We start from the raw sequence: 72,089 nt of genomic DNA, 5'->3' as shown, positions 1-72,089 counted from the left end.
AGTATGTGCATGTTATAAGGACACTGGGTTGCCATAAGACGTATTTATTGCACTTCTCCTCTCAGTTGGGAATTCGACTCACGAAAAAACCCTGCTCCGCTGTTATCAGGCAACGAAGCACACCCTTGACACGCTAGGTATCTCAGGTTGGACTCCGATGATGAAACATGCCATCAAATAAGTTGGTGGGTGAGGGGTCTTTTTACCAAAACCTAAGGGCGTTTTTTAACAATTTGAGTGTTTGGGACATCACAGGAGTAAGAGACTTGGTAGCATGCCCACTTCTTGACTAGGAAAAATCTACCAACTCTAGATATGTTTGAAAACTAAACAAAAAGGGGAGTACAGGGTTTTGTGCCTTTTGTGGATTCCAACAAGTTTTTTCACCCACAATGCCCTGCATACTTCAAAATGTGACTACAATACATTTTCCTTGCATTTTTGTGCTGTATTCTTCCAGAAATGTCCTACCACCCAGCATTCTCCTCAGTCTCCTGCTACCTCATCTGTGCAGGTGGGCCAATTGCCCGCAACAGGGAAGGACCCAAAACGTGTTGTGGAGATATCAAAATTATCTATCACAAAACAACCTATTTTTGCAAGGAGGGGCACCTGTGATTTCTGTCCCGGGCTCGGCGGCCATCTAAGAAAACCTACCAAACACAGACATTTCCGAAAACTAGACACTTTGGGAAGTCCAGTGTGGATATCCCAGCGCCTTTTTACTCAGAATCCCCTGCAAAGTTCAAATTGAACTAAAACAATCTAATTTTCCTCACATTTTTGTTTGGAATCACTGAGCCGGCACAAACGCCCTGCCACTCAGCGTCCCCCTCGGTTCCCTGATACAAATGATACCTCACTTGTGTGGGTGGGCCAAGTGCCTACGACAGGGAAGGGCAAAAAACATGTAGAGATTGAGGGGGCACCAAAGTGTGTTCATAAGCGCAGTTTTTTAAAAATACGTTTATAGGGTGACTCTACTTTGGGCACCCACACGTGAGGTATCATTTGATCAGGAGCCCAATCGCTGGGTGGTGGGGAATTTGTGCTGGTGCAGTTATCCCACACAGAAATGTGAGGAAAATATGATTTTTTATCTAAATTTGAGGTTTTCAGGGGATTCTGGGCAAGAAAACATTGGGGGATCCACACAAGAAACACATCCCTGGACTCCCCTGGGTGTCTAGTTTTCGGAACTGTCTGGAAGAAAGGTTTGCTAGGTTTCCCCAGATGGCCACCAAGCCCGGGATGAAAAACGCAGTTGCCACCTTGCCAAAACAGGTCGTTTTGTGATAGATAATTTTGATGTGTCCACGTTGTGTTTTGGGCCCTTCCCTGTAGCGGGCACTTGGTCCACCCACACAAGTGAGGTAGCATTTTTAATCAGGAGACCTGGAGAAGCGCTGGATGGTAGGAAATTTGTGGCTCCTCTCAGGTTACAGAACTTTGCTTCACTGAAATGTGAGGAAAATCTGTTTTTTAGACAAATGTTGAGATTTGCAAAGGATTCTAGGTGACAGAACTTGGTTAGAGTCCCACAAGTCACCCCATCGCGGATTCCCCTAGGTGTTTAGCTTTTTAAAATGTACAGGTTTTCTATGTTTCCCTTAGTGCTGGTTGACTTAGAGGCTAAAATCCACATCTAGGCATTTGCAAAATAGGCGTCAGTTTTCAGTGGAAACATTTGATGTGTCCACATTGCGTTTTGGGGCGTTTCCTTCACACAGCAGAACTTGGTAGAATTAAAAACAGTCCTGATCACATAAGAATGCAAACGGCTCCCTTAGGCCCCCACACGGTTATCAAAGTGTTGTGTGTCTCTGCTGTCACACAAACATGAATTACTGAATTGGGATTGGAGAAATAAAATATAAATCGTAAACGCACCTTAAAATTCTCAATAAGAACGATTTATAAAGGAAATCATATTTACTTCAGTGACTGCCAGCAAGAAGGAATAAATGCAGGATAATGGGGGTTCTATGTTACACGTTTCTAATGAGACAAATGTGGGTCGCCTACATTTATAATTCCGCACTAAAGCCTTCTACTGTATGTATTGTAGTTTTCCTTATTGTTCTATATACTTATATTGTTTCTTTACTCTGATTGGCTGCTGTTACATTAAACAGCAAGACACATACAAATATGAAAGCATGCAGATTTGACATAAAGTTAACATCCCTTGTGCTCATAGGGCGCAGAAGTTAATAAAGCTGAATGGCATAACGTGCAGAAAATGAAAACATTGACTTAGAGATACTATGGCGGTCATTCTGACCTTGGCGGACGGCGGAGGCCGTCCGCCAAGGTACCGCCGTCAGAACACCGCACCGCGGTCGAAAGACCGCAGCGGTGATTCTGACATTTGCCCTGGGCTGGCGGGCGGCCGCCAAAAGGCCGCCCGCCAGCCCAGGGCAAATCAACCTTCCCACTAGGATGCCGGCTCAGAATTGAGCCGGCGGAGTGGGAAGGTGCGACGGGTGCAGTTGCACCCGTCGCGTATTTCAGTGTCTGCTGGGCAGACACTGAAATACTTTTTGGGGCCCTCTTACGGGGGCCCCGCGGCACCCCCTACCGCCATCCTGTTCATGGCGGGAGAGCCGCCATGAACAGGATGGCGGTAGGGGGTGTCTGAATCCCCATGGCGGCGGAGCGCGCTCCGCCGCCATGGAGGATTCAGACGGGCAGCGGAAAGTCGGCGGTAGCCCGCCGGCTTTCCGCTTCTGGCCGCGGCTGTACTGCCACGGTCAGAATGTCCGGCGGAGCACCGCCAGCCTGTTGGTGGTGCTACCGCCGACCTCCGCCCTGGCGGTAATTACCGCCAGGGTGAGAATGAGGCCCTATATTTCTCCAAAGTACCATACAGTACAATCGCCAATCAAAGACTGAGCAAGCTGCTGAAGGTGCCTTCTGAGGCCAGGATTCTCGAGCAAAACCAACCCTGCTTCTCGCTCACTAGAGGCTTCCTGAGAAAGAGCAACCAGATATATTACAAGGTAGCACAGTGCAGTGATTAAGCATAAATATGTGTGTTTACTTGACAAAAGTCTGATTCGAAGAGGTAGAGTAACTTTATTCTTCCTTGATGACCCATTCAGTCTGGAGTTAAATAAATTTGAAACCTTTCTAATGAACAGTCAAAGGCTGTGATCAATAAGTATGACGGTCTTTTGTTTACAACCAAGGAAAAGTAACAGGATTTTTTTCCAAAATGCACAAATTATCTTGTTTTCAATGCTGTTGGTGCCTGACAGCCCAGTTTAAGACACCCCAAACCATCTGGAAAGTTCAGACTGAAGCCAACTTAGCAACCAGAGCCAGAAAGTCAGAGAGATTGCAAAACATGTACCTCCTATTGCAATTTAAGGATGGTGTGCATAGGGCAACAATCAGTCCTGTGAAACTATAGGATTATTTTTAATTTTTAATAGTGAGCTCCGGAGTTTCTTTATCCCAGGGAAGAACATACACAAGAAATCCACACTATATATTTAAAAAGTTTTAATTAAGTTGAATGCCTTAATCGAGTGTAGACTCTATGAATAGATGTTACTACACAAACAAATATAATTATTGTAATTAGACAATTAAACAGTACATTAAAAAGAAATGACTCATCTTAGACGGTATTAATTAAATCAAACCATTAAATGATGAAATCATCCTATGATGACGCCTCTCCCTTTCTAGGCCCTCGCTAAATCTGTCCAGCACCAAAGTACCCATATGAGTTTCTGAAATAAGGCAGGCAGGGTTTTTGCCTGGTTTATCAGGCAGGAACTGAAGGTGGCAGGGGGCAAGCATTGCTCAGAATACTGATGCCACTGGATAAACCAGATTTACATAACTTGACATAAATAGGATATTTCAATAAAACTACACTGCACTGTACACAGAAAAAGAAGTGCCTACTCTAGGAGCAATAAAAGAATAGCTGACAAACACCCAGTTAGAATACTTTATTTCCGAACAGCGAGAAGATATCAGTGACCCAGTAACTTTTCCGGAGAAACAGGCTGCAGTAAGTCAAGGCCCCTGGATCGGACAGACTATCAACCGAGTGTTAGAAGACACATATCGACAGAATGGTCTGAAACTGAGGACATTATATGAAAAGGTACGCAGGTCAGGAGTTTGCTGGGCACAATGATGGAAGCCCTGTTCATACCTGTTCCAAAACTAGGGCTGGACGCAGGTGATACAGGGGCTTATAGGCCATTATCAATGTTGAACAATTGACTACAAAATTACAAGTAAAATTATAGACACTCACCTCATTGTGGTGCTGCCTGGACTCGTCTACCCGGTCTTGAGTAGATTTTAATGAGTCGGACATTGCTGTACAACATTAGAAAACTTTTGGATGTAACAGGCTTCATTACAGAGGGGGACTAGAAACTAGTGGTTCTATCAGTGGACTTTCAAAAATCCCTTAATACAGTTAACTGGTCATTTTTGATAGAGGTCATAAAAAGAGGGGCATTGGTGACAATTATCAAATGGATCAGAATGCTTTGTGTGGACCCACTTGCACAGGTAAAGACAGGGAAAACAATATTGAATCTCATTAAAATCCAAAGAGGCACAAGACAGGGCTGACCCCTGCCTTCCCTGATATCTGCCCTGGTGATTAAACCTCTAGTGATTCGAGAGGGTAGTTTATTGGGGATCAAAACCTTATTGTATTGCTGTATTCAGATGATGCTCTGCTATATCTTGGGGATGCCATGAAGGGTCTCAGACACATAATCAAGATTCTGGATGAGTTTAGTTGAATATTAGACCTCAGAACCAGCTGGACTTTAACATGCTGTTCCCAGTCTGGTCAACAAATGCTGCCAAAACATTTTATGATGTAGCTGCATAGTTAAAGTGGGAGCCACTCTTGCTCAAATACTAGGTGTCCAGATATACCACAGAACTAAGAATATTATTGAAGCTAACAAGAGCAGAGCTATTATATCTTTGAAAAACTATGTGGACATCTGGATAAAATTACTGCTGAGCCCAATGGGGAGGGCAGCCCCCACCAAAATGATGATATAATCTTGAATGCTCTAGTATTTCACCAACTTGCCATGTAAAATACTGATGAATTATTTTAGGGACCTAGATTGTCTACTTTTGACCCTGATATGGAACACGGGTAGGCAAAGAGTGGCACTGAATATTCTTATGTTACCAACATCAAGAGGGGGCTTGGGAGTCCCAAATTATAAATGTTATCATCTGGCAGTCTCGTTGCTAGCTGACATACCTCCTGCGAAACAGAGTGGGCATGGTACCAGATAGGAAAATGCAGGTTCTTGGGTCACCTACTGTTCTCAAAACAAGCATGGGCAATGTCACCTTCGAAACTCTTGTATTCGCTGTGACACAAAATTGGGGGACGCTCCAACCCAGGTGCAAGCAGCCTGCAGTATATTCCCTTGCGATACCAATTGGAGTGTTAATGGGAGAGGCGACGTACAGACTATCAGTATGACAGCAATATGATATGGTCACTGTGGGAAATTACTACGACACAGAGAAACTGAAAACATTTGCAGACATTATTATGGAAAGGCATGATGTGCCATGAGGTTTATTTCTAGCACCTGGCATTCTTGTAGGTGCATTGCATAAAAAATGGAACCCCACAGCACCTGTGAAAACCCATACATTACATACCATACTAAGGGGGTCATTATGACCCTGGCTATCCTGCCCCGCCACGCCAGCGGTGGCGGCCAGACCACTAACAGCATGGCGGTGCAGAACCGCCAAATTAATAAAACGGTAGTGAACTGGCTGTATTGCACCCCCTGACCCCATCAGAAGCCCCTCACCTCCTTGAACAGCGACACACCCCATCCCCGTACTGTACCCCTGCCCCCATCCATGCACGCACACACCACACTTGCATACATGCACACACACACCACACATACATACATGCACGCACACACCACACATACATACATGCACACATCCACGCTCACTCATTCACACACACATACGACACTCCCCCCACCCCCACATACACACACACATACACCCCCACATACACGCAGTCACACAGGCGCACAGACACTTGCACACACAGGCACACAAACACAACCCCCCACCTCTCTCCATTCACACACACACACACACCCATTCACGCACACAACACTCAACACCTCTCCTCCCCTGTCTGTCGATCACCTTACCTGGTGGTCGTCCGGGAGGGAACGGAGTCCATTGAGCTTGCTCCATTGCCAGCGCCCCACCAACACAACACCGCCACGCCATCTACAATGTCGTAATACGGCAGGCGGTGTTGTTGTGATATGGCAGTGGCAACGGAGCAAGCTGCACTAGACCGCCGACCAGCAGTATGGCTGCTGGCTGGTTCCCCGCCAAATAGTGGCAGAGAGCTGCCAGCAGCCATAATATGGCGGTCTCAAGACCGCCAACACTGGCAGTCATGTGGCGGACGTGACTTCGGCGGTCTGAGAAAAATACCCCTCCCCCCCCCGAAGTCATAATGAGGGCCTAAGTATGGGAAAATCACAAAAGGCAATCACACACATTTATAGAGCATTGTAAAGTATTTTTCAATGGGAATCTTTCAAAATTTAGAGGCAGCTGGATGCAAAACATAGGTTGAGAACTCACTGAAATGCAATGCATGCAGGATCCTGGAGGCAACAGCCCACAGTTTGAAGACCACCGCTGTAGACTGTAGTAACAAGTTCGTATTCTTCACTGCACACTTTTGCCACACAGTAATCAGCAGCTAAAGTCCCATTATGGAATGTGAATGTATTTTCATCATGTACAGAATTAAGTGAATGAACACATTTGAATAAATCTTCCATTGATCTTCAGATTGCAAAAATATCATCAATGTACTCTGGCCATGTACTACAGAAGCCCCAAATATGGATAAGATGATTCATGATCATCTCTTAGCATCACAATGTACACACAGTGTTTGCATGTGAATGCAAGGCTGGAAGGGGTTGGGACCTTTGGAGAAAAGGCCTAAAGAAACTGAACGCATACAAAGACAGCACAATACAATTTTGCCTTTATGTACTCAAGTACTTCCACTTCATGAGCACTTCTGGTGAGCTTACAAAGAGCCAATATTTAAGACCAAACAACATGGCACGGACACTTTTAATGTTCGATTGGCCATCATAGCTCTCTGTTTCGTTCTAGTTCACATCAGACTATTGTGTCCCAGCCACTGCTTTTGTTGCTTTCTGTTTTTTCTTTGTCCTCGTACACCGTCAGATGACAATACCACACCAGAGCGTGGGCGCCCGCTCACCTGAATATAGTCCTGCTGGATGATGTTTAAGCTAATCCCTTGCTGTACCTGAACCAGCTTTCCTTGGTTAATCACTGGACCGATCTTCCATCCATTTCAAATATTCACACCATAAAGCATTAACAGTTTCACTAGGACGGCTCTGTCTATCCAACTCTGAAATGTTATCCACACACAGGTGGAGAAGTGTGGCTCAATGGTTAGAGCGGCAGACCCTGATGCAGAAATCTGGCCCGGGATCAGGGTTCAATTCCCGCCTCGGCGGGTCTTGGGCTCAATTTCCTCAGACCTGATAATTCTCGCATCGGTGCCTAATCTAATTCATGGGTCCCACTCTGTAACACTGGGCAATAGCTTGCTTAATCTCCACAACGGCCCCAACAGCGCTGGGATGCCTGGCTTCACCTTGGACATTGCCCAGGAGTGGGCACCTCGCAGGGAAAAGCCAGGAGGGGTTCCACAGCGGTATGCGTACAGCGCCTTGAGACCCTAATGGGTGAGTAGTGCGCTATACAAGTACGAAGTTTACAGTTTACAGATGAGTCATTCCTTGATAGTAGGTGGAGTGCACGATAACCACTTGGTACAGACCTCTACTTGGACGATGAGCATTAAGTAAAAAATTAAATGTTTCAAGTTGGCAGATTTAGACTTATTTGCCACACCAAAAAGAATCAAATGTACACTTACCACCACTCGCCGCCTTAGCATAAGCCACAGTACATAACTTACTGCCTCCCAGTAATTCTGAAGAGCCCGACAACTTGCAAAAGTATGGAGATTGTTAGCTCTGATTTCTCCTTTCCTCCGGCATCTTGCATCTTTTTCTCTTGCTATTTGCGACAACTTGTCCGGTGTCCAGTAAATCCTGTGCTGAGTGTAGAAATTATTTTTCTTTAGTGGAGCAGATTTTACGCTGGTATAAAGAAGCTTCAGTGATACTTGCCATAAGTTCTTTTGATCCTTCCTTCACGTGTCCATCCGGCGCATGCTCCGGTATCCTTTTTCAGATGATCTGCATTCACGAGTCCCCAGAACTAAACTGCAATCTCTTTAATGAGCGGGGCGGGGTCTCAATATTTTCTCATAATCCCAGGGGTTCTTCCTCCACCACTGGAGTCTCTCCTACCATGATTTCAATTGACAGTACAGGAGCCTGGATATTTCAGCACCAGTTCGTACCCTTATGGCATCCCAGGAATAGGATCAGGGCCGTCTATTAACTGTCCCAAATATTTTATTCTGGCTCTTACCTTAGAAAGACTTAGATTGTCTTCTAAAATACTAGAGGTCCCTCGTGATTACCAAATGGGAGCAAACTCCGAATAATAGTTCCATATCTAACCCCATACTAGAGACCCCTGACCTCTTTTGGCCGGAGCTCGCTCCCCTGCGCCGACAGCACCACCTTGCTGTAGCGCTCCTCCCTGATCCCTGCCCACGCGACCGATCGCGTGTTCGAGGCCCTCCTCCGCTTCCCTGGTGTCCAGTGTACGCTGGTAAGTCTTTACTATTCTGTACACTGTGTCTCCTGTTTTTTCCACTGTTTCTGCCGTTTTTCTGACCTCTCCTCCTTCCTTCTGCCCTCCGCTTCTAGTCTGTGTTCTGTATTACCTGTCTCCACTGTTTCCGCCGCTTTTCTGGCCTTCTCTCCTTCCCTCTGTCCTCCGCTGCGAGTCTGTGTTCTGTATCACCTGCTTCCACTGTTTCCGCCGCTTTTCTGGCCTTCTCTCCTTCCCTCTGTCCTCCGCTGCGAGTCTGTGTTCTGTATCACCTGCTTCCACTGTTTCTGCCGCTTTTCTGGCCTTCTCTCCTTCCCTCTGTCCTCCGCTGCTAGTCTGTGTTTTGTATTGCCTGTTTCCACTGTTTTTCCACGGTTCCTGACCTCATCCACTTTCCCTTTGTTTTCTACTTCTCTCTACTAGCCTGTACATTGTCTTTCGCTTTTTGTGCCTTTCTTCACTACTTTTTTCACGGTTTCTTTCCCTCACCGTTTCCTTCTTTTCTGGGCCATCTCGACCCTTGTGCGCTCCCCCGGCTCCTGCCTATTCTCCGCCGCTGCATCCCTACGGCCCCGCCCCCCTCCCGCCCCCATTTGCTCTCCCCCCCCGCCCGCCTCCCAGCTGCCCCTCCCTCCCACCTCCCCCTCTTAATGGCGGTCGCTGCGCGGCCCAGGTTAGAGACCCCTGTCCTCTTTTGGCCGGAGCTCGCTCCCCTGCGCTGACAGCACCACCTTGCTGTAGTTCTCCTCTCCGACCCCCGCCCACACGCGTGTTCGAGGCCCTCCTCTGCTTCCCTGGTGTCCAGTGTACGCTGGTAAGTCTTTACTATTCTGTACACTGTGTCTCCTGTTTTTTCCACTGTTTCCACTGTTTTTCAGACCTCTCCTCTTTCCTTCTGCCCTCCGCTTCTAGTCTGTGTTCTGTATTACCTGTCTCCACTGTTTCCGCCACTTTTCTGGCCTGCTCTCCTTCCCTCTGTCCTCCACTGCGAGTCTGTGTTCTGTATCACCTGCTTCCACTGTTTCCGCCACTTTTCTGGCCTTCTCCCCTTCCCTCTGTCCTCCGCTGCGAGTCTGTGTTCTGTATCACCTGCTTCCACTGTTTCTGCCGCTTTTCTGGCCTTCTCTCCTTCCCTCTGTCCTCCGCTGCTAGTCTGTGTTTTGTATTGCCTGTTTCCACTGTTTTTCCACGGTTCCTGACCTCATCCACTTTCCCTCTGTTTTCTACTTCTCTCTACTAGCCTGTACATTGTCTTTCCCTTTTTGTGCCTTTCTTCACTACTTTTTTCACGGTTTCTTTCCCTCACTGTTTCCTTCTTTTCTGGGCCATCTCGACCCTTGTGCGCTGCCCCGGCTCCTGCCTATTCCCCGCCGCTGTGTCCCTACGGCCCCGCCCCCCTCCCATCCCCATTCGCTCTCCCGCCCCCATTCGCTCTCCCGCCTCCGCCCGGCTCCCAGCTGCCCCTCCCTCCCACCTCCCCCTCTTAATGGCGGTTGCGTCAGACGCAAGCCGGTCTGCGCCCGTCCGCGCCCGGACCACGCCCAGCGCCAGTCCCCCTGGCCCTACCAGCCAAAACCCCCCCAGAATACACTACCACCCCCACTCCCTCCTCTCCCTCAACCCCGGAGCTCGCCCCAACTGCATACTAACCAGCCCCACACACACACAAGGCCCCTTCTACTGCCGCACCTGCCTATTTTCCTGCTCCTCCCCCCATGCACCCCACACCAACACCAAACACAACAGCCCCCACACAACTACATCCGCACCCACAAACAAGCCCCACAACCCGCACACGCCCCACGCCAATGCCACCTCTACCTACAGCAACAGCACAAACACCCCCGCATACGCTATCTCACATCACAACAACCACACCACCAGCAACCATCTCAGCTGTCTGCTACTAAACACACGGTCCCTACACAAACATGCCATAGAACTCTGAGACCTCATCACATCACACTCACCCGACATCGTCTTCCTCACAGAAACATGGACAAACCTCACATCTGAGCCAGACATAGCCACAGCCACCCCGGAGGGCTACAAACTCCAACGCAAAGACCGCCTTAACAAACCTGGAGGCAGCATCGCCATCCTCCACCTAGACACCATCAAGGTCACCACCAACACCCTTGACAACCTCAACAACGCAGAACACATGCACTTCCTCATCCACATCAGCGACACCACCACCCTCAGAGGCACACTCATATACAGACCCCCTGGACCACGCCCCCCCTTCTGCGACACCATCGCTGACACCATCAGCACGCACGCTCTCACCTCCACAGACTACATACTCCTCTGCGACTTTAACTTCCACCTGGAAAACCCCCTAGACAACCTCACCAACCTGGGACTCAAACAACTGGTTACAGCCCCCAGCCATTCGGCTGGACACACACTCGACGCCATTTTTACCGCAAGCCAACACGTCACCTACACCCACACCACCAAACTCCAATGGACAGACCACCATTGCGTCCACTTCTCCTACAACAAACCACCCACACACCACCACCAACACACCACCCCCTACCGCATGTGGGACAAGATCCCCACGGAACACTTGAACTCCCAACTGACACAAACTCCCCCACCCAACACCACCGACCCCAACATCGCCGCACACAACCTCAACAAATGGACCACCACCTGTGCCGACGCTGTCGCGCCCCTAAAAAAAAACACCACCACCCACAATATCAAGAACGCCCCATGGTTCACCACTGAACTCCACGAGTCCAAACGCAAATGCCGCAAAGCAGAGAAAACCTGGAGACAAGAACCCTCCGCCACAAACCTCTCTGCCCTCAAAACCACCACACGCATCCACCACCAACTCATACGCAACACCAAAAGAGCACACTACAAGGAGCGTATTGACAACAACTCCCAAAGCAGCAAAGAACTCTTTACCATCATCAAAGAGCTCCCCAAACCCAAAGCCAGCAACCAAGACCCCACCCACATACAAACCCTCTGCAACTCCCTCTCAAATTATTTCCACCGCAAAATCCAGGACATACACAACAGCTTCATACCACACACACCCTCCACACACAACCCCCACCCACCCAACACAAACCCACCACACACACCCCCCAACCTATTCACCACCTGGGCCCCCACCACCGACGAGGAAACTGAAAAGTCAATGAACTCCATTCACTCTAGCTCCCCCTCCGACCCATGCCCCCACCGAATATACAACAAGGCCAGTCCCACCATAGCCCCTAAACTCCGAGCCATAATCAACAGCTCATTCGCAACCGCCACCTTCCCTGACCTCTGGAAACACGCGGAAGTTACCCCGCTCCTAAAAAAAAACAAAGCCGACCCAGACGACCTCTCCAACTACCGCCCCATCTCCCTCCTCCCTTTCCCAGCCAAGGTCACGGAAAAACTAGTCAACTCCCGCCTATCCCACTTCCTCAAGACAAATCACACACTTGACCCCTCCCAATCTGGGTTCCGCAAGAACCACAGCACGGAAACCGCTCTCATCGCTTGCACCGACGAAATCAGATCCAGAGTCGACATGGGCGAGACCGTAGCACTCATACTCCTTGACCTCTCTGCAGCCTTTGACACTGTCTGCCACCACACACTCCTTACACGACTCCACGACGCCGGGATCCGCCACCTAGCCCTGGACTGGCTCACCTTCTTCCTTACTGACAGAACCCAAAAAGTCCATCTCCCACCCTTCCAATCCTCTGCCACCAAAATCACATGCGGAGTCCCACAAGGCTCCTCCCTCAGCCCCACACTCTTTAACATCTACATGGCCCCACTCGCCAACATCCTCAAACCCCACGGCACCACCATCCTCTCATACCCGGATGACACACAACTCATTTTTTCCCTTACCCGCAACCCCACCACCGGCAAAACCAACCTACACGCTGCACTCCTTGACACCGCTGCCTGGATGACAGCCAACCAACTGAAACTCAACTCCAACAAAACCGAAATAATCATTTTTGGTCCTCACAAAAACACTTGGGACCCCTCTTGGTGGCCCACCGCATTAGGCCCGCACCCACCCCCGCAAACCACGCACGCAACCTCGGCATCATCATGGACCCCTCCCTCTCTATGACCCAACAAATCAACGCCCTCACCTCCTCATGTTTTAACATACTCCGCACACTGAAGAAGACATTCAAATGGATCCCCACAGAGACCAGAAAAACAGTCACCCACGCACTCATCAGCAGCAGGCTTGACTACAGCAACGCCCTTTACGCCGGCACCACACAAAAACTCAAACGCAAACTACAACGAATCCAGAACTCAGCAGCACGACTCATCCTCGACCTGCCCCGACATGAACACATCTCACCACACCTCAAATCCCTCCACTGGCTCCCCATAGACAAAAGGATCACCTTTAAGATCCTCATCCACGCGCACAAATCCCTCCACAACACCGGCCCAACCTACCTCAACGAGAGAGTGACCTTCCACACTCCCACACGCCACCTCCGCTCCGCCGACCTCTCCCTCGCCGCAGTCCCCTGCATCAAACATACCACCACGGGGGCAGATCCTTCTCCTATCTGGCCCCCAAAACCTGGAACTCCCTCCCCACCCACCTCGCAAGACCCAGGACCTCCTACTCTTCAGAAAAAACCTTAAAACCTGGGTTTTCGAACAGTGATCTCACCTTCCCCTCCTCCTCCCTCCCCCCTAGAGTAGCGCGCTCTATAAATCTCTTTGATTGATTGATTGATACTATCAAAAAGAACCGTCAGCCGTACTTTAAAAAAATAAAAATGGGGTTCACAAATTTGTATAAAAAAGCCTGCTCGACACAATTAGCCAATCATGCACCCATATAATCTCTCCCTCCAAGTATCATCCTTGTAAGCCAATAACAGTCTGCAGTTTTTCAAATGGAAAACATAACAGGCCGCCCTTCGAGTTTAAGAGACCCAAACAAATTATGCAAATCTCTCTTCCCTCCTACCTATCAAGACTTTTGTGAATACTAAGGATATGTTATCAAAGAGGAACGTTAACTTGGGGTTTTTGTTGTTTTCACCCTGTTTTGGTTTGGTTTAAGGCTTTCTCTTGTTCTTCTCTCACTTTCTGTTTGTTATGTCATAGTACTACTATTCTGAGAGGCTACTGAAATCTAATACATATGTAATGGCAAAATCAAGCAAGCATTACAAATATTCTAAGTGCACATTTGCAGTATAATAGACCTCGGCGCTTCACCAGCTAAGCATTTAATGCTAAATTCACTTCATTTTTTACTTTCTTTAATGTATTTTCTTGCAATATAGCAAGTGGAGGATAGAACATGTGATACAATACAAAATTCTAGATAGCTCCTACGGCTAGATGCCCTGCCCTTCTCATTGGAAGCATGTGAGGAGACCTTTAAGTATAGACAAAGTGGGGTACTGTAGAGAGATTACTTCACTAAAACTGCTGTTCTCGCTGCTCTATTCCAACTTCAAATGGGTCTATGCTGTAATGAGTTATAAAAACAATTTCACATGGGCATGTACATACCTCTTGCTCTCTCCTCTCAGGTCCCATTGGTCTTCTTGGTGCTCTGGGTTCTCCGCTCGGAAAACTGGTAAGCCTGATTTTACTTCTAATACTACTCTAATGCTTGAGGGAGTATGATAATTAGTTTATGTCTCTTACTTCTAATACGGGTTCTGAGGTCCTTGAAGCCCGTCACCAACCTGTGCAAGAGTCCAAACAAAGGTCTCTGAAGTTTCTATATACCCATACATGAGGATATAAATCCATGAGCGGGATATTTCAGTCCACTGTTATTCTCTGACCAATTACTTGTTTAGGTCTTGCCTAAGACAAAGCGTGCCTTGTAGCTTGCGAGACATTTTGTTAGCTTATAGAAGGCTTGGAGCCCGCCCTTTGCTTACCATTTGTTGGCTTCACTGTCAGTCTTAATTTCAGGCTCCTGCTTGGTCAGCACGAGCTGGCTTCACTTTCTGTTTGTGTATTGTCCCTGGAGCATAGACCATGTACTACTTCCTTCCACTTTCTGTCTCAGCCTATTTTTTTATTTCTACTTGTAGCACGTTGTAAGCGTGTATGTGTTTTCAGATTGTCTTACTCCTGGTTTTGCTCCACATTGCTGCTTTCACCCACTTGTTTCCCTTGTTCATGTTTGTTTCCTTTTACTTTTCCTGTCCCCTTCTACTCTTTGGGGCAACATAACAACACAGCTGGACAGAGATTGTTAGTGTCGTTTTTAACAATGATATCAAAATGTATTAATGGTTTCGCACTATCGCTATTAAGTAATCATTTGTAATAAAAAGCTTTTTTGGTATGTTTCATGATTTATAAGATGTTTTGGGCATGATTAAACTGTTTTTGCAGAAACCAGGGTGTGTTTTAAATTGGTTTATTTTTTCATGATTACAGGTTGAATAGAACATTCTAGTGTAGAAATAACATTACATTGTAAAGCGCTTTTTTGCTTGTTTGGCTACTCCTTTTGGGGTTCCTTTCGAAGCTTAATGTGTACATTGTAACAAAGATTTGAAGATTTGTAGAGCAGAATAATAAGATTCTCGCAGTGTGTTTTTAGATTGTCTTACTCCTAGATTTGTTTTGAGCTGTTGCTTTCACCCGTGCATTTCTCATGTTCGTGTTTTTTCTCTTTTACTTTTCATGCTCCCGTTTCTACCTTTTGGTGCAGCAAAACAAGACCAGCAAGCCACAAGATGTCAGCGTCACTTTTAACAATGATTTCAAAATGCATTAACCGCTTTGAGCCATCGCTATTAGGTTTTTACTTGTTTAGTTTGTAAGAAAGTGCCTTTTTGGTGTGTGTAATAGGATGTCTTAGGCATGGTTAACATTTTTATGCAGGCCATACCATACCATGCCATGCCAAGACAACAACAACAAGCCATACCATACTATACAATGACAGAACACAACTTAGCATACTATAGAAAGAAAGCCCATACCATACCTTTGCACCATCATCGCACACAATGATGACCCAAACACCGCAGCACGTACCTTCCACAAATGGATCGCCGACTGCACCAACACCATAGCCCTCCTCAAAAAGAACAACAACACCCACGCAAAGAAAGCCAGCTGGTTCACCCCTGAACTCCGAGAATCTAGACGCACTTGTGGCTGCCTCAAAAAAATCTGGAGAAACACCAAATCCATAGAAGCCCATAGCAACTTCAGAGCCACCGCCACTGCACACCACTAACTCATCAGAAACACCAGAAAGAAAGCTATACACAACAGAATCTCCTCACACGCACACAACAGCAAGGAACTCTTCAGCATCATCAAGGAGTTCGCCCAACCCAACAGTGAAGTAACAGACAACCCACCCTCACAGGACCTCTGTAACAAACTCAACACCTACTTCCATCACAAAATCAAGACCATCTACGACAGTTTCAGCAAGGACAACCTATGCACGGAACCCCCTCTACCAAAACCCGAAAATGAGATCCATACACTCTGGGGGCCCCCATGGACCCATGCCCCACCACATTTTAACAGAGCCGCAGACACCATCGGTCAAAGCTCTGCCTCACTATCAACTGCTCACTAGCTGCAGCCACCTTCCCCGACGACTGGAAACACGCCGAAATCAACCCCCTCCTCAAGAAACCCTCGGCAGACCCCTCCGACCTCAAAAAAACTTCAGGCCCATCTTCATACTCCCATTCCCTGCAAAAGTCATCGAAAAAGTCAACAGCCAAGTCGCCACATTTATAGAAGACCACAACATCCTCGACGTCTCCCAATCCGGATTTAGGAAAAACCATAGCACCGAAACATCCCTCCTGGCCGCAACAGATGACATCCGCTCCCTGCTGGACAAGGGAGAGATGGCGGCACTCATCCTACTAGACCTCTCGGCGGCCTTCGACATAGTCTCCCATCACACCCTGATAAGAAGACTCCATGAAGCCGGCATCAGAGACAAGGCCCTCGACTGGATCCATTCCTTCCTCACCGACAGAACTCAATGAGTAAGACTCGCCCCATTCCTCGCAGACCACACACCCACCACCTGCAGAGTTCCCCAGGGATCCTCCCTGAGCCCCACGTTGTTTAACGTCTACATGGCCCTGCTAGCCACCCTCGTCAGAAACTACGGAATCAACATCATCTCCTATGCCGACGACACCAAACTCATCCTCTCCAATAAACTTGACAAAGCCAGACACAACTTCCACGAAGGCATGGAAGCAGTTGCCAACTGGATGAGAAACAGCTGCCTTCAACTCAACACTAACAAGACAGAAGTACTCATCATGGGCCCTCAACCCAACGCATTGAAGGACTCCTGGTGGCCACCCACCTTCGGAAACCCGCCCACCCCCACTAGCCAAGCCCGCAACCTTGGAATCATCCTGGACTCCAACCCCAGCATGAACCAGCAAATCAACTCAGTCACTTCCACCTGCTTCTGCACCCTCCGCCTCCTACCCAAGTCCTTCAAGTTGATTCCCCTTGAACATAGAAAGACCGCCACACACACCCTGATCACTAGCAGACTGGACTACGGTAACGCACTCTACACCGGAATCAACAAGAAACTCACCTGCAAGCTACAAAACATGCAGAACTCTGCCGCCAGACTGATCCTCTACCTACCTCGACATTGCCACATCTCGCAACATCTGCGTACACTGCACTGGCTTCTCATAGAAAAAAGAATCACCTTCAAGATCCTCACCCACGTACACAAAGCCCTTCACAACACCGGACCAGCATACCTGAACCAGCGACTCAACCTCCACGTACCCCACAGGGCCCTACGCTCAGCCCAGCTCTCTCTCGCCGAAGTACCCTGCATCAGGAAAACCATAACAGGAGGACGCTCCTTTTCCTATCTCGCAGCCACCACCTGGAACACCCTTCCTCTCCACATCAGACAAACCACCTCCTTCCTCAGCTTCACAAAGGAACTGAAGACATGGCTTTTCTAACAACGACCTCATCGGTTTACGCTGTTTCTCCCTGCCCCCCCCAAGCACCTTGAGACCCTAATGAGTGAGTAGTTGCGCTTTACAGGCACTGATTGATTGATTGATTCTATACAATGGAAGGCCATACCATATCATACTACATAATGACAGGCTGTATCATCCTATACCGTGCAATCACAGGCCACACCACACTATAATCTGCAATGACACGCTGTACCATACCACACCATACTATACAATGGCAGGCCATACCATACCATACTGTACAACAGGCGACACCATTATAGACAACAAATGGCCATACCATTACATACAATGACAAACCATATCATACCATGTATTACCATGACAGGACATACCACAGTTATATCACACAATACTATACAATGGCAAACCATACCATCTTATACAATGACAGGCCACACAGTTCCATTCACAATGATACCATACCATACTAAACAATGGCAGATCATACCATATCATAACATACCATAGCATACAATATAATGACACGCCATAACATATCATACTATTCAATGACAGGCCATACCGTACCATACCATATAATAACGGGCCATACCATAACACACCATACTATACAATGACAGGCTATACCGTACCGTACAATGACAGTAGAACAAGCGATGCCATACCATAATAAACTATATGAAAATAAGCTATACCACACTATACAATGACAGGATGACAAGCTATACCATACTATATCATAACATACTCTACAATAACAGGCCATCCCTTGCCATACTATACAATGACAGGCCATACTACACCATACAATGACAGGCTGCACCATACCATGTACAGTGATACCATGCCATTCTATACAATTACAGGGTGTACCGTACTATACAATTTCATACCATACCATACAACAGGTCACACCATACAATACAATGACAGACCATACCATACTATAGAATGACAGGCCACACCATTCCATACTGTACAATGACAGGCCACACCATACCATACAATGACAGGCCATATCATACCACACTGTAAAATGACAGGTTATACAATACCACACCATACAATGCCATACTATACACTGGCAGGCCATATCATACTATACCACACCTTACAATGACAGGCCATATCATACCATACTGTGCAATGAGAGACCATACTATAGAATACTTTAAAAGACAGACTATGCCACCCTATGGTATAGGATGACATGCCACACCATAACAAACAATGACAGGTCATGCCATACCATACCCTGACAGCCATACCATACCATGCCATGCCATACCATAATGAGTCACATTTTATAGCATATTTTCATTATTTTTGTATTTTTTTACAGATAGTAATATTGTGTGGACAAAGATTTCACCTCATACGTGCCAGTTTAACACCCAAATACATAAATAAGCAACTGAAAGATGACCAGTTTATCATTGCGAAGGCTCTTCCAACATGTGTGAACCCATATCACAATGTTTTTAGTAATCTTTGATCAATTTGAGCTAGAAACAAAATTTTTGTTATAATCTGAAGTCTATGACGTTAAGTGATGGATTATGTTCAAAGGCAGCAAATCTTTAATTATGTGAAAAAAGTTGAGGTCGCAGAATCCCATAATTCCAGTGGCTCTGGCTATGAGCAATGACTCCAAGCAGATGGATCTCCCGGCACCTATAGCATTGGCACCTACTGCTTCCTCAGTCTCTCATAGCTGTGGCCTCACTCGTCCTTCACTGCATTTGTTATTAAGCACAATGTTCATTCAAGGCCCCTGGAGACAGGTAATGTTGTAACCAGGAGTCCACAGAATGTTCTAATTGTCATTTATTTAGTAGGTCTAACAGATTCACACTTCAGTATGATGCTGACACTGCAACTAATGGTAGTTTGCTCAGTGGTACTCTGTAACTCAAGTGGCTAATGCACTTGTTAGATATTTTGTGTGTGTATTGTGTGGTCTCTGGTTTGAATTCACAGAAATTAGTTTGTTTGGTTAATGTGCCTGTATGTTTGTCTCGCTATGTGTGTATGTGTGTGCGTGTGTGCGTGTGTGGCATTCAGGTCGGAATGGTAAGGGATAGCTGGTAGGTAATCATTGTGATTAAGTGCTTTGACAAAACTAACTTTATTAATAGTGGAATGGATACAAATAATTTCTCATGGTCAGGAGAATATATGTATTTTATTTGTGAGTCAAGAGAGACTATTGCCAAAGCTCATAGTGCATCACTCAGCCATTGCTAGCGGGGTAACCATCAAGTATGTGAGAGTGCTTGTGACCCAGCACTGTAATAGCAAGGACTTGAGGTCAGTACCAGTCCATTCTCAAAGTTTCATAGTTGCAAAATTTCCAAGGTACATGTGTTACGAGTTGCTTCAGTCCAGTTTTTTTCCCTAAGACTCGTTGTCCTGGTTTTTAAAAAATGGGGTAAAAGAGAGACTACAAGTCCCAGAATACAAACACCCCTGGACTAGAGTAGCTAGTTACGCGTATATCATGGAAACCTGTTATGGCTGAAGCTCTGACTTTGGAAGACTCTTGGTGCTAACTACAGATCATGACAAAGAGCTGTGATGAGGAGGTGTGAAGTAGGTGGGGTTGCTGGTGGTCATGTGCGAGTCAATCCGTAAAGCAGTGGGTTTCTGTGTGTCAGTAGGGAGAGCACTGGGGTTGCCGAATGCAGAGAGCGGGTGTCTCCTCAGCCAAGCTTATGTCATCCTGAGGACCGGAGGGGAATGGAGGGCTGTCGGTCTGGGCTGACTTGCACTAGTAGAGATGTGTCTTACTTCACTGAATAGCAGGAGGCAGGGCACGTCGTGTGAGCGTCAGTCAAAAAAGAGAGTGTGTGACAGAGTATTTGGAAGAGAAAGAAAGAAGGCTTCTGCAGTTTATTAATGAGGTGCACTGGCAGAGCTGCGTGTCACTCAAATGGAGAGAAGGGGTTCTTCAGGTGAGGTGCATTGGAAAAAGCCTTTATTGGGAATGGACAACATAAAGTGGAGGGCAGGGCTGAAGTGCATTTATGGAGATGTGTGTTACTCGGCTCAATAGGTGTGCTGAACGTCGAGTGAAGTTGATTGTGTGTGGACCCACACGCTTCTCAGTGCTAGGAATGAGATGCACTTCTGCTGTAATTCTCTTCGTTTTATATGTCTCTTGCCACCATAGTCTCAAAGAAATATCCTACAGGTTGTAACAGATGCCTAATATCCGAGTTGTTGCAGCGCTTATAAAATACTGCATGAACGTGTACGCTGTTTCTTAAAGCGGGACTCTTCCTGTGTAGGATGATCTGTGGATGGCAGGATGTGATGCCGCCATGGAATGAAACCTATTCATGTCCTTTGTTCTTGGTATTTTTCTTTAAGTTTGCTTCTCTTCACACCTGGATCCCATAAACACACCATACAATTGTTTGGCCTAAGGCATTCGGCACTTTTTTATTAACTGGGGCCTACTTTAAGATATCCTTTTACAAAATGTACAATTCAGTTACTCAGGCCAAGCTTACAGTATAGTGTTGAATTAGACAGTGCCTTGCCTCATATGCATACCCCCTAGTACACATCATGTGAATGTGACATTGCATCACTCTGTAAACATGACACTGTCACATGCTTTACTTACAATATTATCTAGTAGTTTCTAGTACTTATTTGATCTCTGCTTGAGCTGTATGGCATATACTTGGGTACAGAGGTACAACATTTGGTTTTCAACATCTTATAGCTATACGTGTATATTAATACAATCCAGAATGCTCCTTGTTTTCCAAATAACTCGAAAGGAATACTTAACCCTTCCCCATTCCAAACCCAGCCCATTAACCATCCCTGTCCTTTTAAGTTGGATACACTCGGTTGCTTGTTGGGAAAGATTATGTTCACACCACCTAATATTATTGACTAAGCTACACCCCTGCAAGTCTTACCATACCATATCATACAATAACAGGCATACCATACGTAACATACCAAACAATACCCTGCCATACAATACTATACAATGACCGTCCATACCAAACCATACTATTCAACGACAGGCCATAACATACAATACTATACAACAGACATAACATACTATACAATGACAGGCCATACCATGGTTATACTATATCATACCGTCCTATACAATGACAGTCCATATCATACAATGACATACCATACCATACAATCATACACTATGAAATGTTGCCATGTTGCACGGCAGCTGCGTTGTGGTGCAGCACTGCTAAAGAAACACTGACAAAGCCAAGCTCAATCTTGCATCAACGAGACATAGGCCCTCATTATGACTTCGGCGGTCAAAACAGTTGACCGCCAAAGTCACGCCCGCCAGGAGACCGCCAGTGATGGCGGTTTTGAGACCACCATATTATGACTCCTGGCAGCTCTCTGCCATAAATTGGGTGGAGAGCCGCCATACGGGCAGTCAGCAGTCTAGTGGAGGTTGCTCCGCTGGCACCACCACGTCATCACAACACCGCCCGCCATATTACAAGCTTGTAATTGGCGTGGCAGAGTTGTGGTGACGGGGCGGTTCCGGCGGGGCAGGCCCCGTGGCCCCCGTTCCCTCCCAGATGTCCATCGCGAGCAGGTAAGGTGATCGCCCAACAGGGGAGGAGGGGGTGGGAGGGTGTTTGAGTGTTGTGTGTGTGAATGGGGGTGTGAGTGTGTGTGAATGGAGGGGAGGGTGTGTGTGTGTGTGCATGTATATGTTTGAATGCGTGTCAGCAGGGGGTGAGGGGGCGTCGTGGACGCGTGTATGTGTGTACAAGGATGCGTGAGTGTGTGTGGTGTGTGCATGCGTGGACGGGGGTGCAGCTGGGTATGTATGGGGTGCGGGGGCAGGGAGGGTGGCGTCTATGGGGTTCGGGGAGTGGGAGGGGGCTGTGGCTGTTTCGGGGTGGGGGAGTCGCATGCAGGCGACAGAAATGTTAATTCCTGTCGCCAGTATCCTTTCTGCCAGGGATTTCCTAGCAGGGTTGCTGCTAGGAAATCCCTGGCGGAAAGGCGACTCATAATACCGTCGGCGGTATAAGGTGGACCGCCGGGCCAAAGGTTGTACACTTAGCGGTACAGGCGGTGAACTGGCTGCTTTGCAGCCAATTCACAGCCGTGGTCATAATTTGGTGGTCCTGCTCCGTCACGCTGCCAGCGGTGTTCCCACCACCGCCGGCATCGCGGAGCAGGCCTGCCAAACTCCTAATGACCACCACAGTGTTTTCCTCCAGTTCCTATTGCATGTGTGTTATTTCCTTGATACGTTTGCGTATGGATTGAAGAAAGGCAGGTTCGTCCTGCAGGTCCCTCTAGTCGGAACCCGAGACTTAACTACCACAACAACGTCTGCAATGATTTCCTGGACCCCTTCATCGTTAGATGATATGTTATAAAACAGGGAAAAATGTACGAAGTACTTAAAGTGGACAATAATGATCAGATGTGGAATCACACTTATAGTTCATTTGTTGGAGGCAGTACTGATCTCAACCTTGGATATATCCAGCAAAAGGTGTTGTTTTGCAACATATTGGACCTCAATGTGAAGTGTAAGTGACTTTTTTCGGTAGGGCTTGTAGTAGAGCTGTGGGCTCTCTTCTCGATATGTAGTAGACTTGCACAAGGGCTAAAGCATTTGGGAAAGAAAACTTTAGCCATGTTATTTTGTTCTTAGGAATTACTATGCTTCCTTTACCTTCTGTAGCACTTTTGAATAATACACCTAACACATTGAAATCGTAGTTGCTCATATTCATTGTGAAAGCAAAGCCACAGGTCTTAAAAGTCTGAAAATCTGCTTAGATTCTGATAAGTGAAGACTGCCTGGTTGATTTGGTTCCACTAAGTTTGAAAGTACACAATATCTTTAAAAACTGTGAAGATATATGGCCAGTATTTAATTATCTATACTGGTATTAATGTTGTAAGTTTTTATTCTTCTCTTTCTTTTGGTCTTGTCTGCCTTCTATATCCTCTTGTCTTGGTTTTTCTTTATATGTAAAACCAAGAATTTATATACATTCTGCTATGGAACAGTTTGAAATGTATGATAGGAAATGCTTTAATATGAATTGCTATTACTTATATCTGTGGCTTGTTCTGCACTGTTCCTGTGCCCACTAAAAGTATTCTAATAATGTATTTATAAATAAGAAGAAACACTTTCCCTACTTTGTCATATGGACTTTCGCATAGCAACGACACTCCTGGATTTGGGACGGCAGCACCTCTGCGTAGTAGGGGACTGAGTCACTCCCACACCGGTTGGCAGCTGTCGGCCCAACACTCCCAGCTCACTAGCAGCACCTCACCAAACCCAACCGGTGATTTGTGGCAGCCTTGCATGGACTCTGAAAACCACTCTGGGAAACTGTGGTGGAAACAATCCTTACCCTTTTCTCTCTACATCCAAGTCTCTTACACACACATAGGCAAGAAAAGAGATGCAGGACGGTTTACAATACATTTATTGAAAAGACTGCAATCTATGATAGAATGCATGAGCTGCAATGATTAGGATAATGAGGAAATAACAAAATCAGGGTTGTGAAAATTAGAGATGTAAATATAAACAACCCCAACATATTGTCGAAACTTGAGTATACACTTCCTACCTAAAAGCCTAATTTCATTCCTCTAAGCAAGAGCATGGCAATATAAGCCACATATGACCATACAGTGTCCATTAGAAGCACACCCCACACCCGTTACCTTGGTACAAGGTCAGGCCGCCAGTCTCCAGATAAGGATCGGGGGAGACGCAAAAGCTGACGTGGTCTGAAAACTGGCATGCAGCACGGATGGAAATTCTGGCTGGAACCCACTCTAATGTCATTTGTCCTCCAAGACTTTTTTTAATAGGGGACATGTTTATGTTCATGCACTGAAGCCTGATGCGGATATGTACCTAAGCACTGGACTGCTTACACAGTCCTGGGGCCAGCAAAACAAAATATTGTTCTGTGTCCCTCGCATTCTGTTCTTGTGATTCAGAGGAAAAGAACATGATGCAAAGTATGTAATCGTTAGTACCAATAATGACGGAGCGTCTGATAATGAAATTAAAACAATGCTACTAAAGGAAGCCATAATAAAATGAATAAAAAATTAATACAGAAATACAGAGCATAATAACTGAGTAAAAAGGCACAGGCCTCAAGCCTTAGCTAAGCTTTTACTGTGTCCAAGCAACTAACTAAAATGAACTCACAACACCATCCCCTATTGCCGGAACAAGGTTGGGAAATCCAAGCCCTAATGTTAAAAATGCTCTAATAAAAGCATAAAAACTCTAAGAGCATGGCTAAAAACATACATAAGAGACAATTGTCTAAGTTGACAAGCAGGCCACCACTAACAGACAGGCCGAATTAAATGCAATTTGGTGTCATGTTCTACTTTTGAGAAAAAAAACATTGCTTGAAATTTAACAATAATCATGTTCTTGCTAAAAATCCCCGATGTCATCAAGGGAGATTGAGACCAGAAAGGACTCCACTTTGGTAGGTGGCAAGTTGATCAAAGTATTGGCAGAAAGATCGACTGAGCAAAAGTGTGCAGAAGCCTCTGGCGCAGATTGAACTGCGTAGGTTACACTGTCCATTGTGCCAGATATTGTTGGAGCCAGCAAATCCACTAGCGGAGGCTCCATGGATGCCTCACAAATCAACTGCAGTCTCAAGGGGCATGTCAGTGAATGAACCCTTATCGAGAACATTAACAGATCCTTGTCCACAGGAGGTGCACATTGCAAAGCAAGACACACCATAGGTGCACATTCGGAGTGACACCAGATGCAATGGCAGAGTGGCTGGACACATGTCAAGACCGGTCTGAATGTCAAAGACCAATCTAGCTCTAGCTTCAGCTCCTCAAGCAAGGAAGCTGCAAAATACTGCATCATGTTTTTATAACACAGCTGGGCTGGAGTTAGCTCCATCACTCTATTTTGCAAAGAGAGAACAGCCACTGTGTATCAAAAATAGCAGCAGCAGAATTCTCCTAATTAATGCAAAGTTATAAGGAATCCGCCAAAGACACTCGAAAAGAGTGAGTGTATGTCTGCAGGTACTACTCCAAATATGGACTGGAAGGGGCTAACAAATCCAGAACTGACAGCCTTTAAAAAGTGCATAATCCCCACAGTATTTGATGCATTGAATATTCTGCTGACCGATTATCCAAAAGGCTTTGGGAAGTTGGTATTTAATAGGGATTGTATCTCAGCTGATGATCTTGTTGTCTGGAGATCATACATCTCTCTGGCTGAAGTCAGGGCCACATCTTTTTGGACCAATAGTGCCTTTTGTCTGCTGAGCTTGTCAAAGTTTACGTTGGAAGTGACAATGTGGGGCCACAAGCCTGCCTCTTTTACCTCCTGTGTGGGGTGAATAAAACATGGCTGCAGAAAGTTACCATTTGAGTACCTGAAATCATGTAAGCAATTCCCGGCTTCATTCTGCAGCCGCTTTGATTGTTCAGAACCACATAACTTCCATTAGGAAGCATCTGAAATATTGGACGAATCAAAGAGACGGGAGTACCCTTTAGACAGCATGCCAAAATCGCAACCTCCGCATTGCACAGGCCGTGCAAGGACACCTGCTTACAAATCATAGAATGACTAACAGTAGTGTCACATTTGCTTCTGCTAAGAAAGACCTCTGTTTCGCCATTCATACATTTGTAATCGAAAGACAACTTTCACGCATCACGTATATGACTGTCTACTAGCCACTAAAACCTGTCTACTGCAAAAAGCTTAGAGCATTTTGTGAAACGAAAGGTGGCAATTGGCAGATTTATTACTCCATGTATTAGCCATACTGACAAGGGGATTTCTGCTACAGTAAAGGGCAAGTTTTTGAATTTCTCAATGCTAAGCATGATGTAACTTGCTTCTTTTTTAGCCATTATCTTTTGTTGTCTGGACAAATTAAAAGTGGCAAATAATTGAGTAACGTTAACGTGCTTTCAGGGCATACGGACACTTTTGAGAAACAGCAGTATCAAACTTAACTGCAGAGTAGACCTGAATTAATGAAAAGGTGACTTCCCACATAGTAAATTTATGACAGATCATTGGCAGAATGCTTCAAAAATTATTTATTCAGTTACAAAGAAATTTAGTTCAGAGAGCAAAATTGAAAATAAGGAATGCTTCACTAATCAGTAAGAATAATAATCCAGTCCGGAGAGTTGGAAAAGAGGTCAGGTAGAGTTGTGCGGTAGTATAACAGTTAATTCAGTTACAAGAAAATTTGGTTCAAAAAGCGAAGTTGAAAATAAGGAGTGCTTCACTAATCAGCAAATTTGATAATCCAGTCCGGAGAGTTGGAAAAGAGGTCAAGTAGAGTTGTACGATGGTATAACAGCCAACACGTGTTTCGCCCCTTGAGCGAGTAAGCGAGGGCTTTCTCAAGGCCAATTTGGAACACAACCGGTTTGTGGACTACTGTTGTGTTTCGGGAAGAGAAGCTCTCCGCAGGCAAGGATTTCTATCCTCAATTGTGACAATTTAATGTTCCAACTCTCCGGACTGGATTATCAAATTTGCTGATTAGTGAAGCACTCCTTATTTTCAACTTCGCTTTTTGAACCAAATTTTCTTGTAACTGAATTAACTGTTATACTACCGCACAACTCTACCTGACCTCTTTTCCAACTCTCCGGACTGGATTATTATTCTTACTGATTAGTGAAGCATTCCTTATTTTCAATTTTGCTCTCTGAACTAAATTTCTTTGTAACTGAATAAATAATTTTTGAAGCATTCTGCCAATGATCTGTCATAAATTTACTATGTGGGAAGTCACCTTTTCATTAATTCAGGACTGCAACCTTTGGGAGGCTTAGGGTCCAGGCCTCCTGAATTTCCCACATCTCGTTTTATCAATTCAGCAATACAAAACAGGCATTTTAAGGAAGTCGTCAAGCTGGACTCTTCTTCTTCTCTGGTTTAACTGCAGAGTAGAACGCAGCTGGCTTTTTCCATGTTGTAAAAAGGACACATCATTCTGAATGATATCAATTGCAGACGACACAATATTATTTATGGTATAAATTCTGTTGGACAGACTTTTCATTCCATTATTGACAACAGCTAAAGCTTTCTCCAAGTTTCCCTTATCAGTCTGCCTTAAACGTGCTCTAGCTTCCACCTGGGAAAGTTTCCAGATCTCATTATATATGGCATACAGGAAACGCTTTGAGCGTGGCTTCCTAGATCCTAACATGACATCTTGCAGATTGAGTTCTTCAGACAGGAGAGACTAAGGTGTTCTTTTACAGTTCTGAAAGTGAGGGAAACAGCCCTTGTTGGCACAGTTTACCCACACTGTATGTAGTAACGGTACCTGAGTGTTAAGCAGAGACAAAGCGAGGATTAGGCCAGCTGGTTCTGAAAGCCCCAGAGGAATTATCAAAACGTGCCTGGCACTCATTTGTGTCCATTGGCAAAAATAACCACCCGCAGGGACACGAAAGTGAGGAGTTAAAGGTACCAATCTGAACCTAAGCAGTTAATTGTTCTTCAATGAGATTTAAAATTTTTTGCAAATTATGAAATTTAGCAGGTGCGTGGATACTGGTCACGCTCAATTCTTTTAGCTTTGCTAACCCCAAAAAGGATGTTTGCTGGAAGGTGTCATTTAAAAATATCATTTGTGAAGGAATAAGGCATGCTGGAAACAAAGCTTCCCTGCCCTGTATTTGCCAATCTTTTGTTCCCCAAACACTTTTCAGTTTTATAGTGTTTCTCCAGTACACATAGCCTTCCACAGCAAGACAGGAAACAAAGAAATCTGAGTAGATTAATTTTGTGTCACTTAGCAATAATTTCCTCATTCTGGAAGACGGTAGTTTGAAATAGTAGGCAAACTTATCTACATATGTTTTGGGACTCCCCACATGTGGTATCAAACAATGTTCCCACTATGTGTAATTAGAAACTAATCTTGGAGTACTGGTTTGGTGCAGAAAGGAATATCCGTAACAGTGATGACAAAACATTTACCCACAATTCACTGTGTTCATATTCACTTTTAAATACAGTGTAATATTCAAGTTTAGACAGCATAAAATCAACTGTTTTAACATCCCAGTCATCAGAAACAATACGAGGTGTGATAACACCACTCACTGAAATTTTAAAAACATATGGAATCTGAATGACCTCTGTAGGACTGAATATATGAAATGGTACTTTATCCCACACAATCCCATCTGGAATCAGAATTGCTGAAATGTTCACAAGGGACAACTCGCTTCGAACCTTTTAGGAAGATAGGTAAGGTGTCAAAACCTCATCCACTGGCTCAACGGCAGAGCATTCAGGAAGATAATGATCATTTGTCAGATGGAAAAAGACAATTATAAAACCAATCCAAAACAGAAGGGCAAGCAATGTCAACAATATCCACAGACAGTACCATAGTTAAATTAAATAATCGTTCTTAAGCCAAATTTACAATTTACGGGTCTTTGATACAGTCTCAGTTGCAGATGAGTCAGAAGAAAAGTCATCCATGTTGATGAAATAACCAGAAGCAGTCTCTGCAAACACAGGAGCCAGTGCTGAGCTGGTGGATGGAACCATTTGTGGTGGTTCATGGAAGACAATGTCATCTGTGTGGGTTGAATGGGAATAATAGCGTTCCACATCTTGGACAGTGTTAGCCAATGAAGTGGTGACGGGAAACAGCAGAAGCTCATTCTCCGCCCTCCTCATGATCGAGGAGGCAATTGTAACATTGTTGCTGGCAGAACCCTTGTTTACTGCTTGTATAGGTATATCCTGTTGGGTAGTAAGAGGGGAGCGGGTACTACCCAAAGGACCGGTTAGAGGGGAGCGGGTACTACCCAAAGGACCGGTTACTACCCAACGGACCTCTGGGTCTACTGTGCATGATCAGCCACATGGTGCAATTTGAAGTTGTTAATTGATTAATATTGTTTATCCCTGGAACCAGACAGCGGTGGCATGATGACAGTTCTGGTAAAGTGTATTCAGTGGACTGGAACCAGTGCTCTGTGGGATGGGCCAAATTCCTTTTTCACAGCAAACTTTTCACGCACTAGATCCCCTATTTGAGGAATCCAGCCAGTAGATGTTGTTGGCAAATCCCTTATTCTCAAGGTGGCGGCACAGGCGGATGAATTCTCATCACAAAATTACTGTAGCTCCTGTAAGACAGCGACATGTTCATTTATGTCCAGCGCTGTGTCTGCGCCATCGTGCCAGAACCATCAAAATCAGGGATATACACAGGTATCCCATAAAGGACCATGTATGAGTTGCGACCTCCCAGGAACATTCTGGGCAGATTATTTAGTGCTCTCTGGAATCCATATAGGTGATGAAGCCAACTACGGCCTGAACCTATAACTCTTGCTGTTAAGGACTGCTCCCGGCTCACTAGCAGCAGCTCACCAAAACCCAACCAGTAAAGGGGATTTGTGGCAGCCTTGCATGAACTGTGAAAATCCCTCAGGGAAATTGTGGTGGAAACAAGCCTTACCCTTTTCTCTCCACATACAAGTCTCTTACACACACATAGGCAAGAAAAGAGATGGCAAGACGGTTGTCAATACTTTTATTGAAAAGACTGCAATCTATGATAAAATGTGTGAACTGCAATGATTAGGATAATGAGGAATAACAAAATCAGGATTGTGAATTATTAGAGATGTAAATATAAACAACCCCAACATATTGTCATGAGTATACAATTCCTGCCTAAAAGCCTAATCTTTGTACCCTAAATGAGAGCATGGTGATATAAGCCAAAGCTGTCCGTACGGTGTCCATAAGAAGCACACTCCTCCCCTGTTACCTTGGTACAAGGTCATGCCACCAGTCTCCAGGTCAGGATCCATGAAGACACATAGGGCCTGATTCTAACTTTGGAGGACAGTGTTAAACCGTCCCAAAAGTGGCGGATATACCACCTACCGTATTACGAGTTCCATAGGATATAATGGACTCGTAATACGGTAGGTGGTATATCCGCCACTTTTGGGACGGTTTAACACTGTCCTCCAAAGTTAGAATCAGGCCCATAGGCTGAAGTCGGCCAAAAACCGGAATGCAGCATGGATGGAAATTCCGTCTGGAACCCCCTCTAATGCCCTTTGTCCTACAAGAAGTTTTTATAGGGGACATGTTTCTATTCATGTACAGAAGCCTGACGCGGTTATGTACCCAAGCACTGGACTGTTTACGCAGTCTTGGGGCTGGCACTACAAAATATTATTCTGTGTGCCTCGCATTCCGTTCTTGTGATTCTGAGGAAAAGAACATGATGCAAAGAATGTCATCCATAGCACTGAAAATGACACTCTCGCAGAAGAGCGGCTGATAATGAAATTAAAAAAAGCCACTAACAGAAGCTATAATAAAGTTAATAAAAAAATTAATACAGAAATACAGAACATAATAACTGGGTAAAAGGGCACAGGCCGCAAGCCTAAGGTGACCTATCACTGTGTCCAAGCGACTAACTAAAATGGACCCATGACAGCTTCTGAATGCTAAATAGACATCTGTGTAATATAATGGGAATTTATAGAATGTGATAGCAACATGGATGGGTATTCCAGAGATAAGATTCCTGAAATAAGCTGCACTGAAAAACTCACATGTCATTTGTAAAAGACTTGTTTTAAGTTGTTTCCTAGATTTCAAGTAATCATGTTGCAGACAGATTTCTAACAGAAGACTATTGCAAAGTTTTGCAGTCACATAAGAAAGGTTTCTGTTTCCTTATCCATGACCAAGGATGGAAGGAGCATATAGAAAATAAATGGCAGCACATATTAAAGAACAAAGTAGTCTGTGGCTGATAAAATATGAACAAAGAAATTCTAACTGATTGCCGTAGTTGGCCATGTGGCAAATACACAATGGCTTACTGAGATCTTTTCTCAGCCAGTGGTGAGCAAAAAGAAACCTATGTGGAGTTGTGTCTGGGTAGTTTTAAGATTAGTCAACCTGCTGAACTCTGAATTACCTGGGCTGGAATGGAATATATTTAGGAAGAACGAAGCCCTGAGACATAAAGAGTTTTTGTTATCTAGACTGCTAGTGATGACTACATGTATAATATATGTCCTAGTTTACTAGGAGAACAAAGGAAAGGTCTTCTTAAGAAATGGTAGTAGCATAGGATGGCAGATACCACCTTGGTGCTCTGGGCTTCAAAGGGTAGCATTAAGACACAAATTTAAAGCTGAGATTATGAATCACATCAGGGGGACTAGGAAGGGTCCCTAAACATTCAGGTCACCAACTTTCCAACAATGGCAAGCTGTGTACTACCAGTACCTTAGTTCCATCTCTGTTAAATTGTAGAGACTTTTGACCATCCAGCTGGAAACAGTCAAAATACAAGATTAAAGACAGTCCAAAGCACTCAGTATATTTTGATCAAACCTTATGAGAAGCTGAGTATTATTGGCATAGCAATACATCCATATTTTAACAGAAACTAACAGGCACCTCCAAAGGACAGATATAAATGTTGAACAAGTTGGACTAAATGCTAAAATAGCAAGAAGATTAAGAGAGCCTAGCATGAGCATTGACCTTCACGCCAATTTCATTCAGATGAAGACTGAGGGCAGTGCAGGAGACACTATCAAAGGCCACAAAACACAGAATAACATGAGAGCAGAACTTCCAACTCCATCCAAAGTTATTTATAGGATACCTGTCACAGTGACACTGATTTAGTCCGACAAATGGATCCGAAGCCTGGCAGAGAGCGCTCTCAAAGATTGTTCTATTCAATGTGCAAAGATTGTTCCTTATTGATGCCACTCTCTTAACTTTTTGTGGGAAACAGCAAAAGACATAAGGGTCAGTAGTTAGCTATAATAGCTGGATAAGTCTATTTTTAAGAAGAGATAATACAATAGCCAGTTTTCAAGAGAGGAGCTTTTGGGCAAGATTGCTTCTCAGTGAAAATCTTAAGACTGTCAATCTGATCAAGTTGATCAGTGATTCAGGTATTGAATAAGTTACTATTACTAGAAACATTGGGACCCAGTGGGTCTTCGGGTGGCTACAGGCTTCCAAACAATGTTAACAGAAACTGTGTTAAGGGGTATATTCTTGTGAAGCAGCACTGGGCCAGAGTATTGTAAGTGACCTTTGCGGAGGAAGGGGGCATGGAAGTGGGAGAACCAAGTTAGAGTAAAGCTTGTTACTGGGTGAGAAAACTAGATGCAGAATATCAGTCATTCGGATTTGTATAGTGCACTAATCACCCAGAAGGTTTCAAGGTGCTGGGTCCGGGCTGCTTGGGGTCTCAGTCGAAGAGCCAGGGCTGGTGTCCCTTTCTGAATTCTTGAATGGAGGGAGATGTGTTCAGGCTCATCCATGATTTCACAGCGAGGTAGGTGCAGGAACGGCCTCCACTGATGCTGTGGTGAGGGAGGGAGAGAGAGCTAGAGTGCAGTTGTCTGATGGGTCGGTGGAAGATGAGGAGATGGTTGATGTATACTGCTCCTTAGTTGTGCAAGGCTCTGTTGGTGTGCATCAGAATCTTAAATTGGCCAGCTTCTTCAGGTGCAGGGTGATGTAGATCCATCTGAGAAGGTTGAGGATGAGTCTGGCCGCCGAGTTCTGGATGCTCAGTACGGAGTAGTACCTAATTCAAAACACATCAGGTAGTGTGTAAGTTCTCAGCTGTAGAAATATCAGTGTGATGCATCCAAATGTTAAAATCCCCTACTAAAAGAAAATAAGAAGCTTGGATTGTGAATGGGGCTATAGGCTCCATTGGAAGCAATCCAAAATCGTTGTTAATCCACAGAGGACGACAGAACACAAAAACACACTCATTCATCCTGGGAGAGAATAATATTAGCCAGTAATAATTCAGCCATGTTGAAAGCAGGTGTAGTGTGTAGTGAAATGGCATAGGGCAGTGTCACCTCCCAGTTTACCTGGTTGGTTAACCTGAATAATATTTGTGCTTCTTAGATGACTCCGATATTGAAGACATCTTCAAGGGGGATCTCTCCATTTGGGGTTTCTATCCTAGACTTTCCATCTGTTGATTATATCACTCATTCTAGCAGTTCTACATCACATATAATGATGGAGAGCAGATGTGACCACTGCATTGATTTACCATTAAGGCATTCTTTGGTTTGAATGTACAGTTAACAAATAAAACAGATGTTCCTGTAAGACCTCCCCAGTCAGTAGTTAATACAAAAGTATGCTTCTCAATCATCTGCGACTCAGGTGGATTGTGTGGTTTTGGAAAGTGATTGTGTACCTACCAAACAGTATCCTTTTGAGTTTTCAATAAGGGTTAGCATATATTTCAACACTTCTGATTCAGCTTGGAATCTGAGGATGTTGTAAGGCACAAAATGTTTTTGTTGCTTTCTCCAGCTTACAACTCCCCTTACATGAATAAACTTTAATAGCAAATTCATTCTCCCTGATTTATTTTTCTAAATATCCTTCTTATCTGTTCTCTAATGATGGTCTGGGTGATACTGAGAGGTTTTAGAGGGTGATCCCTTTGGAAAGCAAGAAGGGTTTTCAGGGTAGGTAACCCCATCCAAGTCTAGGGAGGTGTTTCACTTGTTTGGACAGCGAACATGAGTCCATTGAGAGTCCCCCCCACCCTTCCAAATGAGACTGGAGAGAGACGTTATTCTCCTTGGTCAGTGAACAGGTTCACAGATATGATCTACTTCCAGTTAGCAGGCACCTCAAGTCTCACTCAGTGCGAGTGAGTCTCATACACGTGGAGGCTAAATGTAGTACCCGCTTAGAACAGCTAGACCCTGAACTCTAAATGCTGCTTCGTTCAGAGCTCTGCTGTTTGAAGACCAGTGTTTGAACGCTGCAGAGGCTTTAGTTAATGGGCAAAGTAGAACTGGACACCTTCAGAGTATGGCTACATTATGGTTTAAAGCCTTTAGAGTACATTAGTTAGTGTTATTTTATTTATTTTGCATTATTTTTTTTATAATTTCACTGATATCACTCATAGTGCTGCCATTGGTGTCAATGGCTGTTAAGACATCCACCCCCCCCCCCAGGTGATTTTATGAAATATGCACTCATTCCCTCATTTAATGACAGAGGACTTTACATAATTGATCCTGAAGAATGGCGAATACCCCGGTTTTGGGTCTTTAGACTGGCAGAAACCCCTGCATCATTTTGGGTTGAAGGTCATTCCCCTCTTAGTTTTAGTCTATCTCTTGGGGATACACAATACATTTCTGAATGTGTCCACCATCATCAGCCAGTCCTGGCTTTTCATGCAAAATCATGTTATCTTCTGGGGCTAGAACTTTTGCTTTTTACATTGTCAATAGAAGCTCATAAATCCCAACATGCAAAGTGGCATTAGCCAAAAAGCTAGAACTGGCTAATGGTTTGACGCATATCATGCAGCCACTTGTCAGCTGTGTTTAAAAATTTTACAAAGTGGTCTTGTCAGTTTCGAAATCTGTGCTTGTTTCACATACAAGACCATAACGAGGGTACATTGTTGCATTCACATCATGCATTAAAACAAGCAATGACACTGACAATCATTCTGTCTTGTGTATACTGAAAAGGTTGATGCCAATTCACAGAACACATGCATAAAATGGAAAGGAGAGGCTCAACCTTCCATAACACAAAGAACAGGTAAAGTACAGGCGATAGCAGAGGGCTGTGAGGGAAAACGTTGTGCCATGTGCACTGAAGAGGATCAACACAGACAGCAACAGTGCAAGCTCCCTACTTCACAGACAATTTATAACATGGCAGCAGCAAAACAAATTTCTCTACCTCAAATAAGGCAACTGCAGAACACTCTTCCCTTCCCTTCAGAAAAGATCCAGCACTGCTGCAGGCGTAGTACAAGCTTCCATCACTCACTGAACATCCACAGCTAAGGAATCAGTAACATGTCTGAAGCAGGCGACTAAACCACAGAGAGGAGCACATAGGATGATCAGTGAGCGGATTTGCGAGTGCTGCAACCTCTTTGTATGAGGTGACATTTAATCATGTCACCACGCGTGTAAGTTGTTGCCACTCTCACGTATCCCGCTTTTAAAAACGTTTTCACTAAGATGACGTTTCATGTCAGCATCCTTGCTGTCACTGCTTTCACGTGTCCTGCATTCTCGTGCAGCGCTGTCAGTGATGTTTTGTCATATCCTGAAAGTCCTGCTGTGGCCGCTCGAAGCCCAAACTCTCAAAGGCTTAGGCCGTACTATACCCAAAGAGAGACCTTTTTGGCAGTTTAAAATCAAAATGACAAAAACAAAAAAAATACCTCAATGCTCCTTTTCTGCTCTTCCTCCTCCATTGCCCTCCTTTCATTTCTATACTGCCTCCTAGATATCCCCCTCTCCATTCGTTCCCCAGCTCTACTCATTTTCTGTATTCCTCCCTTTTTTTCGTCCACCTCTCTGGATTTCATTTCTTTTATCAATATCGTCTCATCTTCCTCTAGTTTTTCCTTCAACAATCTTCTGATGAGAAAAGCCCAACCCGATCCCGACACGTACCTGACCACAGGACCTCAACTCCTCCCGCAGTCCACGATAGTCGCCTGCAGCAGCCGGGTAAGAGAAACAGCTTTAGGAGGGGACAGGGCCGACACTATCAGGCAAGACAGGGACACTGAGAACAGGCTCTCGACTTCTGTGCTCTCTGGGGAACTTAGGTGCACTTTACACCTACTTGGGGTGGGCTATTTTTCTAACCTTCATTGTTTTCGTACAGTCCCAGCGACCCTCTACAAGCTCACATAGGTTTGGGGTCCATTCGTGGTTTGCATTCCACTTCTAGAGTATATGGTTTGTGTTGCCCCTGTACCTATGTGCTCTCATTGCAATCTCTTGTGACTGTACATTGCTTGCATTGCTTTCTATTGCTATTACTGCATATTTTTGGTATTGTGTACATATATCTTGTGTATATCTGCTATCCTCATACTGAGGGTACTCACTGAGATACTTTTTGGCATATTGTCATAAAAATAAAGTACCTTTATTTTTAGTATATCTGTGTATTGTGTTTTCTTATGATATTGTGCATATGACACCAGTGGTATAGTAGGAGCTTTGCATGTCTCCTAGTTCAGCCTAAGCTGCTCTGCTAAGCTACCTTTTCTATCAGCCTAAGCTGCTAGACACCTCTTCTACACTAATAAGGGATACCTAGACCTGGTGCAGAGTGTAAGTACCCCTTGGTAACCACTACAAACCAGGCCAGCCTCCTACACGGGCAAAGACATCAAAAGGAACGACGGGCCAAGGAAGAGGAAGAAACGCCGGCTTCGGGGACCCGGAGACCACATGGAGCCTTTGGAGTGGGCCGACGGCCGTGATACTCGGGGGGGACAAGAGAGGAACTCGACAAAGCTGCCTCCATGGACGAAGCCACGGAAGACTGAGGCTGAGAGTGGTGAACTCCGCCAGCCTTCACGCAGAAGCCCGCCAGAGCTCCGGAGAGTTGCGGCTTTCCGGGTGAGTGACGCTGGGCAGAGAGGGTGGGTCTATCAAATTACGACGGCGACCCTACTCGATAAGAACCAGGGCTATAACAGTACCATAAAAAAAACAACGGTTCTTATTGGAACTACATGTATATCAAATGAAACCTAAGCGTAATCGCATCAATAAAACAGTAGCAGGATGAGAGTAGAGTGAGCCAACCCCAAACTTCCCCACAATTCATAATGCCCATCGCAGTTAATCAGATTTTCATCAACATATATTCTACCGTATAACTGTGCAAGAAATACAGTGTCACATTTGAGACCCACAACAACCAAACAAAAGTGATAATCCACGATAAACGTACAAGAAAGAGCATTTTCTAAAATACAGCAAACTGCCTTAATCCTGAGTATACACATGCCTCAGACCCTTTTAAGATTTCAAAGGAATGAACCACAAGGTTCGTTCGGCATAGTCGAAGATGTTTTGACCCATTAATGGATATGGGGTCTCATCAGGTCCGAAGAATAAATGGGACACCTAGAGTCAAAAGATAATAAATAAATGATTGGAAAAACAGTTAAGTATAGATGGATGAATTAGACCCACAATGTGAATTAGTGGGGGGTAATACCGACCTGAAGCAGGCAAATAAACCAGAGAAGGGTGCAGCCCACCACATGTGCTCAGTGAATTAAAATTACTTACGCTGGGGTACTGTATTTATGGAAAAAAACAAAATAAATTAGAAAAATTAGAGAAACTTAATACACCAAATCTTGCTGGCAATATCTTGGTTAATTGTAGCACACATTGGAGAGAAAACTGACTTACTGCCATGTAAGTTGAACAAATCCTTTGCGCAATAATCAGAGCCATGCACAACCCAATCGAAATGTTCTGCACAGTCCGCTGCCTTTTAATATAGTATTTAAGGATCTGTTACTGGTCAGCTCCCATATCTATACAATTTGCCCCCGATCGTGAAGATCATGATAGCAAGCTACACTAATTAGCGTCACACTGCATATCAGGATCTGACCACGAGGTGCGCGGCATGTTCTATTTGAAAGATAGGGATGGTCTATGACAACAAGGTGAGAGCACAAGGCTCCTGAGTACGGAGGCCTACAGGAGGCGTGGTCAGCCCATGGTAATGCTAAGCTGATCATGCTGCGATCTGGTTTGAACGGCCTATAGAGAAAACAAGCATTTGCAATGCAATGGGTCTCACGTTTGATCTAGTTAGAGCTATTAGCGTTGTCAATTCCTAACTGGACTTTTCTTGCCATATAAATTGAAAATGAAAAGTAAAGCAGTTGACATAAGCAAGCTGATTCAAAGCGCCACAGATGCCATGAGCGTGAAGGAGAGACACAAAAGGAAAAAGAAGTTTGCTAGCAGTCAAATGTATTGACAAACTTGCGATTATCCATGTAACAATGACGGTGTCTAAGGCGGTAACAAAACCATTCCAAGGAGGGACAAACGTTCGTAAAGCATTTACCAATGATAACAAAAGATTTTTGAAAGGCAAGTCCATGGACAAGTGAAAGTGATGGGCATGCAGTGGGCGTGTTTAAAAGCCCACAAATAGATTATAAAAAACCTAATGAATAAGTTAGATACATCCAGCGCTAGCCTCATCATATTGCTTTTTTCCCAAAGCACTGATAAAGCCAATAGGTCTCACCTATGCAAGACCTATTGGCTTTGTCAATCTTTTTTGCTATGTTGTACAGCTGCATGGCTGCTATGCAGCATGGTTCAAAATAAAATAAAAAAGCGATATGATGGAGCAAGCGTTGACAGTGCAATAGCACTTTTAAAAAAAACTTTCAGCCATGTTGTATAGCAGCCACGCTGCTGTATATGGCTAAGAAATAGCATAGACAAAGCCAATAGATCTTGCATAAGTACGACCTATTGGCTTTGCTATTGCTTGTGGTTTTTAGGCAAGGGTTGATTAAGTGATTTTTCCAAGATCGCTGGAGGTTAATTGTGCTGGATTAGAACTTTATTCACCAGTTTCAAAGTCGGCCGTTAGACTGTGTCATGATATAAATATACGTACATTTTGTATTTATATATATATGATTGTAAATGTATACTTTAACACATCTTTACAATTAAGTGACAGAGGGGATGTGAATGAATCTCAATAATCAATGAGAAGGAGAAGCAAGAGCGGATCAGAAATAAAACCCAGATTGGATACAGTTACGTGTTTCATTTACCAATTGATCCTTCCTTACCTGTTGTTATGTATCGCTGATTCCCACATGGTAGTGGATCCTTTCGGATGATATGGAGTTTTTTCTGCAGCATGCGTCCTTCTTATATGTCATTTCACAGGGCTATAGGTTAACCACGTCACAGTAAGAACCACTCCCCAAAAGCGTATTGACTGATAACAAAAGAACGTTGTCGCACATGAGGATCCAGCAAATAATCTGTCTACTATATAGTTATACTTTTGTTTACTAAATAAGGGTAACCCTGCACTTGGCAGGGCTTTACAAAATTGAGTGAAACTCTTAAATGTTCCTCTCCACGGAAATCTTTAGTAAAAGGCAAAAAATGTATTCGTTTGAAGAGAAACCAGAGTACACGTTTCATGGCCACCGTCTGTTGCACCAGGAAACACCTTTCCACAGACTGTCAGGGTGATTTAGTTTACTTAGCACATCTTAGACAAAAAACCCTTTAAAATACAACCAATTTATAATAATTGTTGTAATCCGGTACATTGATAACACAGTTGTTGCTAGAAAAAGAAACAACAGGAGTACTCAGAAGCGACACGGAATTATGGGTATGTAAATTTAGTCGTAGGTCACGTGACAAGAAAGGCTGCACCACAATAGTTTCCCTGCTCAAGTTATAATGTCTGCTCCTTTAACTCTGCACATTTTCATGGTGCCTCACACAGGCTTTTGTGAGGACTGTTGGCACATGAGAAGAGTATTTTAATATGCCTACGTCAAAGCATGCAACCTTGCTCGCTGCTATTCTTTCCCAGACAATCAATGAGCCATTGCGCTTTGTACTTGAAGCCTATAAGGCTGCATTAGCTGCTGTAACAAAACAAGTATTGGCAAAGAGAAACGAGTTAGAGTGCTGTAAATTCCTAACTGGACTTTTCTTGCCACATAAATTGAAAATGAAGTGTGAAACAGTTGACATAAGCAAGCCAATTCAAAGCACTACAGCTGCCATGAGTATGAGCACGAAGAAGAGACCCAAAAGGAAAAGAAGTTTGCTCACAGTCAAACATATGGGCAAAAGTGCAAATTAACCATGTAACAGGGACAATGGCCAATGCAGTAAAAAAACTGCCCCAAGGAGGGACAAACGTATCGCATTTACCAATGGTAACAACAGATTTTTGAAAGGCAAGCCCATGAACGAGTGATAGTGATGGGCGTGCAGAGGGCGTGGTTAAAAGCCCACAGATAGATTACAAGAGGCCAGAGCGTGTGCGCGCTCGACCTAAAAAGGCACCGGAGCCCCAGTGTGTATAGCGAGTAGTGTGATATAATCAATGGCATATGAGGCTCTAAGATAATTAGAATGTGTCAGCAACATAGATATCTCTTGTCAAAGAAACCACCCTGAAGGGGAACATACTAGTTTTTTGTAATCAAAGGGCATACGAGGCAATATGGAATATGCCAACAACACAATTATTACTTCACAAAGAAAACACCCTGACTGGGAGCATACACGTTTTGTATTCAAGAGGCATGCAAAGCAAGAAATATTTTGTACCCCAAATAAAAGAAAGAGAGAATGTGTCAGCAACGTAATAATGCAAAAGAAGAAATACTTAACTAAAAAAACATTACTGGAAGTATGCCCGGAAGTAGTGTCAACGCAAAACAGGATTGTAATTAATGCACAAACTATTAATCAAGACAGGTGGATATCAATGCCATAAAATTATGAGAGTTCTATATGTGGCAGGCAGAGAGGAACATAAAAAATTACGAGAAGGATATAACTGGTAAAGAGTATTTATACACAAATTTATAATAAACCCCAAATATAAAATAAAGAGAAATATTTTTTAAAGGATAAAAGAAAGACGCCAATCTTATTAGTTTATGGACAAAGGGTAGACAGATGCAAGTCCTAATAGTAAAATTCAAAAGAGTGGGGTGTGGCTTGGGCATCAAGATGGCGGTTGCACTTGAAGAGTGCTCTGCACCTCTCCGTCATCCGCTGCCATCCACTGTTCTCTACACGAGTCCTCAGTTCACAGATCCAACATTTTTACTCCCCGGATGCCTCTCCTGCCGCCGGCATGATCAAAACATCGAGGCTCTTCTCAGGGAGCTGAGGGGCAGTGTGGACCCCCATGCCTGACCTCAAAATGGCAGCCTAGTGGAGCTCATCGGCCGGCCGTGATTGGGAGTTACGAGCAAAGGGAAAACAGCTGGGACACCCGCTCCGTTGCCTGTGACCGAAGTATGTATAGCAAGGAAAGCCTCCGGTGGCCAAATAAAGTGAGATGGAGGTAGGAGGCAGCTGTGCCGGCATGGCCACATGAGCTCCAGAGACTGTTCAACGGCAAGACAGGCCCCCCAGGGTGGCGGGAGGGTCTGCTCATCTGTGGCTGGTGATCAAGGGGGACCCCCGTGCCTCTAATCTCTGCTGGACACAAACTCTTTCCTCCCCCCTGCAGACTGGGGACATATGGAGGATTGATCCTGAAGCCTGGAAGGAGGGTCTCATCCCTGACCCGAATGGGTGCTGCATTTCTCCTCTTGGCTTGCAGCAGCGCATTAGTGCGCCTGCGTCAAAGACACTGAATAGGGGCCTCGAATGGTGGGGTCTCCACCAGGAGTGGTAAGACAAGATCCACAGGGTGGCCTCATCTTCTCTCTTTCCTCCCTCCGCACTCCCCCTCATTGGCACCAGGAACTGTGAGCCAGTGCATATAAGAGGAAGGGGGCAAGTGAACGTGGTCACCACATGTGGGACTCCTCGCCCTCTTTATTTTGTCTGGCTGAGAACCAAAAAGATGCAACTGGCGGCACCCTAAGGAACCACCCTTTGGGCTCCCTGATTTCTGTAAACAGGCCTCCCCCCCTCATTCCTAGTGTGAGTGCCTGGACCATGACTATCAGCGTGCGCTTGCCTGTTGGGGCTGAGTCTCCATTTGTCACGACGGGCCTGCTCTGCCATCTCCCCACCTGGCTACTGGACCATGGGACTGGAGGAGTGACTTTGTGATCCTGCGAATACAGGCGTGGTGGGGAGGGCTGTTCGATGGCTGGGTCCGCAGACATAGCCTCTTGCCCATTTGATGCCCCAGCCTGATTCTATGGTCTATTCTCCCCAGGGGCTAGCTGCTCGTACTGTTCCGCTGCAACAAGCAGGCCACGCCTGGACACATCGCAAGGAAGGACTCCTGTGCTAACATGGGGAAGGACAAAGCCTAGAAGCTGCGCTCTTTACAGCCCCGCATCGATTAATACATTACAGGGCAATCTCAGGTTTGTGGGGTTTCCTGAAGGTGCAGAATATACGCAGCCCCCCAGATTTATAGAACAATGGGTCAAATCCTGAGTGCCTGCCGATAAACTCACTCCCTGGTTTGCAGTGGAGTGTGCTCACAGGGGTCTCATGCCACAACCGCTGCCCCTGGCCCCCCACTGGCCTATGATTGCCCACATCTTCAGCATTAAAGAAGCTACTGTATACTTCAAGAAGCCCGTGCCCAATCGGAACTTCACTTCCAAGGTCTGGACTAATCTAAAGTGGAGGCGAAGCAAAGATATTATGAAGCAGTGAAACAGAAACTCAGAGCTCTCAATTTGTCCTACGTGCTTCTTTTCCCAGCTCGGCTCAAAGTAATCCACGCAAATCCAACACACCTTTTTTAAACACTTGAGTCAGCATGGGACTGGCTTACGGAGGAGAAGCAACTCCGCAGGCTTGGCCGATCGCCTCCCCCTTTGGGTTGAACATTGGCGACAATGGACTCGGAATCATCTCAATGTAAGAAAAGGGCCCAAGCCCGTTCCTGGAAATGGAGACACGGTATGTGTGCCTCTTCGCCCTCCCCCAGCACCGACTTGCTAGAATCATCAACCCAGAACTTGGCCCAACCAGACCATGCTGGCAAGGGTAGTGTTAAAACTGGCTCCATAGAGGGCTTATCATCAAGAGATATCCTCCCTCCCTCTCTGCGTCTGCCGGCATAACTGCTCCAAATCGACAATGACTTGCGGGGCTGCGGACAGACGCCTCACTCGGGGGACTCGTGTGCACTTGCCTGGGTTGCACATCCTATGACAATGAGGGGCCCACCACTCCACACCTGGAAACACATTGGGTTTACGTTCTGTTACAAGTTTTAGGGCGACTGATGCTTCTTGGGGGGAAATATGGGGAGGCGGGATGTTGGAAGGTGGGGTTTGTTTTGCACTTGTGTTCTTCAAGTTGCTGCTTGTTGTCTCTCACTAAGCACTCTTGATTTGTCATGTCACAAAACACCAATGCACTCACCATAGCACCCAATATATGGGGTACACCACCTTCATACAGGTGGCAATACCTGTCATTGATGAAATATGTTTGCTGCGTCCCCGGACATGCCTAGTACTTGTGCGACATCCCTCCATATTATGACATGGAAGGTCAATGGTCTATTAGACCGAACTAAGCACACCACAGTGCTGAGGTATGCCCGCCGATTCCTGCCCTCAGTTCTGATGCCGCAAAAACACACCTGCGGGCACAAATTGTTTGTTTCTGCTGAAACACAACTTCCCACAAACTCCCAGTGTGAGGTGTCTCGACAGTTAATGCTGATTTGGGAAGAAATACAACTTACCTCCCTTGAAGCAGCAAAACAACTGTGGCAAGCAATCACTGCCCGCATCTTCAGGTGGGGAGACAAAAACAGCAAGCTTCTCTATTGGTTGGGCTTCTGCCCCCTGGCTGGTAAGATTATACCAGAGATCAAGGACCATGCGGGTGCTCTCTATCACACTGCTGCTGCTATTGCCCAGGCATTTGCGGATTATTACACTCACTTGTATGCTGTGGTTCCCCGCCCTCCTGGTGAGGAAGCCTTTCCTCTGTTGGATGACCTGCCCTTTCCTCAGCTCTCCGAGAGACAGCACCTAGACCAACCCATCACACTTGAAGACATTGGAACGGCTATTTCAGCAATGGCGACTGGAAAGAATCTTGGCTCTGGTGGCTACCCAATGGAGTTCTACGCTAATTATAGGGAACTTCTTGCCCCCCACTTATTGAACCTCTTTAAAGACAAGGTGACAGCAGACTCTTTCCCGGGTGATATTGACCATGCCACCATTGTGGTCATACCGAGGGTGCAATGTGCATGTGCAAGATACCAGCCTATTGCCCTCATCAATGGTGAGGTCAAAATCTTTGCGATCATCCTCGCATCACCTCTCGAATGGGTTCTGCAGACCCTTATCCACCCTGATCAATGCGGCTTCATGCCAGCCAGAAGCACGAGGCATTGCCTGCGTTGGCTCTACGTAGCCCTGGCTCGTTGCCATTTTCTTCCCTCCCCGTTGGCTTTACCACTTATTGATTTTGAGAAAGATTTAATACTGTGGATTGGGGGCACCTTACCCAAGCCCTGCAGAAAGTTGGAATTGGGCCCGCTTCTGTACTTTTTTACACATACTATAATCCCACCGCCCGAGTACAAATCAATGGGGTGGTCTCGGATGTGTTTCCCATACTTAGGGGGACCACACAGGGCTGACCTCTGTCCCTCCTATTGTTTGCGCTAGAGTTTGAACCTCTTGCCCAACTTATTCGGAGCGATGCATAGGTTAGTGGATGGGAATGGGACACCAATCACAAAGACCGTATTGCGCGATATACTGACAATGTCCTGTTTCTTTAAGATCCCTGGACCAGTGGTCCTCGCTGTCTTTAACTTTTACAGTTCTTTGCTGAAGCCTCTTGTTTACATATTAATCCCAAGTCGATTCTTGCCCCCCTCTTATCTTCACATTGTTGCGTGGAGTGGCAGACTACTACTTCTGTATTCCACTTAAGATTTCACTACTTAGGCATCCAAGTGGCGCTCCAGCTTGAACTGACCTGGTCACTTAACATTACTCTCCTGAACCGCCGGGTCAAAGCGAACATTAAGAGATGGCAGTCTCTCCCATTGAATGTAATGAGCAGAATATCCCTCTATAAAATGATATTGCCACAGTTTTTGTACCTTTTCCAGAATATCCCACTGTTTCTACCCTGCCACTGGTTTCGAGAATTAGACTCTGTGATCCTTACCTTCCTCTGGCACAATTCAAGACCGCGCTTGGTCTACGCTGAGTGTCAGTGTGTCCCATAGGACAGAGGCTTTGGTATGAGCGATCTTTATTTGTATTTTCTGGCATCCCCGATTCTAGTTTCAAATCATTCTTTATTTGTATTTTCTGGCATCCCCGATTCTAGTTTCAAATCATTGGCTCACTGGGGGGTGGTCTGACCCAGCATACGGAGTCAAACTTGCAATGATGGGGTTCCCACAGACAATGGCTATGCTCAATAGTGATACTGTCCCAACTACACAGCCAGAAATGATCCGGGTGGTTTTCCTGGGTTTGAGGGCGGCGCTTCACCATATAGGATGGAACACAACACTCACCCAACAGACTCTATTGTGGCAGGGCAGGTGGCTGGGGGAAGTGGCATCCTAGGAGGGATTCGTCTTTGGGATGCTATTGGCATTACACAACCGGGAGATATTTGGTAAGGAACACATATGCACTCCTTCCAAGACCTCCAGGACCCATATGCAGTATCCAAGACCCAGTTCCATAAACACTTGCAATTGCAAAACGCACTGCATACACACATAAAGCAGGGCACATACCTCCCGGAGATCAGTCTTCTTGAGGCAAAGGCCTTGATGAGTGCACTCAGGAAAATAGATGTCTCCCAGATCTATTGAACCATATTATTAAGGCCCCAGACAAGATGACTCAGCTTAGACTTCAGTCGGAGGGCAGACGACTGGAGAGATGCATTGATGGCCCCAAGAGTTATTACGATATTGGCCAAACTTCGATTAATACAAACATACTACCTCCACTGTGCATATCTTACTCAAGAACAGCTATTTAAGGTGTGTCTCCTTACACACCCGGGATGCTTCAGTTGCTCTTATGAACTTGCTGATTTCTTCCATATGGCCTGGTCCAGTCCCATTATACAGCAGTACTGGGAAGAAGTAGTTGCAGAGCTGTTGATGGTTTTGGGGTGGGAAGTAGACCTTTCCCCGCTACCAATGTTATTGGGAGTGCTTGAGGGTGTGGCAGGTATGCAGATGGATTGGATCCTGCTTGGTACAGCTGTCATGGTGGCAAAAAGAGACATAGCATCCCACTAGAGAAATTTGGAGTCTACAATGATAGTTCAGTGGCGCCATAGAGTGTATTGGTGTGCTCAGCAGGAGAAGCCATTGTACGAGACCTGGAGATGTCCTGCTAAACATGGTAAAATATGGAACAAATGGTGGGGAGACTCTGAAGGGACCCTGTGATGTTGTCTGTACCACTGTATTGTTTAAATGGCTGTCCTACAGACTCATCCATGGTGCCATATTGAATCTTACATTACCTGTATATCTGAGTGGTGGTGACTGTGATCTTACTGTATTTGTGGCCTGATATATAGTTAGAAAATCAATAAAACTGTTTATCAAAAAAAAAAAAATCAAAAGAGTATACTAAAATGCTACACACATGTAATAATAGAATCAAGATAGTCAAAGGGCAAATTAGCTAGTTCATGTAAGCGGAAACAAGGTGGTATCCAAAATTCTTGTGCTGTCTATATGCAAGTACTCAAAAGGCTGATGAGGTCAAAGTGATATAACTACAGAATAAGGAAGACCTTAGTCACTCAATTCGGCCATTTATGAACGCCATTCCTTCTCCCATGTTCATTCCTTGTTCTTTGGAGTTATAGCGCTTAATTCACTTTATTTCCATCTTTTTTGAGGATGCTTGTAACCTCCTGTTGGGACTGAAGCAATATCAATTACTTGCCACTTTATATCATCTGCTGTGTGATGCTTTTCTAAGAAATAGGATACCAGGGGGGCTGTAGTCATGGAGCACCTAACCCTGCTGTGATGTTGGCATTTATGTGATTTTACAGGTTGTGAGGTTTGCCCTTCATAGATCAATTTACAGGGGCAGTATACAGCATATACAACATTTTTAGAGTTACAGTTTGAAAAAAACTTTAGATCTGTTTTCACCAAACCATGCTCAGAAATCTTTGTATCATGTGTGAAGGGGCAGGATACACAGTTACCACTATAATAGTGTTCCAATGTAGTCTCTAAGGTTCTGGTGTTACCCTGGTCTGTATTCGTGATAGTGGAATGTACAAGTTCATCTTTAATACTTTTTCCTTTCTTGAAGGCAAACATTGGTGGTTACAGATTACCATAATGCTATCTAAAATGTGCAAATTTTTTGTCACTAATTTCCGAATTCTTTTCGTGTGTGGACAAAAAGTAGTCACACATACAAGTCTTTCTAAAGGTGTTTTTTCTTCAGTGCATAGTATTTTTTCTCTTGGACAATACCAGGTCCATTTCATGACTGTTTTCACGATCTTCTTAGGGTAGCCCCTAGAGAAAAACCTATCCTGTAGTATGGAAGCCTCCCTGAAGTCGTCCTTTTTCATTGAAGACTTTCTGTGTACATACATACATTGTTTGAAAGGTAGACCATCTCAGGGTGCGCTTGGGTGGTAACAATTATAAGAGAGCAAGGTATTTCTCTCCGTGGATTTCATATGTAGACTGGTATGGAGTTTCCCTCCACTGTGTTTAATAGTCTGATCTAGAAAGGCAATCTCACATTTATTGACAGAATAAATGAAGGGAAGATGGTTTTGGACCTCATGTAAATAGTCAACAAAGTCCTGAAAATCTTGTTCTGGCCAGATCAAATTAAAAATATGTCATCTATATAATGTTCCCTGCAAGAAATATTCACTCAATATCTGTTATTGGTGGTGAGGACATGCTTCTGTTAAAAATCATCTACATAAATGTTCGCTAAGTTTGGGGCACAAATTGCCCCCACTGAAGTGTCGGAGCACTGTTGGAAATACTAATTGTCATATTTAAAAACCTTTCACTATAATGCAGTGCAGAGAAGGGAAATAATGAAGTCTTTTGGGACTCACACAGGTTGTGGTCATGTATACAAAAGGTTCTCAAAATCAGTTATTTTTCCTCCTGGGGAATGTTGGTGTACAATGAAGCTATAGCCTGTGCTACCAACCAATCAGTGTCCGTACTGAAGGACATGCCTTCAATCAGGTTCCCCATAAAGGTGCTGTCCTTCACATAGGTTTCCTGCAGGGGCACATAATCCTGGATAAAGAAGTTGATGTACTTCCCCAATGGTTCCAAAATGGAGCTGCAACCAGATAGGATTGGTCTACCTGGTGGTCTGTTGAGGTCTTTGTGCACCTTAGGTAGAGTGTACAACACTGGTGTATGAGTATTCTCATTATTCAAGAACAAGAGTTCTTTCTCACAGATGAACCCTTGTTCCTTCCTTCATGACATACCTTTCAAAATGTATTTTCTGATCCTACCCAGGGGATTTGTGGGGAGTCTAGTATAGTGCCTGGTATCTGTGATCTCTTTACGTAGCTCAGTGTCATTAGTGTTATAATCTTGGAGAACAAAACCACCCCCTTTATCAGCTGGCTTAACAATAAGGGACTGAATAGTGCTTATTAGTGCTTATTAGTGTCACTCTTAAGCACTAATAGTGCTTCTCTCTCAGCAAGTGAGTGTTATATGGAATGAATTCCGTTGTGGTTTTCATGATATCATGACATCAAGGCCCTGTAAAACGAACTTCTCAAAAGTAAGCAATTCTCGTGGTATAAGGAAGCTGGATGGATAAAACGTTGAGGTTGATCTCAAACCAGTCACTGAATCAGAGATTGGGTCATTCCTATCTACAAAAAACTATTTGAATCTGATTTTGCAAAACAATTGTAACAATTCGGTCTTTACGATAAAAACTTTGGTTCTCTCAGTATTCACTTTGTACAGTCCTCTACTCAGTAAGCTAATTTCTGAGGAGGAGAAAGTGTGTCTTGATTAAATTAAAAATGGGCATCTTTGAATCATTCTGGTTGGGTGTAATGAATGTGTTTAGGGTCCCTGAGGCCCCATCTGTATATCTTCCTCCTCGCCTGAAGTTCCTCTGGAGACTGATACCACGGTCTGCCCCTCTCACTGCATACGTCTGTGACCCCGGGCTAAAAAGGCTAGTCTGGGTGTGCCTCAGCATGGCTTGGCTTCCCGAGGGTATGAATCATCAGTCCGTGTGGACGAATTCGAAAACGTCACAGTATGATCCTTTTTGTATTTCTCCCAGCTACACTGTTTATCCTGTGGACGTATCACAGAGTAGTACTCGTCTTTCAAATATGGGAATGCTTTTGAATAATTCTTCAACTCAAAGCTGTTAAATTCTTTAATTGTTTTATTTAGATTCTCAAGAACTTGTTTTCCTTCAGCTATGCCATCCTCTCCTAGAAGTTCTTTCTCTGGGCCCTCTATTTCTTTAAGTTCTTTCTTTGCATGCTCAATGGCTGTTTCTGTGCCAAGTACCATCCAATGTCAAGAACACATAATAGAAATGTGACTGAATCCACCTCTGCATTTCTTATCTTCCCCAAAAAGACCTGGGGTGTTCCTGACTATTAATCCTTGGGGGATAATCCCTGCTTTTAGGTATTCTGTTAGCATGCAGTTCTGTTCGTACTTGATTTTTGTTCGGCCTTCTCGAGCTTCACTAGAAATACTTGCTTGGGGTTAGCCGGTCTGATAGTTTGTGATGAAAAACGTGAAGTGCTGCTATTTTAGCATTCTACTCATCAGTATAAAGGGGAGGCTCCCTACCTGACATCCTACCGAAAAAGGTGTGAATGAGCCCTGTAATAGTACAGGAAAGGACGAAATCAAAGAAGAACTGATAATGCCTTTGCGGTGCAGCCACCGCTCTACGTGCTCCATGAAATGCAAACGCGACCCTACTCAACAGGAACCAGGGCTATAACAGTGCTTTCAAAAAACAGCACTTCTGATTGGAAATACATGTTTACAAAATGAAACATAAGTGCAATCGCATCAATAAGTCTATAGTAGGATGAGAGTAGAGTGAGCCAACCGCAAGCTTCATCAGTTAATTGGATCTTCATCAATATACATTGTAACATATACTTGTGCAAGAAATTGTGTTGTGGCTTCCGTCTCTCAAGTGGGACGGAAGTCACAACAACCAAACAAAAGTGATAATCAATGATATACATAAAAGAAATAAAATGGAAAAAAATAGGTTTCCAAAATACAGCAAACAACCTTAATCATGAGTATACATATGTGTCAGACCCTTTTAGGATTTCAAAGGGTCAAACCACAAGGTTCATTTGGCACAGTTGACGACGTTTCGACTCTCCAATAGATATGCGGCCTCATCAAGACCAAAGAATATTTGGGACACCTGGAGTAAAAAAATAATTAATAAATGATTAGAGAAACGTTTAAGTATAGATAGATTAATTAGACTCACAATGTGAATTAGTGTGGGGTAATACCTTTCTTACGCACGCAAAAGAAGCTAGAGGAGAAGGGTGCAACCCACTGCATGTGATCAATAAAGTAAAATTACTTACAGAGGGGACTCTGCTTGGGTACTGTATTTAAGGAATAAAAACAAAATGAATTAGAAAAATTGGAGCAAGGCTCTTGTTGGCAATATCTTGGTTAATTTTAGCACCCATTGGAGGGAAAACTGGCTTATCCCTGTGAAAGTTGATCAAATCCTTTGCGCAATATTGGGAGCCATGCACAACCCAATCAGAATGTTCTGCACAGTCCGCTGCTTTGAATATAGTAATTACGGATCTCTTAAACTAATTAGCATCACACTGGATATCAGGATCCGACCGTGAGGAGCGCAGCATCTTCTCTTTGAAAGATAGGGATGGTCTATGACAACGAGGCTCGGAGCACCAGGCTCCTGAATATGGAGGCCTAGAGGAGGTGTGGTCAACCCATAACCACGGCAATGCAAGGCTGCTCATGCGGCAATCGGTTTGAATGGCCTATAGAGAAAAAAGGGCACCGGGAGCCTAGTGTGTATAGCGAATAGCGTGATATAACAAAGGGATATGCGAGGCACTAAAATAATTAGAATATGCTAGCAACACAGATATTACTTGACAAAGAAACCACCCTGACGGGGAGCATACACATTTGTAATCAAGGGGCATACGAGGCAATAAGATGACTGGAATATGACAACAGCACAACTAATACTTGACAAAGAAAAAAGCTTGAAAGGGAAAATACACGTTTTGTAATCAAAGGGCATGGAAGGCAATAAAATATTATGTACCATAAATTAAAGAATGGGAGAATGTGTCAGCAGCATAATAATACAAAAGAAGAAATCCTTATGCAAACATCACGACTGAAAGCATGCCTGGAAGTTGTGTCAATGCAAGCCAGGATTGTAATCAATAAAAAAACTAATAATCAAGGAGCAGGAATATCAATAAACGTATGTAGAGAGCCAATCCAGAAGGGGAAAACTTCCACAGAAAAAAAGTTTTTTTGTTAGAAAAACTCTCACCCACCAGGGTTACCCCTTGGTGGCATGCTTCATCACTGGGTTTCTTCCCGTTCTGCTGCAGAACGAGGCGTGCTGTGACCAACGGAATACGTGGGAGCATTGTTGATAACAGCGATGTGGATGCTAGAAAAGGATAGGAGTGGTGGGGTCTTGGCAAGTTAAAAATATTCCCCTCTGAATGATATTACTAGTTTAATATGTCTCACAGGGGTGGTATGGTTAAAAAGGGGTGTCAGGAGGGTGGGTATATAATGTACCTGTCCTCCTTAGTAGTTTACATGTTTCGGAGTTTACCCCTTATCTCCTCTTCAGGACCAAAGTGATCTGCCTAGTATCACTCCTCGTGCGCCTACCACTAGTGGAAGTACTCTTACTATTTACTGTGGTAAGGTGATATATACCAATTACATTAAAATAAATTCGACCCATCAGTGTCAATGCTCTGCTTGGCAATTTTTCAGTGTTCATGCTAATTGCATCATAGGTCCTCCGGGAGGGATGTGCTTATAGTCACACGTTCCTCAAAGCGATACTCCTGCCAAAAACCTACTCCTCACCTCATCGCGGCCTGAATAACACAATGATGATGAAGCATGCCACCAAGGGGTAACTCTAGTGGGTGAGGGTTTTTCTAACAATAAAACTTTTTTTCTGTGGAAGATTTCCCCTTCTGGGTTGAGTCTCTAAATACGTTTACTGAAACTTCAAGGAGGATAGACCCTCCCCTTTAACCCTCCTTCTCCCCCTTTGTTTAGCAAGAATATCAATGCCATATAATTATGAGAGGAACATCAAAAATGGTGAGAAGGATATAAGTGGTAAAGAGTATTTATACACAAATTTATAATAAACCCCACATGTAAAATAAATATGAGACTATATGACAGGAAGACACCATTCTTATTAGTTTATAGACAAAGGGTAGACAAAGCAAGTCCTAGAATCAATAATCAAGGGGCATGAGAGTGAATACGCTTTTTTTTTCCGGAAAGGGTCACAATCAAAGAGCCACTAGAGAGGGGAAGGGATCACTTTGAGATCTTTGAATGTTGTAAAAGGGACCAAGGAGACTTTTCACTTATGAGTTCTGTTGGATGGAATGCTTTCTCGCCCCCTCAAAATGCACCATCATAGGACATCTGGGCCTAAGTTTAGCCTAAAAGAGAGAGAATGAGAGAGAGGGGGGTACTGGAGGAAACAGCAGACAAATTATTCTGTCTAAACTAGGGAAGCTAACCCAGAGATAAACCCTTTTTAATTGGACCATACCTCTTTGTTCATTCACTTATTAAGACTTGTATCTCACAGGTGATTGGTAATGGTATATACAGAAACCAGAACCCACACTGGCCAGTAGTAAAGGGAAATATTTAGATTATCAAGACCCAGGTATTAAGTAGCATCAACCCACATTGTACTTGCTGAAATATTCTCCTGTTTTTCAGAGGTTACTGGTGACGACCATTTTGCAAGACCTAAAAAGTGAAGAAGGACGAGGTTAATTCTGCTATAACATCCACCCTCAGGAGAGACAACCTCATCCACCTGTTCATAACTCCACTTGGACTATATCACCACTTCATACATTTGTGTCAAACCCTTCAATAAAGCCACCAAATGAACAACAGAAAAGTCTCCTAAGCCGTATTGTGCCCATCCCTCCCTACTTCCCTTAATATCACCTCCTTCACACACACCTCATTCACATCCGCCTCTCTTGGTTTTCAACCCCACCCTATCTTATAATACTTTGCCACACTCTTCATGTTTCCCTCTCTTACCCTCTCTATCTCTTCCTCTCTCATGCCCCTCCTCCCTTCCTTTATCTCCTTCTACTGTCTCCATTTCCACCACCTAGTGCCAAAGTAAAGAATGTGCCACCCTTGGTGAAGGCACAATTTCCAGAACACTCCACTAGCAATAGTGTCACATTTAATGCATGTAATACTACATCCTCTGAGGTAGGCAGCTTAGGCATCAACCTAATATTCTCGGCCCGCACAGATTGCCCCAACCATTAACCTCTGTCTCACATACTGTCTTCTTTTTTCAAACCTCCTCTCGTAGCCTCTTTTATATCTCTCGTTCTCCTTCCTCTTCAAAAACACATGCTCCCCACCCACCTTTCTCAGTCTTACATACCTTCCTCACTTTCCCTCTTAACTCACTTTGTATTTGCACGCTTCACCTCTTCCCATCCTCTGACAAACTGATCTCCCCCTCACACACTCCTCTTTGCCAACCCAGATAAACATTCCCCACTTCACTTTCTTCCTGGCCACCATCTCACTATTGTCTCAGACCTTTCTCACAAATTCCTTTTACATATCTTTTAGTTGTGTATTCTTTTTAAACTCCTTCCTCTAAGATTCCTTTCTCTATCCCACTCACGTCTTTTACCATCCCACTCATAATTACATGCACTGTCACACCCATCTCACACAGCTTTCTAGCTTCCATATCTACCTTTTCTTGCAAACCTGCTACTTCCTCATCTCGACACTCTTCCCCATCTGCTCTCTTGTGCACTTTAACTTCCCCAACACTCTACATTCTCTCATGCACATCCGTCTCTTTCTCACTCTCTGGGTCCTATACATGCTTTCTCTTTTTCTATTTCCCACTTACCCAGGAAGACACACAGCAAAGATGACTGAGTTTTTTATTTGCCCCATTATCAGTGCAAACGAGGACTGACAATTCAAGCTTACATCGATAATTCAATCAACACCAACTTTGACCCACAATCTGACCCTATAAGCTTCAACTTCTCTTCACTTTGCCCTCTGAGGACGCCCCAAACCCATGCTGGCGAAACTCCTCCACTACAGAGACTGTTATGCCATATTGCTAGAAGGGCCCCTCATGCTGGAGAATGCTCATGTGATGGTATTCCCTGATTACACCACTGTGGCGCAGCGCCGCATGTTCCTTGAAGCCAAGAAATGTCTCCGGCAATAAGGAGGTAAGTACTCCCTGCTGTTTCTAGCCCGATTAAAGATCATGCATCAAGGGGAGACTTACCTTTTTGCGGACCCAAAAGAAGTGTGGAACTGGACTGATAAACACCCTCCCCCAAAGCCCGAATGCCTGCCGGGCCTAAAAGAAAACGTGCAGCGTGATCCCAAAGGACCCTCCCTCTTGTTGCCGCGGGGCCACCTCTGCCCGCGGCTCCTGACCTGGAACAAATCATAGAGAACCACCACCAAGCACTGGAGGTGCCAGCACAATTGAACTGAGACAGCCCTCCCTGATATTGACAGTGGCCCCCTACATCTTCTCCACAGAGGGCCATTCGGATTCATCCCACAGGTCCACCCATCCATCTCTCACCCTCCCCTCAGGCGGCAGAAACAAAAATCTACTGCTTCCACCTCTCCTCACCGATTACTGGCTGCCCCCCTCCTTTCACAATCAGATACGCTATGCAGCATTTGCACATGCACAGTTGTATATCTGATCTCTGTATTATATATGCACACTTCCAATGGCTCTCAGCTTTTTCCCCTCAGGCACCCAGGCCATTGTGCCCTGACACCTTCCATTACAAACCACAGGATGGTTAGCTCTGCTACTCTTTACCCTAGGGCCCTGGCCATCCCCTGCACATTGCAATTTAGTCTTACTCTTCAATGGTTTGGGCATTCCACCTGTTGTGGAAGGTTTGATCTGTTTACACCTGATTTTTTTTTTTTACACCACTCCATGGCGCACACACCTTCATGCCATGTCACTTCTGCCACAAAGAGGTTGTGGCGGATGGTTGCAGGGATGCCCAGTCCTACTGCACATTTCCTGAGCAAAATCACGACTCACCATCCTGACAATGACAAGTAACATAGCCACTCGCTTCCTTACACTTAATGTCAAAGTGATGCATTCAGCCCGAAAGTGCTACTCTTTCTACTCCTATATCAAAAGACAACATCCACATACACTATTCCTGCAGGAGACTCATTCGACATCTGCAGAATTGCCCTGACTACAAAAGTGCTGGTGCGGCTTTATATATGCAACCACATACTCAGCATATGTCAGGGGAGCCTTGGTTTGGATACGCCCACAGACTCCTTTTCACACTCTCAACGTTATCACAGACAAGGGAGGCAGGTACATCTTCATTGATGGACGCCTAAAACGGTACACCGGTGCTAATTGGAAGCATATATGCACTAAATGTAGATGAAGAAGCTTACTGGACAGAATTGTCCACCGTCTTTGCCCAAAAAGCCCACCTTCCCTGGACATCAGGAGAAGACTACAACTGAGTCCTCATCGTCAATCTTGACCATTCCCATGTGCCACTCCCCTGCTCTCCCCCAATCTCACTGGCATCTAGATTTACAGAATGGACATGAAGTTAGTCGCTCGTAGATGCCTGAAGGTCCCTCAGTCCCACAGCCTGAGCTTACTCCTTTTATTCTCCACCCCATTATCTGTATTTATGTCTAGATCGCATGCTCTGCTCTCAGTTCCTTACCATCATGCTTCTACATGCGGACTATTTAGGTAGAGTAGTCTTGGACCATTATGCCCATGTTCTGGACATTCATTGGGGCACTCCTCACCCTGACCCCCAAGTGGCGTCTTCCCTGGGAGTGCCTGGGAGATCCGGTATTCCGGGAAACTCAATGGAATTGCTTCCACAGTGTGCTATACAACATTGTTAAGCGCACTGTTAGCGATTCCCAATGGGGTTGTAAAGACCTATCTCATTAATATTCATGAGGTACGTTGCAATTTGCGACTCCTTTGGGGTTGGCAGCACTCACAGGGATGGTGGCCTGCTGGGGACAACAGACCACCATGTCTGTGACTGCTTTTTAAGTAAAGTAGTTTTTTTACTAATGCAGCCCGTTTTCCTTAAAGGAAAACAGGATGCATTACAAAAAAAAAATGAAAAGTTTTATTTTCGTTTTTTCAGAGTAAAAAAGAAGTTTTGCGTCCCCATTCACAAAGAGGTAGGGGTCCCCTGGGGACCCCTTCTCGTTTGTGAATGGTTACCACCAACTTCAAGTTGGTGGTAATCTACACATGTTTTGTGTCTGCATTCCGTTTGCAAAACATTCACACATACCAGTGCTACTTCCTATTAGGAAGGGACACCCTTGGCATGCCATTTCCTAATAGCAACTCGCAAAAACATTTTGTGATTCTGTAATAGATTACCGAAGCGCAAAATGGGGTCTGTACATGCAAAAATGTTTTTTTGCATTTGCAAAAGGCCCAATTCTGCTAATCTGACTGCATGTGAATGCAAACCACCTTTGTACATCTGGTCCTAGATTCCTTACCTTTTGAACTTACTTTTGGCAGGGGGCAACGCAGTGTAGCTCTGGAGAAATTACAGCTGCCAACCGGGGAGGGCGGCCTGAGCGCCCCCTCCTTCGAACTGTAATTTCTAGCTGCTCAACTTCAATGGGTGACTAGGTGGCTTGCCGGCCACAACCTTGGGGAGACAAGTCATCACTCCCCACCCCCTTGCTTCAATCATAAGCCTCCTTCTTCCAAGATTCCCATAGAGCCTGCCATGTTCCCTGCAAGTAAATGTAGCCTGCAGGTGTATTTGTCGACTTTCCTCTCTCACAAAACAGTCCCCACCATACACCCCAAGCATCTCCCTGGTGGACCTCCAGAGCTACCTAGGCAATCACAGGCACCCTACAGCAATGGCACAACAGCTCAATCACTATGGTTAGGAAGTTATTCTCAGACGGCCATCTTCTCCCATTCCGTCAACTCCAGACTGACTATGACCTGCCTCCAGGCCAATCTTTCATGTGTCACCGCCTACACCACACCTGTTTTCGCCTATGGAGAACCAGAGATGAAGAACCACCCACATAGTACTACACACCTTGCTGACCATAGGGAACGGACTCCACCTTACTACATGGCTCTATTTGAGCCTTCAAAACCACACTAGTGTGTCACTTTCTCTTCTCCGTGCTGTCTGGGAGGAGCTGGTGGGAAGGGTTCTTTACGATAAGGAATGAGCCAGAGCACTAGAAATTCCACACACATTCCAGGAATGCACATTTTAAGAACATACAATTCCACGTCCTACATCGGGCACACTTCATCCCATCGCAACTCAACAAGCACTTCCCCAAGGTGAACCTGGCCTGCTCTCGCTGTCACATAGTAAATGCTGATCTCTGTCATATGCTGTGGGCATGCTCTGCACTGTCAGCCTTCTGGCATGAAGTCCACGCTACCCTGCAGTAGGTCACAGAACTCACTGATCTCAACTCATGGGAGGCCTGTGCCCTGGGTGTTTTTAAGCACCGGAAAAGCCAGGTTGTCCGCACTTGCTTTGCCATTTTGGCCATCATACTAGCTAAATGCACACTTACACTACACTGGAAGGCTTCAGAGGCACCCCCCATGGGGGCTGGCACAGGGCAATACAGAAGTGGTTGACGGCGGAGGGTGCCGTTCCCTGCCAGGAGGAGGCCCAGCAGATTCACCAATGCCCCATATCCCCAGCATGGGATACTATGCTCATGGAATTTAATCACCTTAAAGGCCCCCCTTCACAACACATAATCCGTTCCCAACACCTCCCCCCATATTATCCACTGGCTGTCTAACACTCCTTCACCCCACACTTGATGAGTGACTCCCTAGGGGAGAGCTACCCCCTGGCTGGTTAACCTTACCCCACACAAAGCCCCCGAGCCATGCACCACTCAGACCCTGCTTGGACACTTTGTGAGTGCCCCAGCCCCCTCCTCGATGCACCCCGCCATTCCATAACACTACTTGGCCCCTCCCCCTCACCCACCTGATTGTTAATGTTATTGTTTGAATCTATATATATGAATTTTTTTTTTTACACCCTATTTGTACCAAACTCAGTTTTCTAGATCCTGTAATCGAGACTGTATAATCCATTATCCTCAGTCAATGACTTTACTCGGGTGCTGCTTATATGTGATTATTTTGTATCTTTTCTTCCTTATATCCTCCCTCTCCCCTTCCCTTTGTTTGTAAGATCAATAAAGAGAATGTTTAAGAAAAAAGTGTGAAGCAAGATTATTTTATATTAACCATGTACAAGTGAGGACTTGGTAAAGTGTAGATCTGGAACTGAATTACTACAATGTGCACTGAAACAAGTTGTTTAAGTAAAATAATTCACAGTGAAGTAAAGGATGGGCTGTGGATGACACAATTGGTCAAGTGAGATTTGAGGTCAGGTGTCTTGGTTGCAGATTGTTCAGTTCAACCATGGTAGGGTTACATCTTTTTCTCCTCTGTTTAACACCAAAGGTTAGTGTTTTACTTACTTCATGGAACAGCCTTAGTACAGGGGGTTCCACAAATATACTTATCACACTTTAAACCAAACAGACATAATTAACACATATACGTGTGTGGTGATAAGATTTAAAATCGTGTGTTTTCTGTTTGAAATGTTTCCACAGATACTGAAGGTCAAACATTGACAGAACAAGCCTGTCTGAAGCCATGATGCATCTTGAATGCCTCTTGTTCTAAGAGCTGCAACCTAAGGAGCACACACTGTGGGGGAGCGGTTTCAAGTTCACTTCGTTTTTTGTTTATTATTTAATTGAGGTGATTGAGGAGTTGAGCCTCTCCTAAACCTTTATGTTTCTCAAGTAGGATTGAAACCTTTGTCTGGAAAAAAAAATACCAGCTGTGAACGAATGGACATGAGATGTATTTCATTTATAGATGGGAGTGCGCACACACCTTTGGGCTTTAGAGTACTGAAATACATTAAATATAAAAATATATATATCTGCAGTAGCCTGCAGCAAAGTCGGCTAGTCTGTGCCAAGACTGCATGCGTTCTTATGTGAAGAAATATTTGCTTGCATGTGTTGCACAAAGCTCCACATATCTCTCACCTGGTGCTTTTGCATCTATGTTATTCTGTCTCTCGATGGGTGACAGACAGCTGCATTCATCTTTGGAGTTAATCCCATACAATCTGCAACAGATAAATAATAGAGTGCACTTACACTTGAATTTTCCTATCAACATAAACTTCCAAATTACTATTGCCAATTCTATGTCAGGACCGGAGGCTCAGATTATGCTTCTCAATCTTTCCTGAAAAGTAAACAGTAGCCAATGAAAAGCATTATATTCAAAAACATTTCCCATGATCACATGCACCAATCATATAAGATCTAGTCCCATAACTGTCTGTGACACCATCTTGCCTCCTCTTTCTTTCCTGCTGTCTTACTGAAAATGTGTTTAATTACTTTTTTTTGTATCATATGGATTATTGGTTATTAGTTTACTTGGAAACTGTACACAAATGTGTCCGTGAATGTCGCATTTGTGATAATTAGTGTGGGATCTTCATTCTCTGTGATACTATTGACTTCATGCTTGTCAAATTGGTGAATGTAATTTGTTAATTCATATTTCTTTCACAGGTCATTATTTGTTAGGGTCGAGCCTGCATCGCATACTCTTGCCCATGCGTTTCACTTGAGAGACGCTTTAGGAGTTAGAAAAGGGCTCTGAACCCCATCCATGTCACGTCAGTGTCTTTCATTGGTTCGTGGGCTTGCCTGTTAAAATCTGCTTGCTTTCATTAGTGGAAGGCACGCATACATCACGTCTTTTCCAGTGGTTAGCCCTCCTCGAGCGCAGTGACCAAGTACTGAAAACATGCGAGGCTCGCTGTTTCCCGTCAGGTTTGTGGACTACTTTATATCTTTTGTTCGCAGCGCGATCTCGCTTGGCAGAAGGCGAGCGCTTTGCATAACATTGACCCTGTTACACAGTTAATTGCACTTTTGCAGGTTAAGTAGATAAATGCACTTTTGCCGATAGGTTTTACTACATGTGAACTGTAGCAGTGTGATCGCCCTGTTTTTTTCCATTTAATGTGGCAAGAAAAATCTGGTTGGGAGTTTACGACTACTAATAGCTGTAACTCAGAGAAATACGAGACCCTATTGCATTGCAAATGCTTGGTTTTTTTTGTACTTGCAACACTAATTTTCAAGAGTCCTTAGAGTATCATGGAGTAGGAGCACAGAGTGGACTGCGTTGGTAGCTTCGTTAAACAGACACAGTCCTCGTTTATGCCTATGATTTAGGGCCACGCGTGTGCGTCTGATGACCACAGTCCCTCTCAAATGCAGCTAAAGCCTGCAGCCCCGGCTGTAGCACTAGCAGGCTAGAGTGTGGGTTTCAGGCTCCGTATTAAGCAGAGTAAGCAAACAATTTTTTTTTACCCAGGCTGAGCTCCCTGTTGATGCCCCCTCGGCAGAGTCTGGCAGGGGTTGTATAGTTCTACAAGAGTCACCCTAGGTGCATTGGTCAGGCAGCTCCCACGACAGCTGAATGCTTCAATAATCATGACTTGGGGGTTGCTCCCCCCTTATTTGTACACTCTATACCTATCAGAAAGAACTTGAACTGGGACTGGAAATCAGGTTGGTGGATGCACTGGACAACAGAGTGTAGCAGCTGGTCAAACAGGCATTGGCGCTAGCCTTACAGCTCTTCACAAAAAAGCTCCAAAAAATATGCCTAATACTCTGCGTCCATGGAGAATATACAAACATTCCACTCTAAGGATGTCAGTACACCAAACATTCCAAGGGCAATTCAAGTGCTCCAAAATTGCTACACACACAGGCCTTCGAGAAACTGTCCAGTCCTTACCTCGGGAACCATGCATAGGGATTGCCTTCTGTACCTTCTGGATCTAAGTCTCCAGACACAAATGATGACCCTGGCACAGTTGACTTATCATACTCTGTTTCCACCCATTAGGATGACGAACTGGGCACAGTAAACATAAACGTCTGGACCCCTTCCTCAAGATTGTAACCCATGGAGTGCTGGATTTTGATACACTCCCATTTCTTCAGATTGAGTTTTCCCTCCTAAATTGTCGGGCAATGTCCAAGCCCGTATCAGAAATAGATTTGAAAAGTAGGCTGTGGCCCATATGCAGTCCAAATGCCCAAGAATCCCTTGTTGGTAAAAATAACCGAGGCTCCAGAAGTGGAGCCTAGAATAATCACTTTTGTTTAAAAGTACGTTAGGAACCCGAAAATAGGTTTGAAATGGGCTTTGCGAATCTGCCAAGGCAAGATACTGGACTAGGTGGGCCTCTCACTGAGATACTAGAAATTACCTATAAAGCTAACTCAGAACACATTTATCTGGACGTTTTGGCAGGATGGGGACAGAGGGCACTCTGTAAGCTCGGCAATGTAAGCAGCACTATTTCCACAGAAAGGCGCCGATCTATCATGATTCGGATAGACCCCAAAATGAATGACTTAGCCAGCTCTCAGATGGGCCCTATCGGGATGGCTCCTTGTTTGGAGTCCCATTGGTGAAGGATCTGGGTACTTTTGTAGCCACCTTCAGCGCCACAGAAAAGGTCTAGAATTCACTAAAGAAGGTGTTTAACACAATATTTTTTGGAAGGACCAGATGTTTTAGGGGTCAGTCATCCGGCCGTGCTTCCTTCCAAGGCTCCTAGAGAGGATATTGTCCCCGAGGTTGGGTATGACTCGTCTGGAGGAGGCAACTATGACGTTGGGGCAAAAGAGGAAGGTTTATCACAGGTGACTACCAAGAGACATCCTCAACCCGGCCAGAATCAAGCTTTACAGGTAAGAATTACGTCTGTAGAAGAAGTAGCTTTAGGGGGCAGAGATGAATACTTCAGCTTCGACTGGCAACACATACCCCAAGATACTAGGGTCTTGGACACCATCCAGGGTTACAAGCTAGAGTTTTACGACACCCCTCGCCAACAATATCCCCCAAGACAGATGTGTTTTCCCTACATGAACACACCTTTATAACCTGCGATATTCAGGAGCTTCTAAAGAAAGAAGCAATTTGTCAGTCCCAATCCCAAAAGATTTATCAGCACAATAACAATGAGGGATCATGGTTGTTTTTAAATTTGAAGGAATTGAGTGCAAGAATAGTGTACTCACATTTCAAGATGGAGTTTATGCATCTTCTGTGGGTCCTTCTCCGAGAACGGCACTCACTGCTACATCTGGACCTGAAAGATGCTGATTTCACAATCCTGATCTTTGCACAGACACTTTTTGCAATTCTTTTGGCAAGGCACTTGCTATGAGTTCAAGGTGCTTTTCTTTTGGCTGCCATCAGCTCCATGGTGTTTCACAAAGCTCATCATACCGGCAGTGAAAGAATTGAGAACCAGTGGTGTGTGGCTAATCGTCTACTTGGACAATTTGATCATCGTAGCTGAGGATGAACAAACAAAGAGTAATCCTTCACCTTACATGGGCAGTTAAATTACTGCAGGACCTAAGTTTTGTTATTAAAACAAAAATGAATTATTTTGTGTGACTATGAGTTAATGCATAAATTTTCTTGACTTCCAAGGCTCCACTTCGGTTGCCATCTCTGAAAACGAAGACGATCAAAAGATAGTTGAGATTAGCATTGACCGGTCTGATTGTGTCATTGAGTTATCTAGCCAGAATGGTGGGTCTCTTGGCATCGTCTAACCCAGGTTCGTTACACTACAGTGCTCTTCCACAGCTGAAGATCCAGCATCTTCGAAAAGGCCTGCCGTGTGCCACCCAAGTAGTGCTGTTGGTGGATGCCAAGATGGAACTGTTTTTGGTGGCTCGACTACAGGCGAGCATAGAACGTCAGGCCATCTTTGGCAGTCTGCTGGAGGTAGCGATAGAGTCCATTGCCAGCTGGCGTGGCTGGGGAGCAAGATGTGGACCAATATCTATGGGGGAGGTGGTCTCTTACAGAGTTGAATCACCACATAAATTGCCTGGACCTTCTAGCGTACTTTCTCGCTATCAAGGGTCTCTCCCTACAGAAGACAGATTGCTGCATTCTGCTCCAGGTGGACATCTCAGCAGTCCAATACATCAGCAAGCTGAGAGGGACTAAATTCCGCAAGTTGGCAGATTAACTAAGACTTCTGTGTTTTTGTCTGCAACATCAGATATCAGTGACAGCGGAATGCATTCCTTGTCAATAGAATGTGAAAGCTGATTGTCACTCCTGCCATCAGATAGACAACAGTGATTAGAAATTGCACGCAATACTGTTTGAGAGCCTCAGTTGGACTTTGCATCTCTGTCTAGTGGATCTGTTTGCAGCTCAGCTCAACAAGTAACTCCAAGTCTTCTTCAGTTGGAGACCGGTACCTCTGGTGCAAGCCATGGATGCCTTCCTCCAAGACTCGTGGCAGGGATGGCATAACGCTCTCCCCACCAGTTGTAATAATTCCCAGGCTGTTGACTTAGTTGAGGTGTCCGAATGTAGAGATAATCTTATTGACACCCTTTTGGAAATCCCAGCCATAGTTTCCAGTCCGACTTGACCTGTTGCATGAATTTCTGATGAGACTACCGGCATTCCAGAATCATCTTGTGGCCCTAGGGAAGGGGGTCTCAGGGTCAGAGGCACCGGTTGATTCTCACGGGACAGCTTACCCTCATAGCTTGTAGAGTTTCAGGGTACGTTGGAGCATGCCAAGACTGTCCCAGCAAGCTTCTATTTACGAGCCTAGACAGCAAATACCCATAAGCGACCGGCTCTGGCAAGGAGAACATAGGTTGGTGCAAAACTGGGTGTTAATCCCTTGGAGGCAGATCTGAACATGATAATTTATTTCTTGTTGTGAATGCTGGACTTGCTTACAGGTCAGTAAACAACTTTTGTTTAGCCATATCAACAAGCCATTCACCTCTAGAGGCAAACCGGTTCATGAACATCCACTAGTATGTAACCTGATGAGAGATATTAAGACTGTCTATGCCTCCCAAACCACATTATTCAGTGTTGTTGGGCGTAAACCCTGTCCTCAGATTCCTGGAACGTTGGCCTGACAATGGAAATCTGTCTTGTAAGCAGCTGTCAGCAAAATTAGCAATGTTACTATGTTTGATATCATGCAGAAGCATTTCTGAAGTCCAAGTGCTCAACTTAGCATATAGAGTGTTTTCTCCAAAAGGGGTTTCTTTTTCTACCTCAAAAAGTACCAATACTAATTCTTGTTGTTTTTCATATCGTTCTTTTCAGAGTAATCATAAATTGTGTAGTGCAATGTTTAGAAGAATACGAAGCTTGTTCAAGAGTGTTATGGCAAAATATAAGCGGTCAGTTATTGAGTGCACTATAGAAACAGTTTGGACCAGTATCTGTGACCAGTCTGGCCTGGTCAGTACACTGGCTGGTGTCCGCAGTGTGTATACATGTTACTAAATTCGGAGCCCATTCGGCGCGAAGGGCAATGGCCTCAAAAGCATTTGACTAGAGAATATCAGAATGGCAGCTGACTGGTCATCAGAATCTACATGCAAAACTTAGAATCATATACCCATTGTTGAAGTAGATTCTTTTGTTGTGAGATAGCTTTGAACAAGGATAATATGAGCCTCCAGTCATGACATAGAATACAACATTTTCTAAATGACGCGTCCAGAATTTTCAATTCTATTAAGGATACGGAGCCGAGGATTATCCCACCCAATGTCACTTTTGTCTGACATCAAGTTTGTTCATGCTCAAGTTACATAATTGTTTTGGTGCAATTTCAAAGAATTAGTTGATGCTTACTTCACTTGTTTGTTCCACTGCAATAATTTGATGGTGTTTTGGAAGTATTACAGACAAAAGATTTTCTTTTTTTTTCAGGTAGAGATACCAAATAAGTGTAAGAGACGCCGACAACTTCTGCTAGCAGCCTGATGGATACACAATTCTGGTTTTCTCATGAAGGATATGAAGGTCATGGAATGGATCATCATGGTAATAGGTCACACGGCTCATGTTGCCAAGCTGATTTTGGGACTTCAGTCCAAAAGAAACAAGGATATTTAATGTTCAGTTTTTTTCTTTTTAATGTTTAGTTCTCGTTAGAGCAAAGAAAGAGGAGTCAAGATGGTGTCTCAGACATTTATGAGAGTAGATCTTACGTAACTGGGTGCATTTGATCTATGGCAATGTCCTTATAGTCATGGCAAAAGTAGTTTTTGAATATGATTTATTTTTCTATTGGCTGCTGTTCCTTTTGCAGTACAGACTGAGAAGCATAATCCTTGCCTCTGTGTCCTCAATAGAACTGAAAATTCTTGACCTGTCTGCTAGACAATGTTTTACACTCTTTTTCACCAATTGCTAGAATTATAAACTCCTGCACCTGGGGTGATGCTAAGACTCTAGGCTCACCACTCTCTCAGCCCAAATTCGGACTTGCTTCAATGAAGACTCATCTTGCGAGATTGTGTTGTTTCAAACAACGTAAAGAAGTTAAAAACACGCTATTGGCCAGAACATGAATGCTGATCAGCAGCGAATGCCAATCACAAGTTGCAGCTCGCATAATTATGTGTAAGCTAGAGCCCAAAACTGCTAAAGGATCTCTATAGGCAGGTAGCGCCTGGCATGTGATCAAAGACATGACAATAAAAAACGTTCTAGCATTCGAGTCAAGAATTTTTCAATTCTATTAAGGACACAGAGGCGAGGGTTATGCTTCTCTTTCTGTGCTCTAATTTTACAGCAGCCAATCCAAACAGTTTAAAAACATTACATAGCCCATGAACATGCTAACATCATGTGACCAGCCATAGAGCCCAGCCCTATCTAACCTGTATAGCCTTTGCACAAGTCCGAAAACAGCTGAACAGACTCCAAATCCTGAGAAGATAGGCTCAAACTACTAGAACAGAAACTCAAACTACAACGGGAGTGCAGAAGGGGACAGGATCGAATACACAGATGACCTCAGACTGCGAGAACTTGAGGTGATGAGCAAACGAAGATCTTCAGAATGACACTAAGAAAGAAGTGCCAGAGTCACTTGTCATCATTTCCTAAGGAAAAAGGAAAAAATATAATACCAAAGCAGTAAACACAGGTCTGGACAAAGTCTCAAGTTATCAACATATAATCATCAGGGAGGGAAAAGAAGGAAAGCAGTGCTCAAATATAACCACAGTGAAATGAGTATAAAGCATATATGATACAATCTGAACAACAAACAATAAGCACTGATTAAATAAATAATAAACAAACAAGTAAATAAATGCAAGAGAAAGATGGGTGGGATAATCCTTACCTCTGTGTCCTTAATAGAATTGAAAAAGTCTTGATGCGAATGATAGAATTTTTTCTATTTCATGTCAGGCCCGGAGGCTCTGATTATGCTAGTTTAAAGCTGAGCCACCTCCACTCATGTAACAGCCACAATAGGTTTATAATAAAATGATTTAAATGTGGACTTGGACAACCAATCAGCCACTTTTAAAATGTCCTCAAGGCGAGAACCCCCAAAAAAGGACTCAGACCCCATAGTGCCCCTGGCAGAATGAGCCCCAAAACTGGAAGTATCAATCCTGCTTCCTTCAGAAGCCATCACATCCATCTAGCTAGAGTAGCTGCAGAAACCGGACAAAAGTGTTTTTGTAATGAGATCAACAATTGACCACCCATGTCAGTACAAAATTCTTCAGTACTCACCCTGTAAGCTTTCAAACACTGCACATCGCATAATTTGGAGTTATCCAGAAAAATAGGGTACGAAACTGACCTAGAATGACATTTGGTACAACAGGTAATGACAAAAAGTCACTCCATTAGGAGAAAACGCTCGACCCGCCAAATCCAAAGCCCTCACGTCTGACACACGCTTACAAGAAACTAAGCACAAGAGAATGGTAAGTTTAGCTGACTGTTGCTTTCTAGGCAGATACTGATTGCAGTCCAAAAAGCGCAGGACGATGTTTACATCCCATAGAGAAGAATATTTCAGCTGTGGAGGATTGCTCATTCAATACCTCTCAAAAGTTTGCATATAATGGGAAGTTCACCTACAGGCTTCCCGTTAATAGGCAAATGACCGTCAGAAATGGCAGACCTGTAATTGTTCACCGATCTGTAGGCCATACCAGAAGAAGCCAAAGAAGACAAAAAAAACAAGATCAAACTACAATCTGCTGAAGTGGGATCAGCACTCCCATGGACCGGGCCTTAGAAATGAAGTCATTAGATTTGCGTTAAAGACCTGGGAGACTCCATCTCTCCCGGAAATTCTCCATGCCACTAGGGAGAGTTGTTCTGACTGAACAAGAGGATGAAGAAGGCCCATGAGGTCCATGAGCAGATTCCATCAAGATGCGAGTAGGATTTGGAAGGCGCAACTCATCTCCAGGACAACGGGAAACCAAGCCTGTGCCCTCCAAAGATGAGCCACTAGAACTAGCAATGCTCTCTAGCGACGAACCTGAGCCAAAACCCTGGGTATCATCATGAATGGCGGGAATGCGTAACTCAGGAACGGAGACTAATCCTGAAGAAAAGCTTTGGTTGCTAATGCCTCCGGATCTGGATGCCAGCTGAAAAATCGATTCAGCTATCAGCTGAGCCAAGAGATCTATCAAGAAAGGTCCACAATGGCATTAGAGAAGATGGGAGAATTTTGGATGCAGTCTCCAATTGCTGAAGTCTCAAAGTTGGCGAGACTGCCAATCCGCTACTGAGTTATTCTGACCTGAAAGGTATTCCGCTAACATGGATATCCGATGCTGGAGACAAAAATACCAGAAATCTTTGGCTATCCCTGCCAGAATGCGGGATCTCATCCTGCCCAGCCTGTTGACCAACCTCTCTGCGGATATGTTGTCCATCCAAAGGAGGATGCAACAATCTGTCCTTTCTGGGGTATTGATAAGAAGGTCCAGCTCCGCCATGGACCAACGGCCTCCTGATGATATCGGGGCACATCAAGCTCCACAACCCCAACAGCTGGCATCAGATTTGATCACCATCTCCAGAGATGATTTAAAGATTGCTCTACCACTCTAGGCATTCATATGTTCCAGCCACCAGTGTATCTCTTTCCTTGCTTCTGACGACAGGGGAATTTAGTCTGAGTAACAGAGACCCTTTTGGAGATGCAAGATTTTCAGATGCTGAGAAGCCCGATAATGCAGGGGAACCGCGAAAATAGCCTGTATCGAGGAGGACAGCAGGCCCACCATTCGGATTATACAGACTGATTGCACAACATCAATCTCAGTTCTTTCTTGATGTTGCGGATCTTAAGAGGAGGAAGAATTAATTGGGTCAGAACAGAGTCTACCTGAAACCCCAACACTCCATCCAGTGTGAAAGAGTCAGAATTGACTTCTGACTGTTCACAGTGAATCCCAAGTCCTGGAGGAGAGAAATTGTCTATTCAAGACGAGCCAGAATCAGTAGGGGGCACTAAGCCATGATGAAGATGATATCGTCCAGATAAATTATTAGGCGAACACCTGTGGCTAGAAGAGATTCTGCTATCGGCGCATCACTTTCGTGGAGGACCAAAGGGCCAACGATAGGCCAAAGGGGATGACTTTGTACTGGAAGCATTGTCCCTGTCAAAGTAATTGCAGAAACCTTTGATAGGGCAGAAAAATATGAATGGTCAAATAAGCATCCTTTAAATCTATTCGGACCATCCAGTCCCCTTCTTGCAGGATGTCTCTTAACAAGTGGATGCCCTCCATTTTGAAATGGAAGTAGACGATCTTCCCGTTGAAGTCCTCCAGACTGAGAACCAATCTGGATCCGCCTCCCTTCTTTTCCACGTGGAATATGGGGCTGAGAAAACCACGAGGGTGAGGAAGAGCCTAATCTATAACAACTTTGATAAGGAGGTCTGACACCTCCGAGATGAACTCCTGATCTCGTCGGAAAAAATACATCTCTGGAGGGGAAACCTTCTGAACTGGGGAACCGTAAGAATCTAACTTGTAACCCTGTATGGAGTATTGAACCCAGGAATCTTGAGTAATTTTTTGCCCATTGTGGAGAAACAGCCCGGTTCTGCCCCACTCCCCCACAAAATCACCTCTGATATAGAAATTAGGCTCACCTGTACAGCTGGCGCCCTGATAAGAGGCTTGGTAGCCTCTGGGTTTTCCTCTCTGGAAGCGGTTTTGCACCACTGTGGCTCGGGAGGGGAATAAGGTGGAAGAGGAATCCTGGAAACCTCCTCTAAACTGTTGGTAGTATTCTCTCTGAAAACCTTGATGCAAGTTGCGGCTGAAAGCTCACCCTGTAAGCGTCCGGCCCTGTTAAATAATGGATGAAGAACCTTTTTGATGGAACCTTGTGCTTTACCTTGGTTCGTGTATGTTGCTGCAAATTTGGACAAATCCTTGAGGAAGGGGGTCCCAAATAGTAGGACCTGAGCCAAGGGGCCTGACTCCAATGTGGCTAGATCAGTTAGTTTGGGATCCATTTTAATGAGGATAGAACAGCACTATTCACTGGAAATAGCGCACTTAGCGTTTCCCAGGAACACGTAGCCTTTGGAACCCAACCTACAAGAATTTCACGGTTGAGAGGCATCCCAGATTCTTTGGCGTGGAAACCCATGTCTAATGACTTGTTCAGTGGCCCAGAGACATCCAGAAGCTTGTCTTGGCATCCACGCCAAAATCGATTAAAGCCCTTCTTAGGGTCTTTGGAGAATGTTCTCAAGTACATGACCAGAGTGGGGTCAATTTCAGGGGTTTCTGTGACTTTGGAAGGGAAATCCAGCCTGGGGCACCCAAAGACAGCAGCCGAGATCTAATGTCCTTTTCAAATCCATGACATATGTGGGCATGTACATATTGTGTCACCTCAGACGGAGGGTCCACAATGATGACCCAGGGTGAATGGCATCCTCAGGTTCGAACATTCGGACCTTAGGAGGTTGTGGGGGCCACCTGTGAGTGGTGAGACTAATTCTTGCATTTGGGAGGGAGAAATCCTCAGGGTTGAAGATGAAGAGTCTGAATCTTCTTGAACACTCACTTTGGGGGTAGTAAGTCAGGTGCTATAGTCGTGGTCTTTGGCAAGTGTCCGCACTCATTTTTCAAAATCAGCCACATGGGGATTACTATCAATTGTAGAGCCTGTCGAATCATGGGAAACAGAGGTTTCCTCACGAGGCGCAGTGCCAGGGATCCAGCCCTGTTGCTCAGCCAATCCAAACAGGCGTTTTATGGCCTGTATCGCCTTGGCTAAGGCAAGGTTTACAGTGTGGTGTACCCCAGCGTCAAGTGCATAGACCAAGTCTTGTTCAAAGGACCCCACAGTCATCATAGTAGTAACCTTCCCCTGATTCATCCTCATAAATCAGCCATAGTTGAGGTGGAAAGGGCACAGAGGTAAGAAATATACAAAATGAATGCTTCACCAAGCAGTTATGTACTTCCAATGGAAATGGGAAGGGCTACTAATAATTTCCCCCAGGGCAGGTGATAAAATTCAAGCCAAGAGTCACTTGGCTGGAAAAGTCAGTAGAACGTGGAGGGAGACCTGCCAGAAGCAAAGTATGCAAAGCCTAAACAAAATTATTGCAGTCCTAAAAGCAGCACAGAGTGTAAGCAGGGTGAGAGGCGCTCAGGGGCAGAGAGGAAGGCATGCATCTATTGTGTTCAGCTGCACCTGTAAAAGGAAACCGCGCATGAAGCTGGTCTTGCGCACAATGCCCCCAAGTGGTGAACAACGGACGAGGACAGCGGGGACAAGAAGTCATGCGTCCTCACTCCCCAAGCTCCCACTCCACAAATAAACAAGGCGGGCAGGTGCCCTTGGTGAGAGTAAAAAAAATTCTAGCTTACGCGTCAAGAATTTTCAATTCTATTAAGGACACGGAGGCGAGGATTATGCTGTCTCTTCCTTTACTGAACTTTCACAGCAGCCAATAACAAACTTATAAAGAGAAAACCTACATTTCCCAAGAAACATGTTATCATGTCACATGCACCAATCACATATCGTGACCTAACACCATAAATACTCTGACCCCCAACGTCATATCCTCTTTCTTTGTCCAACAGATAGTCCTGCAACAAATTAAACGAACTTCCTCCAGTTAGTAGAGTCCGAAATTTCTCCGAAAACTTCTGAGACTGAAGAGTCATTCCACACTGGCAACGAGCCAAACCATACATCCTACGATGGGAAGGAAATCAAATTGTTTTCTCCACCGAAATTTGAAGAGATCTCAGGAATTCTTCTGATCAAATGCTATAAAAAACAAAATTAAACAATAATACCTTCCAGTGTCATAGCTTACTAGAATAATTTCTATAAACAGTATTACATCTAGAACATAGGGAGGGCATAAATCTTTTATATAAAA

General features: G+C 44.6%; 1 non-coding gene across 1 annotated transcript; it reads right to left on the bottom strand.

The window, feature by feature from the left end:
• Nucleotides 1-39,745: 39,745 nt before the first annotated feature.
• On the bottom strand, nt 39,746-39,860 carry LOC138247482 (U5 spliceosomal RNA). The gene has a single exon (XR_011194521.1). It is a non-coding gene; the product is annotated as a U5 spliceosomal RNA (small nuclear RNA).
• Between the last annotated feature and the right edge of the window lie 32,229 nt (nt 39,861-72,089).

Source organism: Pleurodeles waltl, chromosome 7 (genome assembly GCF_031143425.1).
Source record: "Pleurodeles waltl isolate 20211129_DDA chromosome 7, aPleWal1.hap1.20221129, whole genome shotgun sequence".
In the NCBI taxonomy this organism is placed as follows: Eukaryota; Metazoa; Chordata; class Amphibia; order Caudata; family Salamandridae; genus Pleurodeles; species Pleurodeles waltl.
Note: the sequence above shows the minus strand (reverse complement) of the source record. Positions and strands in the feature narration are given on the sequence as shown.